Source organism: Corylus avellana, chromosome 1, assembly GCF_965113065.1.
Source record: "Corylus avellana chromosome 1, dhCorAvel1.hap1.2, whole genome shotgun sequence".
Classification (NCBI taxonomy): domain Eukaryota; kingdom Viridiplantae; phylum Streptophyta; class Magnoliopsida; order Fagales; family Betulaceae; genus Corylus; species Corylus avellana.
Genome location: NC_142490.1, coordinates 38601168 through 38672716, shown reverse-complemented (window position 1 = coordinate 38672716; position 71549 = coordinate 38601168). Strand labels below are relative to the sequence as shown.

The following is a 71549-nucleotide window of genomic DNA, read 5'->3' as shown; positions in this document are numbered from 1 at the left end:
TTGCCTTTTGCCTCCTATGAACTATAACGTCTTGGCACTTTTCTCCCATGAACTACAATTTTGTGCCCAAAATCTCATTCGGTCAGTCAAAGCCGTTAACTCAGACGATCAACCTGTCACTTTGGGCACTTTGTTCCCATGAACTACAACGCATTGTTACTTTACCCTTATGAACTGCAACGCATTATCACTTTGACCGTCTGAGTTAACGGCTTTGACTGACAGAAGTGGGTTTTAGGCACAAAATAATAGTTCATAGGAGCAAAGTAGTACAGTTAGCAATTTATGAAAAGAAAGTATCAATACATTGTAGTTCATGAGGCAAAATGTATTTTCTTTTTTAAATTGTGAGCCATATTATTTATAAGATTTTTTTTTTTTTGGTAAAATGAAAAAATGTATGCCCATTTGACTTTCTCAAGAACTTGATCGTCTTGAGTACTTCTTTGGGGTCTACTTCGGAGAAAACCAAAATACACGTCGTTTTCTTTTCTTTTCTTTTATTTGTGTTTGTGTGTGTGTGTGTGTGTGTGTGTGTGTGTGTGGATAACTACAAAATCAACTTTGTTGGTACTAGGTGGTGGGATAAAAATCACAAAATCCAAAGAGGAGGGTGGCTTCGGGCTTGGGCTTTTTGCTGCTGGGCCTAGGAATTCGGCCTTGTTAGCAAAATATGTTTGGAGACTCACCCAAGAATTGGGTTCAAATGCTTTATGACTATGGCCGTCAAACATCGGTGTTTTCTTTTATGCAAAAGGACTTAAGATGGGTGGGTCATAACTCATAAGGTTTTGAACTTGTTTTTCAACTTGTTGATGTTGCAATCAAAATTAACCGATTTTAACTATTACGTTATTTCAATTATATGGTATTCGTATAATAATTTATTAGGAGCTTGTTTAGAATTTTGTTTGAGAAATTGAGCTTTTAAGTCAAAAAAAAGCTTTTGAACAAAAACTTGATAAGTGCCAAAATATTCATATTTTAGACATTAACTTATATTTTAACTAGTTGCTAGAGTGCTCTTTATTGAGCATATAATGCTCAATAACTCTAGCAACTAGTCAAAACTTTATTCAAAATAGCCAGCCCAACGTGAATGGCCTTAGAAACTTATTTTCTTTCCCTTAGATGGAATAAAAGCTCTTGAGGCCCCCTTCCCATAGAAAAATAAAAAATAGAAGCTCTTTTCGAGGTAACTATTCAAGCACTTCACCAAATATTTTCCAATTAGCTATGAATTTAATAAATTTTTTCTCTAAATCATGTTGGACGAATTTTTTTAAAAAAATTTAATTTATTAAACTGACATATATATATATGAGAATAAACATACATTTTTTCACTCATGTCAGTTTAATATAAGGGATGGAAACACTTTTTTCTAATTCATTTAAAAGAAAACTTACTTATTTTTTCAAATTTATTGAACCAGAAACTTAATCCAAAACAGTAGCAATAAATGTAACTTGTTAGACCATCGTACTATCTATTAAACCTCGCTTTGTAGATGTTTTTTTTCTAGTTATAACCAAATCTACATGTATCCAGAAGATCGTAAGAAGACTGTATTTATAACTGAATGAGGTAGGGCAAATACATGTAGATCTTTAACAGCCTTAAATGTGACTTGTCAGACCATCGTACTACCTACGTATTTATAACTGAATGAGGTAGGGCAAATACATGTAGATCTTTAACAGTCTTAAATGTAACTTATCAGACCATCGTACTATCTATTAAACCCCGCTTTATAGATGTTTTTTCTGATTATAACCAAATCTATATGTCTTCAGAAGATGGTAAGAAGATTGTATTTATAAGTGAATGAGATAGTGTAAATACATGTAGATTTGGTTGTTGTAAATGCAGTCTTCTCACAATCAGTTATAAATGCAGTGAGCCAGGCAAATCAACGTCCACCAGGTAGCATCAAAAATCAACCAAAAGGACAACCCTTCTGGCACTCCAGGAAGCAGGAAATTCAATTTTTTTTTTAACATGAATCTATTTATTTTTTATTTTTCTTATTCATGTTTAATCATATTTTTTAGTTGGAAAAGTACACTTTACTCCTTCCAAGTTTAAGGCGATTTTTAATTGGATCTCTAATATTTTAATTTTTGCAATGCACCCCTCAAACTTACAAATTTTTTTTCAATTTGACCAATGTTATTACAAAATTTTCATATTGTCCCTATTTTTTTTTTTTTTTTTATAAAAGAATTTTTTAAAAAAATTCAGAATTTTTCTGACGTGTTAATTACAACACGTCAGAAATTTCTAACGTGCTAACATCTGGCACGTCAGAAATTTTTCGTTTCTGACACTTATAATTTTCACGTGTGAAACACGTCAGAAAGGCCCCGTCAGGAACGTTTTCTGACGTGTCAGACTACCTGACACGTCAGAAAACTTTCGTCAGAAAAAATATAATTTTTTGTAGTGTCATTCTTAGAGGGACACAAGAGAGATTTCTAGAATGACTCATTTTTTTATAATAAAATTTTTCTCTAAACCAGTCTAAAGGAAATATTTCCCTACCCATTTAAAATAGTGTCAAGTGTCTATAAACATTTAAAATGCACTTTAAATTTTTAAGATCATTAATTGCCGTTTACTAACTTAGACTAACGTTTTAAATGTTTATAGACACTTGTCCCCAAGGGCTAGCTTAATCGGCTATGAACCGCGCCTAATGAAGCGGTGGTCACTAGTTCGAATCCCCTTCCCCTTCGCTTGTGTGGACATGTCAAAAAAAAAAAAAAAAAAAAAAAAAAAGTTTATAGACACTTGACACTATTTGAAATGGGTTGGAGGATATTTCCTTCAGACTGATTTGGAGAAAATTTCTGTCTATTTTTTAAATAGTTATGGGACACATGTCACATTATTAGATAAGTTTGTATGAATTAGCTACAACCATTTTTTACGGGGCTCCATGATGTGCTCTTCAGTGGTTTGTACCACAATTTTTTTTTTTTAATTTTTTTTTTTTAAGAATATTTGACTTACAAAATAGTTGAATGAGGTAGGGTAAATACATGTAGATCTTTAACAGTCTTAACTGTAACTTGTCAGACCATCGTACTACCTATTAAACCCCGCTTTATAAATGCTTTTTCTGATTATAATCAAATCTATATGTATTCAGAAGATTGTAAGAAGATTGTATTTATAACTGAATGAGATAGTGTAACCACATGTAGATTTGGTTGTTGTAAATGCAGTCTTCTCACAACCAGTTATAAATGCAGTGAGCCAGCCAAATCAACGTCCACCAGGTAGCATCAAAAATCAACCAAAAGGACAACCCTTCTGGCACTCCAGGAAGCAGGAAATTCAATTTTTTTTTAACATGAATCTATTTATTTTTTATTTTTCTTATTCGTGTTTAATCATATTTTTTAGTTGGAAAAATACACTTTACTCATTCAAAGTTTAAAGCGATTTTTAATTCGATCTCTAATGTTTTAATTTTTGCAATGCACTCCTCAAACTTACAAATTTTTTTCAATTTGACCAATGTTATTACAAAATTTTTATATTGTCCCTATTTTTTTTTTTTTTTTTTTTTTTATAAAAGAATTTTTAAAAAAAATTCAGAATTTTTCTGACGTGTTAATTACAACACGTCAGAAATTTTTGACGTGCTAACATCTGGCACGTCAGAAATTTTCTGTTTCTGACACTTATAATTTTCACGTGTGAAACACGTCAGAAAGGCCCCGTCAGGAACGTTTTCTGACATGTCAGACTACCTGACACGTCAGAAAACGTTCGTCAGAAAAAATATAATTTTTTGTAGTGTCATTCTTAGAGGGACACAAGAGAGATTTCTAGAATGACTCATTTTTTTATAATAAAATTTTTCTCTAAATCAGTCTAAAGGAAATATTCCCCTACCCATTTAAAATAGTGTCAATTGTCTATAAACATTTAAAAATGCACATTAAATTTTTAAGGTCATTAATTGCCGTTTACTAACTTAGACTAACGTTTTAAATGTTTATAGACACTTGTCCCCAAGGGGTAGCTTAATCGGCTATGAACCGTGCCTAATGAAGCGGTGGTCACTAGTTCGAATCCCCTTCCCCTTCGCTTGTGTGGACATGTCAAAAAAAAAAAAAAAAAAAAAAGTTTATAGACACTTGACACTATTTGAAATGGGTTGGAAGATATTTCCTTCAGACTGATTTGGAGAAAATTTCTGTCTATTTTTTAAATAGTTATGGGACACATGTCACATTATTAGATAAGTTTGTATGAATTAGCTACAACCATTTTTTACGGGGCTCCATGATGTGCTCTTCAGTGGTTTGTACCACAATTTTTTTTTTTAATTTTTTTTTTTTTTAAGAATATTTGACTTACAAAATAGTTGAATGAGGAAGGGTAAATACATGTAGATCTTTAACAGTCTTAACTGTAACTTGTCAGACCATCGTACTACCTATTAAACCCCGCTTTATAGATGCTTTTTCTGATTATAATCAAATCTATATGTATTCAGAAGATCGTAAGAAGATTGTATTTATAACTGAATGAGATAGTGTAACTGCATGTAGATTTGGTTGTTGTAAATGCAGTCTTCTCACAACCAGTTATAAATGAAGTGAGCCAGCCAAATCAACGTCCACCAGGTAGCATGAAAAATCAACCAAAAGGACAACCCTTCTGGCACTCCAGGAAGCAGGAAATTCAATTTTTTTTTAACATGAATCTATTTATTTTTTATTTTTCTTATTCGTGTTTAATCATATTTTTTAGTTGGAAAAGTACACTTTACTCCTTCAAAGTTTAAGGCCATTTTTAATTCGATCTCTAATGTTTTAATTTTTGCAATGCACCCCTCAAACTTACAAATTTTTTTCAATTTGACCAATGTTATTACAAAATTTTTATATTGTCCCTATTTTTTTTTTTTTTTTTTGAAAAGAATTTTTAAAAAAAATTCAGAATTTTTCTGACGTGTTAATTACAACACCTCAGAAATTTCTGACGTGCTAACATCTGGCACGTCAGAAATTTTTCGTTTCTGACACTTATAATTTTCACGTGTGAAACACGTCAGAAAGGCCCCGTCAGGAACGTTTTCTGACGTGTCAGACTACTTGACACGTCAGAAAACGTTCGTCAGAAAAAATATAATTTTTTGTAGTGTCATTCTTAGAGGGACACAAGAGAGATTTCTAGAATGACTCATTTTTTTATAATAAAATTTTTCTCTAAACCAGTCTAAAGGAAATATTCCCCTACCCATTTAAAATAGTGTCAAGTGTCTATAAACATTTAAAATGCACATTAAATTTTTAAGGTCATTAATTGCCGTTTACTAACTTAGACTAACGTTTTAAATGTTTGTAGACACTTGTCCCCAAGGGGTAGCTTAATCGGCTATGAACCGCACCTAATGAAGCGGTGGTCACTAGTTCGAATCCCCTTCCCCTTCGCTTGTGTGGACATGTCAAAAAAAAAAAAAAAAAATGTTTATAGACACTTGACACTATTTGAAATGGGTTGGAGGATATTTCCTTCAGACTGATTTGGAGAAAATTTTTGTCTATTTTTTTAATAGTTGTGGGACACATGTCACATTATTAGATAAGTTTGTATGAATTAGCTACAACCATTTTTTACGGGGCTCCATGATGTGCTCTTCAGTGGTTTGTACCACAATTTTTATTTTTTTAATTTTTATTTTTTAAGAATATTTGACTTACAAAATAGTTGAATGAGGTAAGGTCAATACATGTAGATCTTTAACAATCTTAACTGTAACTTGTCATACCATCGTACTACCTATTAAACCCCGCTTTATAGATGCTTTTTCTGATTATAATCAAATCTATATGTATTCAGAAGATCGTAAGAAGATTGTATTTATAACTGAATGAGATAGTGTAACTACATGTAGATTTGGTTGTTGTAAATGCTGTCTTCTCACAACCAGTTATAAATGCAGTGAGCCAGCCAAATCAACGTCCACCTGGTAGCATAAAAAATCAACCAAAAGGACAACCCTTCTGGCACTCCTGGAAGCAGGAAATTCAATTTTTTTTTAACATGAATCTATTTATTTTTTATTTTTCTTATTCGTGTTTAATCATATTTTTTAGTTGGAAAAGTACACTTTACTCCTTCAAAGTTTAAGGCGATTTTTAATTCGATCTCTAATGTTTTAATTTTTGCAATGCACCCCTCAAACTTACAATTTTTTTTCAATTTGACCAATTTTATTACAAAATTTTTATATTGTCCCTATTTTTTTTTTTTTTTTTTTTTTATAAAAGAATTTTTAAAAAAAATTCAGAATTTTTCTGACGTGTTAATTACAACACGTCAGAAATTTCTAACGTGCTAACATCTGGCACGTCAGAAATTTTCACGTGTGAAACACGTCAGAAAGGCCCCGTCAGGAACGTTTTCTGACGTGTCAGACTACCTGACACGTCAGAAAACGTTCGTCAGAAAAAACATAATTTTTTGTAGTGTCATTCTTAGAGGGACACAAGAGAGATTTCTAGAATGACTCATTTTTTTATAATAAAATTTTTCTCTAAACCAGTCTAAAGGAAATATTCCCCTACCCATTTAAAATAGTGTCAAGTGTCTATAAACATTTAAAATGCACTTTAAATTTTTAAGATCATTAATTGCCGTTTACTAACTTAGACTAACGTTTTAAATGTTTATAGATACTTGTCCCCAAGGGGTAGCTTAATCGGCTATGAACCGCGCCTAATAAAGCGGTGGTCACTAGTTCGAATCCCCTTCCCCTTCGCTTGTGTGGACATGTCAAAAAAAAAAAAAAAAAAGTTTATAGACACTTGACACTATTTGAAATGGGTTGGAGGATATTTCCTTCAGACTGATTTGGAGAAAATTTCTGTCTATTTTTTAAATAGTTATGGGACACATGTCACATTATTAAATAAGTTTGTATGAATTAGCTACAACCATTTTTTACGGGGCTCCATGATGTGCTCTTCAGTGGTTTGTACCACAATTTTTTTTTTTAATTTTTTTTTTTTAAGAATATTTGACTTACAAAATAGTTGAATGAGGTAAGGTCAATACATGTAGATCTTTAACAATCTTAACTGTAACTTGTCATACCATCGTACTACCTATTAAACCCCGCTTTATAGATGCTTTTTCTGATTATAATCAAATCTATATGTATTCAGAAGATCGTAAGAAGATTATATTTATAACTGAATGAGATAGTGTAACTACATGTAGATTTGGTTGTTGTAAATGCAGTCTTCTCACAACCAGTTATAAATGCAGTGAGCCAGCCAAATCAACGTCCACCTGGTAGCATAAAAAATCAACCAAAAGGACAACCCTTCTGGCACTCCAGGAAGCAGGAAATTCCATTTTTTTTTAGCATGAATCTATTTATTTTTTATTTTTCTTATTCGTGTTTAATCATATTTTTTAGTTGGAAAAGTACACTTTACTCCTTCAAAGTTTAAGGTGATTTTTAATTGGATCTCTAATATTTTAATTTTTGCAATGCACCCCTCAAACTTACAAATTTTTTTCAATTTGACCAATGTTATTACAAAATTTTTATATTGTCCCTATTTTTTTTTTTTTTATAAAAGAATTTTTTTAAAAAATTCAGAATTTTTCTGACGTGTTAATTACAACACGTCAGAAATTTCTGACGTGCTAACATCTGGCACGTCAGAAATTTTCCGTTTCTGACACTTATAATTTTCACGTGTGAAACACGTCAGAAAGGCCCCGTCAGGAACGTTTTCTGACGTGTCAGACTACTTGACACGTCAGAAAACGACCTGACACGTCAGAAAACGTTCGTCAGAAAAAATATAATTTTTTGTAGTGTCATTCTTAGAGGGACACAAGAGAGATTTCTAGAATGACTCATTTTTTTATAATAAAATTTTTCTCTAAACCAGTCTAAAGGAAATATTCTCCTACCCATTTAAAATAGTGTCAAGTGTCTATAAACATTTAAAATGCACATTAAATTTTTAGGGTCATTAATTGTAGTTTACTAACTTAGACTAACGTTTTAAATGTTTATAGACACTTGTCCCCAAGGGGTAGCTTAATCGGTTATGAACCACGCCTAATGAAGCGGTGGTCACTAGTTCGAATCCCCTTCCCCTTTCCCTTGTGTGGACATGTCAAAAAATAAAATAAAATTTATAGACACTTGACACTATTTGAAATGGGTTGGAGGATATTTCCTTTAGACTGATTTGGATGAAATTTCTGTCTATTTTTTTAATAGTTATGGGACACATGTCACTTTATTAGATAAGTTTGTATGAATTAGCTACAACCATTTTTCATGGGGCTCCATGATGTGCTCTTCAGTGGTTTGTACCACATTTTTTTAAATTTATTTTTTATTTTTAAGAATATTTGACTTACAAAATAGTTAAAAAATAAAAAATTCTTACAAATTGACGTGACACAATATATTGAGAAAGAAATAAATCTAAATTTTAAAAAAGGAAAAAAATGTAAAATTAGTCTTTTTGGTTTATCTGATTTACAATTAGCTCCATATGATATCAAAATGAACTCAAAGGTCATAAGTTATGCGGCAAAAATAATCTAAGCTCTACAGTTAAATTCCGTTAACTAATTTAACAAATTTCATTAGTATGACATTGATTTAAATAGGACAAGTATTACAATTTTATTGGCTTTAAAGTTTCATGCTATTAGAATTGGCTCTAAAGTTTCACGCTATCAGAATCTGTTAAGTCAGTAAACAGAGTTTGACTGTAAGGACTAATTTTTTTTTTGGCATATCTCATAGGCTTTTAAATTTATTTTGATATCACATGAAGTTAATTACAAATCATGTAAACCACAAAATTGAATTTGCATCTTTTCTTTTAAATTATGGGAAACTACCTTTTGCCCCCATGAACTATAACACCTTGACACTTTTCCTTTATGAACTGCCAACTGTGCTACTTTGCCCCCATGAACTACCATTTTGTGTCCAAAACCCCATTCCTTCAGTCAAAACCGTTAACTCAGACGGTCAACCCATTACTTTGCGTCACTTTGCCCCCATGAACTACAATGCATTGTCACTTTACCTCATAAAATACAACGCATTATCACTTTGACCGTCTGAGTTAACGGTTTTGACGGACAGAAGTGGGTTTTGAGCACAAAATGGTAGTTCATGAGGACAAAGTAGTACAGTTGGCAGTTTATGAGAAGAAAGTGCCAAGACGTTGTAGTTTATGGGACAAAATATATTTTCCCCTTTAAATTATGAGCTATATTATTTATAAGATTTTTTTTTTTTTTTTTGGTAAAATGAAAAAATGTATGCACATCTGACTTTCTCAAGAACTTGATCGCCTTGAATACTTCTTTGGGGTCTACTTCGGAGAAAACCAAAATACACGTCGTTTTCTTTTCAACTTTGTTGGTACTTGGTGCTGGTGGTGCATGGGATAAAAATCACAAAATCCAAAGAGGAGGGTGGCTTCGGGCTTGGGCTTTTTGCTGCTGGGCCTAGGAATTCGGCCTTGTTAGCAAAATATGTTTGGAGACTCACCCAAGAATATTTGGGCTCAAATGTTTTATGACTATGGCCGTCAAACATCTGTGTTTTCTTTTTGTGCAAAAGGACTTTAAGATGAGTGGGTCATAACTCATAAGGTTTTGAACTTGTTTTTCAAACTAGTTGATGTGCCGTTCAAAATTAATCGATTTTAACTGTTAAGTCATTCCAATTATATGGTAGTCGTATAACAGTTTATTAAAAGCCTGTTTGGAATTGCGTTTGAGAAATAGGGCTTTTAAGTCAAAAACTTAATTTTTAAACTTTTGCCAAAAGTGTTTTTTGAATTAAGCTTTTTGGACCCTTAAAAACGTTTTTTTTATTATTTTACCAAATGAGTATTTTATTTTATTTTTTCAAACGGACTTTTTAAGTGTTAAAATCACTTTTAGATTATTCAAACACAATCTCAAACATGTCCTAAATAATATTACTGAATATTGTTAACTTCTAATATGACCCTCGGTCCACCTTATTAAGGAGTTCAATCCATGGCCCGTGAAGCAAAGGGGAAGCAGAAATAGTCAACTTAACTGTCTAGGTCAACTCAATCGTGGGGGCTGAGATTTAAAGGGCATATCGTTTTGAGTTTCCTTCACAAATCATGCTAAACATTAAGGCTATTGCCATTGATTGATGATTGTAGGGCTCTGCTGAGAAGTTTTGGTTCAAGCCAGCTTCACCATGCCTGCAGGCTAAAGAATTTGTTCTGGGTCTTTTCTCTTTGTTGTATGATGATATAATACTTAAAAACTCTAACAATTTCTCTTAAATAAGCAGTCAAGATAAAGGCATTACAAGTGGATGAAGGGGCTGATTCCATGTGATTATTTGCTTAAATTCAGGTAGTATGATTGAGTCTATAAATGCTACTAGTATAACACTTATCCCAAAAGTCAAACAAGCATATAGATCCATTACAAAAAAAAAAAGGGATTTATTGACATGTCTACAGTAACCCATTTTTTTGCCACGTCATTATTTCTTGACGTGTTAATTATTGCCATGTTGCTAAATTTAAATTCGTTTAAATTAAAAAAAATATATATATTTTATATACTTTAGTAACGTGGCAAATTGTGAAACGTCAAGAATTATTGACGTGTCATTTTGGCACGTCAATAATTACTAACGTATCACATTTTGACACGTCAATAAATAATAAATAATAATTCAAATAGTATTTTTTTAAAAAAAATAAGTGATCTCTTACTATTTTGATGTATTTTCTTGACGTGTCACATGTGGCACGTCAAGAAAAAAATTTCTTGACGTGTTACATGTGACATGTCAATAATTTCTTGACGTGTTAAATGTTGGCACGTCACTAAAAAATGAGTGGGACATCTCTCTTAATTCAACTTTTTTCCTCTTCTTATTATTTATTTCTTTCCTTCTCCGGATGGGTTGAAAAAAGAAAAAGAAAAAGAAAAAGAAAAACCTTTCTTTTCTTTCTCCTTCTCCCACGCAGCTGTCCCTGATCTCCTTCTTCCTTTTTTTTTTTTTTTTTTTTTTTTTTTTTTTTTCTACAGAATGGGTTTCTTCCCCACAGCAAGAAGAAACGGGCTGCGTTGTCCGGATGAGTTGTTGATTGCAGAAATTGAAACAAATATTCTAATTGGGTTAAGTTGAAGTAGCTGATTGCAGAATTTTTTTTTTTTTGTTTATTTTGTTGGGTCTCTGTTGGTTCGGCGATGCTGGGTTTGGGAGAAAGAAAAGAAGAAAAGAGGGTTTGGGAGAAAGAAAGAAGAAACGACAGGCGATGCTGGCAAGTGGGATGAGTAAAGCTTATGATATATTATAGTCGAAACATTTATCAAACTCTGCACACCACAAGTAGTAATTCGAAGGGAAAGTCGGGGTACGTGATCTTAAAACTTGATATGAGTAAAGCTTATGATATATTATAGTCGAGTTTTCTGGAGGCTGATATGAGAAAGCTTGGTTTTGACGTTAGATGGATACAATTGATTATGAAGTGCATTAATTCAGTGTCTTAATCTGTCCTTATAAACTGCGAGCTTAAAGGAAGGGTCATCCTACTAGAGGTTTGAGGCAAGATGACCTATTATCTCTATATCTTTTTATTGTATGTGCATAGGCACTTCGTTTACAAGGGCCCTATTGTTAGAGAAAGAATCAAGTGAAAACACTTTTTTTTTTTTTTTTTTGCTAATGATAGTATCCTCTTTTTGCATAGAAAATTCTTTGAAGTGCTGCAAGTTGAAGCGATTGTTGGATGTTTATGAGAAAGCTTCAAGGCAAAAGTTTAATAAGGAGAAAACACCTATTTTCTTTAGCAAAAATACCAGTTTGGAAGCTAAGAGACAGATTCTTGCAATCTCTAAAATGCAATCTACTCAGAGTCATGACAAATATTTAGAACTATTGGCGCTAATACGAAAATCTAGGATTCTAACTTTCAAGAGTATCAGAAACAAAATATGGAGTATGATGAGTAATTGGAAGGCGAAGTTTTTGTTACAAACAACAAATGAGATCCTATTGAAAGCTATAATTCAAGTCATTCCTTCTTATAATATGAGTGTATTTAAGTTACTTAAGGCATTATTTCGAGGTATAAATTCCATGATGAGACAACATGAGAAAGAATCAGAAATTCATTAGATGAATTGGTCTAAAATTGGGAGTTCAAAATACAAGGTATGTTGTGATTTGGAATGGGGAAAATTATCCTTTCGCTCCATAAACTATCACGCGATGACCATTTCCCCCCATTAACTACCAACTTTACATTACGACCTCACTAAACTACCATTTCGTTACTAAAATCCCCTTCGGTCAGTCAAGGCCAAGTCTGACGGTCAACCATACTATTCACAGGGTTGACCGTCTAACTTAACGACCTTGACTGACAGAAGGGGAGTTTTGGTAACGAAATGGTAGTTTGATGGGTCGTAATGTAAAGTTGGTAGTTGATGGGGGGGAAATGGTTATCGCGTGGTAGTGAATAGGGGGAAAGGATAATTTCCCCTTTGGAATGTTTTTACAAGGCTTTGTTGTGAAACAATGTTGCAGAATACTTTATAGTCCAAGTTCTTTGGTTGTCATTATTCTTAAGGAAACAAATTATCGGAATGGCATTACCATAGATTCAAAATTGGTTGGTGAGCTTCATATGCATGGAAAATTATTTAGTTGGCACGTGATTTGCTAAAAGAATTATTTGGAGAATAGGGGATGAGGAATCAATTAAAATTTGGAAAGATAAATGGCTCCCTAAACCCACATCTCATGTAGTCTAATCGTCAAGAAGAATCTTAAATGAATTGGAAGATGCAGTAGTAGCAAATCTTATTGATAACGATACGAGGTGATGGAATATCTCTCTAGTCAATGAAGTATTCCAAGAGGATGAAGCAACAATAATATGCCAAACACCAATCATTTAGTATGGATCGGAGGTTCACATGCAATGAGGTGTTTACAATGAGAAGTGCCTACCATTTTGAGAAGGAGAGAGCGTCAATTGGCAAAGCGGAATGCTCACAAACTATCGGGCATGGAAGCTTTTGTGAAAGGTTGTGGTAAATGAATTTTCCTAATGAAGTGAAAGCCTTCATGCGGAAAGACCATAATAATGCATTGCCAATGAAAACCAATCTAGCAAAGACGAAAATTGTTTTTGGTCCTTTATGCCCTATTTGTGGTATCGTGGTTAACATATTTTATGGAGTTGTCCAACAACAAGAACAAGAGACACACATGTATAAAAATTCATGTTTCAAAATGCAAAGTTTCTTTGTGAGCATCTCCTTTCTCTTAGGGAACCCCACTCCTATAGTAGGGTTTCGTTGTATGAAAATTCATATTTGACATTTTGGCACTAAATCTCTTTGAGGTTTCACTTTGATGACTTTTGGGTGGATCACCCCAACTTCATGGCTATAGTAGAAGAACTTGGACAAAATTATCTCAATTTCAAGTAAAATGGTTAATCGCTAACTCTGATATAATCTGATATAAATTTTTATAAATTAATGTTTGAAAGTGAAAAATAATTATCATTTCTCCTTTTTAAAAATTGGTTTGTAGAAAATTCTTTAAAAAGAAAATTTCGGGTAAATGTAGTTATTTTTTTTTATGGTTCCATTTACCCAATTTCGCAGTCCAACCAAGCAGATAAGCAAGCTCCCGGGGATCACTTCCGAAACCCCAAAATCCACCGCCACCGCCAACCCCCACCATGCCGGTCTTCAAAACCCCATTCAACGGCTACTCTGTGAAGTTCAGCCCCTTCTACGAGTCCCGCCTGGCTGTGGCCACCGCCCAGAACTTCGGCATCCTGGGCAACGGCCGCATCCACGTCCTCGACCTTCCCTCCTCCACCTCCCCCCAAATCTCCGAGCTCGCCTCATTCGACACCGCCGACGGCGTCTACGACCTTGCCTGGTCCGAGTCCCACGACTCCCTCCTAGTGGCTGCCATCGCCGACGGCTCGATCAAAATCTACGACCTCTCCCTCCCCCCCACCTCCAACCCCATCCGCTCCTTCCTCGAGCATTCCCGCGAGGCCCACTCCGCCGACTACAATCCCGTCCGCCGCGATTCCTTCCTCTCCGCCTCCTGGGATGACTCCGTCAAGCTCTGGACCCTCGACCGCCCCACCTCCGTTCGCACCTTCAAGGAGCACGCCTACTGCGTCTACTCCGCCGTATGGAACCCCCGCCACGCCGACGTCTTCGCCTCCGCCTCCGGCGATTGCACTCTCCGCGTCTGGGACGTGCGCGAGCCCGGCTCCACTATGATCATCCCCGCCCACGACTTCGAAATCCTCTCCTGCGACTGGAACAAGTACGACGACTGCTGCATCGCGACTGCCTCCGTGGACAAGACCATCAAGGTCTGGGACGTCAGGAGCTACAGGGTCCCCATCTCGGTGCTCAGCGGCCACGGCTACGCGGTCAGGAAGGTCAGGTTCTCGCCGCACCGACAGGGCCTCATGGTGTCCTGCTCCTACGACATGACCGTGTGCCTGTGGGACTATATGCTTGAGGACGCGCTCGTGGGTCGGTACGATCACCACACGGAGTTCGCCGTCGGGGTCGATATGAGCGTGCTTGTGGAGGGGTTGCTCGCGAGCACCGGCTGGGACGAGTTCGTCTATGTTTGGCAGAACGGAACCGACCCCAGAGCGTTCTAATTGAGAGGAAAGTCGAACCTTTTTTTTTTTTTTTTAATTTTTTTTTTTTATATGAAATTTGTTACAGTTCTTGATTTAGGTAGTGAAAAGTAATGTGATGCTTGTTGGGGGATGGGTTCTGGGTATGTTGTTGTTTCAATTGTGAGATTCAATTTGCTGGGGATGTTGATGAATAGCTTCCTGAGTTATCAATCCCGTGTATATTAGATTTTAATAAAACAACAGGTTCAAGTTGTTTGGTGCTTTCATGAATTCCTTGGAATGTGTCCTCGTTTAGTAGGTATATTTCTTGTACATTGCATTTTCGAGAATGTAATGACTCGTTTAGTATATTTTCGTGTACATTGTCTGCAGGGCATTGCTTGATATATATGGGTTTCTGAATTTTTAGGTTTGATTTATAGTTTTTATTTTCTTGGGGTGAAGGGGGTTGAGTAACAATCTTTCTTTACAGTATTGCAGTGCTCAGCACATTGTCAAGTGTTGCAATTATTGTTGGCTTGTTGGGGGTGTAGAGTGCTAAAGGTTTGCATTATCTGAAGATTCTCTGTCCTTGTATTCCTTTTGTTGATTATCTTGTGTGCTATTTGGAAAGGAAGAAATTGATCATTGTGAAGTGATCTGTGTTTGATGTGATTGTATAAGGAACAATTGTCTTCGTAGCATCAATTAAATGTTGAAGTATTCATACTGTGGTAAACTCATCTAAGATCTACTTGTATGATTTTTTATGTTTTTCTTCTGCAAGATGAAAATACAAGTGACTTGCTCAAGATGGTACTCGCTGTGCAGGACACAACCATGGGTGGAAATTTTTTTTTGGATTGAAGTTTTGTGCTTGATAGAATTGAAAATCACCTGATTGCAGAAATTACAAGTCTTTTTGTCAACTATTTAAAAATGAACCTATTTTCTCTATAATGCTCTGGTCTAGATACAGATAAGGACGTACTGTGGCAGCAGTAAGACTACACACTTTCTGTATGTACTTCACTTGAGGTTCTTAAAGTTATTCATTTGTCACTTGAACTATGATACTTTTGGGTTTCCAAGTCTTGTAGTTCGTGGGGCTTCTTGGTGGAAAGAGCCTCCATTGAGTGTGTGTGTGATGGAAGGAGTACTTTAAGATCTGGAGTGCTAAGAAACAGAACTAAAAGCTATGCTTGGTAGGATTTGGTGTCTTTGGCAACACTATATGATCACTGCAAAATGCATGTACAAAGTTTTCATTTGTCACTACTGCAGATCATTTGAGTTGTTATATGCTCCACCTATTCCTTATATGATCACTGCAAAACGCATGTACAAAGTTTTTAATTGTCACTACTGCAGATAATTTGACTCGTTATGTGCTCCACCTATTCCTTTTGATCCATAAAATTTGAAGTCTGAAAAAGAAAGGGGCAGCAGAGAACTAGGAAGCTTAAAACAGTCACTTGATCCCCATGACCCCAACATTTTATTGGATTTTCAGCTTCTTGTTCTCCCAAGTTTTGTTCCGAAGCTCCAGGTACATGTTCTGTTTAACTGTTCAATTTTATTTCCTTCTCTACAGTGTAGGTAATCAATTGTATTTGTTCCTAACATGGGAATGCCTATGGTGCTGTGAAATCTACCCTGTTGACTAAAACATTCCTGTCCTAGCAAACCTGGTAGTTTACAAACTTGCTCTCTTTTGGCCATAGCAGATGCATGAATCATTTTAGGACATCTGATCTCTACGCTATATATTGCAGAAACTCAACTTTTCATTGTATCTTCAATAAGCAATTAGAACCGCTTCCAAAATTGTAGTCTGAAATAGGTGCTTGTGACAAAAAAACAGGAGGAAAGGAAAAATTATCTGTATCAATCCCTGTGCTTAAAGAATTCATAAAGCAATTCGAAGGAAGTGGGTGGTCTGGGGACATCCTGTTATTATCTACCTCACAGGTGTCTAATTGTCCCTGATCTTTCAGGTTTGTCATTAGTTAGTGGGCATCTTTGCTCAATATCTAACACAAAATGGTCCACTAGAGAGAGTCAAATGTCTCTTTTCTACTTCATGTGAATTTCAAACAGATACAACACTGAACAAACCTGATCCTAGGTATCAGGTTGATTTTATGGCTATTTTGGACGCTCTCAAATGGAGGAAATTTGAGGTTAAATCTTTTTACGAGGTTCTTCTTCCCAATTTTGTCTCCTCCTTCCCTTGGAAGAGCAATTTGGATTCTAAGGCTCCTTTGAGGTTCACCTTTTTCAATTGGACAACATCCCTAGGGAAAATTTTCACCTTGGACAATCTCTACAAGCGTCATATCATAGTGATAAATTGGTATCGTATATGTAAAAACAGTGAGAAAACCCCAAATCATCTTCTTCTTTATTCTGATGTCGCGAGAGATTTGTGAAATATGGTATTCTAAATGGTTTGAGTAAAGTGGGTTATGCCTAGACAGGTGGGTATTGTGGTGTGCTGGAAAAGAAGGGTTGGTCGGAATGATATCGATAGCGGTTTGAATGTAATCCCTTCCTTCTTAATGAGTTGCATTTAGAGAGCGCTTGAAGGTTCGAGGATTGTGAGAAAACGAGCTCAAATTTACAGATCCGTTTTCTTAAATCCCTTTCTAATTGGATTTTTGCTAATGCCTTTCTCTTTGTCTATAGCTTTGTAGATTTTAAAACAACAATACAAATGAACATAATATCAATGAGAAACTTCACTTCATTCCTTTTAACTTCTATCACTTTTGCAATGTCCCATCAAAGTTTAAAAACTCTCAATTTAGTATATCGACGCTAAGGTGTTGCTAGCATACAAAGTTAATTGTTTGCTGACATCTTGTGATGCACGAAGTGCTTGCTCACTTTATTTTTGTTTGATAATGTGGAAGATGCTATTTATCTGGACGTGCTACGTCTTTGCTCGTGTGTTTGTTCTTTTCCTTGCCTTGTAGGACATGATAGTCACTTGTTCTTTTTTACTTGTGATGGCAAAGCCATTTGCTAAAGTTTTCACACGAGTGTTTGCTCACGTATTATTCCTGTTCCATTCTTTTCTGTGGCAGATTTCTGATCAGGTAAAATAATTCCCAAAAGTACGTTCTTTTAGGCCCATTTTGATTTGGACATTCTTCCTTTTGTTTCATTTTGCTATGTGTCTAAATTATCACTTCATTTTTGTGTATCTACTTTCTACTTGAAGTATGTTTTTGTATTCGTTCTCAAGATCATCTACTACTTGGACCATGCGTGATAGGATTCTCGGAAGCTTTTGGCTTTGAGTGGTTTCTCCAACTTGACACCACTTGATTGGTATCTTATTTGTTGTTTATTATTATTATTATTATTTCTAATTGAATAAGGGAGGATTTTTGTCACTCTTGATCTGAAAGGAAAAAAGTGTAGTTGATCTTAAATCGAAAAAGGGGTAGGCTCTCCAACAACGGACCCAAAACAAAATAGAACAATGAAGAAATATATGCAAAAGGCAGGAAATTGATCAAACAATTGAACCGGTATTAGTGCATGGACATACTTTATGGGTATCTTATTAGTGCATGCTAGCTCGACTTCATATCAAAAGAATTTCACGACATTATCAATCAACCTCAATCTTCTAGGGACAGCCTTTGAAGATTCTGCCTAGGAAAGAAAAGAGGCCTCTTATTAGACTAGGTAGGAAAAATCTCTCGGCCTCGTTTTGGCGATTCTGTTTTTCAATTTTTTTTGGGGAAGGTAAGAATCAACTAAACACAAAAGCAAAGGTCATTTACCTTTGAGAGAGTAAAGACATGCAATTTTCTCATACACAAATTGCATTACATCAAGCAACTATTCAAATCGAGAAAAACATCATCAGTAATACATCATGGCCTTTGAAGCCACCTATTCTTTTGGGAAGGCTGAGGTTTTTATGGGAGAAATTACATGAAGTTCAAACCCAAAATATGACATTATTAGTAACATTATAAGCATTCCTAGACCTATGGCCACTTCCTCCAACTCAAAACCCTCAAAAGCACTAAACAGACTCCTTTAAAACCAGACAATAGCAAACAAAACAAATCTATAACAGAAAACTATTGTCTAAAGTCTAAACCATCTTCTGCACAAAACCACATTTCCCTCTGTCCTCTTTAAATTGCCTATAATAATATAATCCGCCCATGCATAACATATCTATTATGTGTGATAAGTGGAACTACAAATTACACATTCTATAAAATGTAAAAGTAATGCTATTTTTTACATAGCTTACATACGTTGCGGGTAATTTTAAGTAGCTTTACATGTCACGTTAACCGTTTATTTAAAATGTGAATGATAAATGAGCGTGAAGAGGCTCAAAATGTAACTGAAACCGTATCGTAATGACATGATTATGGTACATCAAACTCGAGAGATGATACTATATATAAAGTTAGACATACCATCTGCTAGCTTGGAATAAAGCAGTGTACTAGTTACCCAAAAAGAGAAAAAGTAGTCTTACCGGTTGAGACGCTGGCAAAACAGCAGGCAAGGGAGAAACACAAGCATTGTGGGAAAGAAAGTCGCAGAAAAGTAAATGGAATAAAAGATGATATAGGACGAGGAGTGGATCACATGTTTCATGTGCCATCAAACCCCCCCCCCGCCCCCACCCCCCCCCCCCCCCCCCCCCCCCCCCCCCCCCCGGTTTCGCAAGTGGCAGCCCAATCTTCTACAATTTTTGTTTGAGGCCACCAGTTCCCACTTTTGTATCTTTTTCTCCATCTCCATAGCTCCTCACAGATTCTCCCTCTCTCTCTCTCTCTCTCTCTCTCTCTCATTGTTTTATACTTGATCATGGTCGGCACATGCTAGCCACCCGATCATCTTTTCTTTTCTGTTGAAGGAAAGAAAGCAACTCAGTTTCTTAAAATTTTTGCTTTCTCTTCTTGAAACAAAAACATAAAAAAAACTACTCAAATACAAAACACATTTGTTCTCATAGATCGATGAAGGATGGTGAAGAAAACGGGGGAGGTAGGATCTTACAATGAGGAAGAGAAGGCCTCATGGGATAGGAGAGAGAAAGTTTGAGATGAAAAAAAGGGAGAAAATTTTGCAAATTTTGTAGTCACCAAAAAGAAAAAAAAAGATAAAAAAAAAAAAAAGGCGACAAGACGTCTATCTATTGAATCCTACACAAAATGAATAGAGGCAAGAGGAAGTTTACCAATAAATGTGATTGCGAGAGTACATAATACTCATTCCAGTCCCATATTAAAAAGATGAGAAGTAGCTCACATAGAGTAGGTGGTTTAAGCTCTCTTCTCTTAGGAGAGAGAAGGTCATTTGATCTTCTGCAACCTTCCACCTCCTCTGTGAGTTTTTTCCACCGCTTTTGTGCTGCTCTTTCCGGGGGAGGAGGGAGAGACTTTGCTTTCTCCCTTCTCCCTTCTTTCCCTCTGCCTAGTGCGGTCATCTTCCCTCCTCCGTAACCAGTCCTCGTCTTTTTCTTTCTTTTTTACCTTTGAGCAGTGACGCCACCATTCATCCTTTCATAAACCACCTTGACCCACCTGGTCGCCTCCCTCTGGCCATGTTTCACCCCCTACAAAGGCATCGTTCAAGGTTTTTCAGTGGTTCTCAAATTCGGTTTTCTAAAATCTAGATATGTTGCCCTCTGATCTTCCACAACCCCGACATGCCACTCCAATGTCTTCACCAACCTCCTAGCTTGCCATTGTCTTGTTTCAGCCATCACGCGCCTATGCGTGGATCTCACGCGCCGCTGGTTGTTCTCCGAGCTCCTACTAGGAGCTCTTATGCTAATCAGCTGTTGCTCAGAATGCTTTATTACTGCATTTTTTTTTTAATTTAATTTTAATTTTCCCTATATTTTAATTTCCCTTGTATTTTGCAGCCCCTTTTGTTATTTGCTACTTGTTGGTTTTATGGGTTACTGTCTTCCAAATCTTTACTATTTTGAACTTATGGTGGAGACTTTCGTAGTCAAATTTGTGCTGGTCGTTCTCTATCCTTCTGTCCTTATATCGGATGATGACAGTGCATATTTGGCTTCAACTTCTTTCCAAAGGTTGTTGCTTGTTCCTAGTGGAGGTTTAGATAGGCTTGTCTTAATTTGTACTCCTTTTACTTTTGAAATCACATTACGCGGCCTCTTGAGAGGACTGAGTTAATTTTCGTTTTTAGGATCGTCTACTCCTCCTTTTCAGATCAAGTGTGGAATAGATCATCCTCTGTAACCATTTTCCTTATTCAATTAGAAAAAAAAAAGAAAAAAAAAAAGAGTATGTGGTTTATAAAAATAGTCATAAATACTAATCAAATCCCACATTGTTTAGTTACTAGGTAAAACTAGACTTTGTAAAAAATTTTAGGAAAATTTCAAATTGACTAATTTTTTGAGTAATAACGCAGATGTGACTAACATTTTTTTTGGTTATTGATTACATGTCTTTCAAGAGATAAAAGAGAGTGGGAGAGAGAAAAACATAAAATATCTATGCACATTGAAAATGCATTTGATTTAGATAATAGGATGGACATTTATTTTATTTTTTATTTTTATAAAAATACATGCAAGTCTAAAGTAAATAAACTTTTGAGTGCTCTATCAGAATATTTTCTTTCCCACAGCATTGGGGTCATCGATCTCTTTTGGCCTACGCCCCTTTCTCTTTTCTTCTCGGCTATGTGGCTCACTTTTTTTTTCGCTTTATAGAGCCTTCCCTCTATATCTTTATCTTCTACCTTGCTGTATCTTTTTCTCCCTTCTCTCTCCCTCCCCTCATCTGAGGCCACCATTTCTCATTGACTGTATCTTTTTCTCCGCCTCCACAAGTCCTCCCGTACAGATTCTTTGTCTCAACAAGGAATCCCTTGCAATATCGATGTCCCTTTTTTCTCCTGCCCTATGAGAATGCAGGTCTTAATTCTCTTTCCTTTTCTTCATTCCCACACCACAAAAACAAATATTCATCATCATCATCCCCATGCCCACCACAATCTAGACGTGCACTTTTTCTCCCACTATATATATATATATATATATATATATATATATATATCACATTGTTTTACGTTTGTTTATAAAACATCAAAACATGCCTGCTCTTAACAATATTGTTCATTTCCACGAGTTGCCAGAAATAATCATCTTCAACATATTCTCCATGGTTTCTGATATTCGCACCCGCAACACCATGTCTCTTGTATGCCTCAAATGGTGCTTGCTAGAGCGCTCAACCCGCATTTCCCTCGCTCTTCGTGGGAACATCCGCAATCTTTTCTGCCTCCCTACATGTTTCCGAGCCGTCACAAATCTTGACATTTCTTTCCTCTCCCCTTGGGGCCATGAACTCTTAGACGAATCCCACCTTGATTCGGTGTTTCTTGCTCAACTTTTCCGCCACGCCTTCCCTTCCGTTGTTTCTCTCACAATATACTCTCGAAACCCTTCAACTCTTGCTCTTCTTGCTCCTCAATGGCCTAATCTACGCCATGTCAAGCTCATCCGCTGGCATCAGCGGATGTCTGCCGCTACTCTTGGCGCGGATTTCTTCCCATTGCTTGAGCATTGCCCTTCACTTTCTTCCCTTGATCTCTCCCATTTCTGTTGCTATCCGGAAGATCTCCCTCCGGCACTCCAAGCTTACCCTATGGTTGCAGCCTCTCTCTCCCATCTCAACATCCTTAACAACTCTTCTGGTGAGGGATACAAGTCACATGAGCTGCTTGCCATTACATCTGCCTGCAAAAACCTCCGACAGTTGCTAGCAACCTGTATATTCGACAACAGATTCACTGGTTTTACCGGCGACGAAACTTTGTTGTCTCTCGCTTCAAATTGTCCTCTCCTTTCTCTTCTTCACCTTATAGACGCCACTTCCTTCTCCTATGAAGATGCTAAAGTGCTCAGCCATGCTACAATTACAGAGCTTTGTGCAGGATTGCCATTTCTTGAGGAGTTGGTGCTTGATGTTTTCCACAATGGAGCCTCAATGGAGCTGCTTAATGCCCAGTGCCCGCGGCTAAAATCTTTGACATTGGGAAAATTTCATGGGGTTTGCAGCTCAGTATTGGAATCCCTTTGTATCAAAAACTCTCCTGATTTAACCGATTCTGGCTTGATAGCTATCTCGCTTGGATGCCCGAGACTTACCAAATTTGAGGTTGAGGGTTGCAAAAGGATCACAGAAATGGGGATGAGAAAGTTGGCTTCTAATCTTCGGAAAACTTTGATTGATGTAAAGATCTCTTGCTGTAAACATCTCAATGCTGTGTGCTCCTTGCGTGCATTAGGTCCAATACAAGACCTAATACACCGCTTGCACATAGATTGTGTGTGGGAAAGTGTTCAAGAATTACAAGGGGAAGATACAAGCTTGAACAAGAAATGCAATAATGGTAACGGCAATAGGGTCTCTTCTTCGATGTCTTGGGAAAAGTTGCATTATCTTTCCCTTTGGATTCCTGTTAGCCAGCTGCTGATACCATTAACTTTGGTGGGGTTAGAGGATTGCCCTGCACTCAAAGAGATACAAATAAGAATTGAAGGTGATGTTAAATGATTACTTATCCTAAAAGTTTAAGTTGATAAGAAATTATTAATTTAGGTTCCGTTTGTTTCTACCTAATAAGGTTTTTTTTTTTTTTTTTTTTTTTTTTTTTTTTTAAGAAAACGTTGTCCTCATTTTCTAATGTTTAGTATGACCGATAATTATGGTTAAACCAAAGACAATTTTCAGTCGTTCAAGAAAAATTTCTTTAATTTTCGTAAAATATTTTTTTTTAAAAACCATAAACCATTTTTTGAGTTTGATCTTCTTCATCTTGCATGCACTCTCTTGCAGTTTATTCTTTACTGTCACCGAAGTTCACTGGAATCCATCGACGGCCTTTGTAGGTCGGATTTAATTAATATTTTAACATTTCTCCTCATGTATGGACTCAAACTTCTCTTTATAAGTGAGATCCAACACGTGGAATATTTAATTTAAATGGAAGATGAATAATCACAGAAACAAGGTTTAAACTCATGACTTTTGCCAGCATGTTAAATAACAACTTATCCCAAAAGTCTAAAGTGATAAGAAATTGTTGATTTAATTATTTAATTAATATTTTAACAGGTGACTGCCGGCAGCATCGAAGGCCTCCCATGAACGCATTTGGATTGAGCTCCCTTGTGTGTTATCCTCAGCTTTCAAAGATGAATTTGGATTGTGGAAGTGTTATTGGGTATGCTCTTACTGCCCCTATTGGATATGCAGATTTGAGCATGTGGGAGAGGTTTTATCTTAATGGGGTTGGGAATTTGAAGCTCACAGAGCTTAACTATTGGCCTCCACATGACACTGATATTAATCAGAGAACCCTCTCTCTCCCAGCAGCAGCATTGCTTGCACAATGTGCCAAAATGAGAAAACTTTTTATCCATGGGACTGCAAATGAACACTTGATAATGTTTCTCTTAAAAATATCAACTCTCAGGGATGTGCAGTTGAGAGAAGATTACTATCCTGCTCCAGAAAATGAAACAAGCACTGAGATGCGAGTGGGCTCGTGCTATAGATTTGAGGATGCCCTCAACAGCCGTCATATCCCAGATTGAATATTTGGAGAATCTCATGTTACGAAATTGTGGCCATTTATTTTAAATTCAATGGTCTATAAAATGTCAGTTGCTTTTGTATAACCGAGGCATTAAATTTTAATTTTAAGCTAGCTTTTGTTTTACCAAGGTTTAAATGATTTTATATACCATTAGATTTATAATGAAGGGCCACGATTTCGTAACATGAAAATCTTTAATTTTAAGTAATTGGAGGGATTTCAATCGCTTTTTTTTTTTACAAGAATTAAGCAAATAAGTCAACGACGGTGATATCTTTTTATCAATGATGACAACTAATTAAAGTTGTGGTTAATATGTTCTTATCAACGACAACGAGAATAAGTTCGTAGTACTTCATTTATTTATTTTATATATCATTGCCAATTGCAAATGGTTAGAAAAAGTAAGGAGAAACCAAAAGGCACATAAGGAGGCAACTACAATTCACCAATGTTCCTAATTTGTACAAATATTTTTAAAACCAAATACATTCAAGATAATGGAAATTGTTGATGCAGTTGACCGCACCACCGCAATCCATTCAAAGATACTTGCAAAGACAAATACAAAGAACATGGGTGACTCTCCAGAAGATACAAACACCGGACAATCCAATGCCTAAGCCAATGGGATGTTTTTTGTGAAGGGTAAGAAACTAAGAGAGGAAATGATGAATTGTGCAAAAACCTTAAACTTAGGTCTTGGTTGTCCTTTATAAGGGTACACCCAAGTAAGGCAATTAGGCTAAATACGGAAGATATTAGAGATCAAAGGTCAGATATGAAAGGTGTGGATCTGTATGGGGATCTTTCCTTTTGAGCTCTCATCATTGACCCCCATCCTTGTAGGTTCAATCTTTCCTTCTAGGTTGCTGGGCCCAAAGTAGACTAGATTCTTAAAGGGATGGACACTTTCCATTTATTAGTGACACTATCCGAGGGCGAATGTCCACTGACTTATATTTCTCACCACCAAAATTCAAGATAAGTGCTTAACAATTTACAAGTAAATTAACAATATCAAGTAATAGAGTATTCACAATGGAGTAACTAAATTTTTATGCAAAATGATTCCTCAAAAGTTGCTTTATCTAGTTTAGCTAATAAATTTATAAAGACTTCCTACATCTAGTTAGCTATATTTTTATCTATATCATTTAAATATTATTTATTTTTTTAACTCTTTATTGATTCTATCATAAATTCACCTCTTTGTGTTCTCTTGTTCCTCCCATGATAAACAGCACAAGACCCAACAAGAACTGCTATAACCGATATTGGGATACAAGCAATCACCACAACCATCCAAATCTTCAATTTAGGTGCTTTTCCATAAGAAGATTTCGGTTCACCAAGACCACTATTTTAAAGGAAATCAATCAGCAAAATTCTTATGTCCTTACCTTCGGAACTTGGGTAGGTTAAGAACACATTTGAGGCGTTGTAGAATTGGTAGAGCTGAAACCTCACATTACAATTCGGACTAACAATAATTCCACCTTGGCGTGAATCGCAGCATGCATGAAGATCTCCCAAGGCCGGCACCAGACAACTATAACAGGAGCTTTCAGAGATGTCCCTAGTACATTGTACAAGACCATAAATTGTTTTCTTCCTGGAAAATTTAATTTCCCCAGTTGCAAACAAGCCCTTCAAAGGATCAGACGCAGCCTCCTTTGAGATGTTAATCATTAAGTACTTTAATACTTCATCAAAACGAAATGGATTTGATAGATTTTTCTCCAGATAAATCTGCTCTGGATCTTTCCAGTATAAATCATCATGGAAAAGAAATTCTGCAAGGAGTAGCGAACTTGGCAGAGTTCAAACCAAATCATTGCATCTTCAGTTTTGCACTGCTTCAAGATTTCCTGGCTTGCATTCTTTATGCAATCCAGGCAAACTGTGGAGTTGACATCCCCTCTACAAAGTGCTTGAGCATAGACTTTTGGGTCCTCCCCGGTAGAGTTGTTGTAGAAACCTGTTACCGAAGTATTGGATGGCAATGACTGAAGAAGCAGCTTGAGATTGTTTTCAAATGGGCTGCTGAGTGTGTAATTTCTGGACTCTGGGTCACAAAAGGTATAGACAGGATCTCCGCTGGCAAGGACACGGCGCATTAAAAGTGGTATAATTAAGAAAAGCATAGCTGAAACAACATCATCTTTTTCCATCTTCCAAATATGCTAGAAAATTGGATGACTGCTTCAGCTGAACTGCTGAATATTTCAACCTTCGACAACCAGATTTATCTTCAAGCTTGTGTCATGTTAAACCGCTGAAATTACACAGAAACTTCCGCGCTGCATCTGGATACCGACACAAAATCTTTTTCTCAACAAATTTACCTGTAGTTTCTTGAGTTGACAAACCGAAGCCATAGTATATATTATCATTAATTTTTTGTTTTTGTTTATTGAATAGCCAATGGAGTTCACCAAGGTAAGAGTCAAATAATCGACTAACATTATTAAATTTACTTGTAAATTACTGATGCTGTTTGGAGGTACATCTCCAATATTATTTTCGATTTCTTTTATTTTTTTAGAAGTCTTATAATTGATGGTACCTACAACATTACTCGTTTTGGCAGTCCATTAGAGTAATTTTAACCAACACGCAAAGTCCATGTGACAAGGTCCTTGAACCAAAAAGCAATGATATATATATATATATATATATATATATATATATATATATATATATTATGCACAAATGTGGGTCTCCTGTAACATTTGTGCATAGAGATTAGTTTTTTTTGGGTGGGGGGAGGGGGGCATTATCGTTGGCTCAGATTCAAGAACTCCAGCAGTACTTATAACTTAGCTTTTTAGTTAAATTTAGTCATTATACCTTTTTTTTTTTTTTTTCGGTCTTTGTAAAATAGCATTTTTCCTACAATTGCTTTTACTGTATCAACTGTAAGTAATATAATGTCATTTCCAACTGTTTCAATTTTTTATTTTACTCTTCTTTCTCTCTCCCTCATTTTCTCTCTTTAGTTCATCTCGAAGACTCAAGACTCCACCGAAACACCTCTCAGCATCCAAAATATTTTTTCCTCTTCTTCTCTTTCTCTCCCACTTTCTCTTCTTCTCTCTTCTCTTACATTCTTAGCACCCAATTTTCTTTTCCTCGAAACTTTTGTCTCTGAAACTCTAGGAAGCTAAAAAGAAAACTCTTGAAGGTTAGTCAAAAGTTTTTAAGAAATTTCGGTTTAATGGGTCAACGAAGATGATGGGATTTAGGAAATTTTGGTTCAAAGGGTTGATCAAGATGATAGGTTTTACAAAATTTTGGTTCGAAAGGTTGAAATCAGATTTCATGGGTTTTACTAGATTTGGGTTTTGAAGCTTTGTTGAATTTTTGGCTCAATTTATTTCAACGTAAAATGGTTTCCAGAAAATGATTTTCGCATTTTACGGTATTTACTTCAACGTAAAATAGTGATTATTTTCCTTTTAACCGAACATTCTTCTTTAATTTTCACAAAACCGTAAACCATTTTTCGACTTTGAGCATCTCATTCTCAAATCGACGGACCCTGCCAAAACTCGCCTAGGACCTCACCGGGATTTGCCCGAGACCCGCCCAAGACCCGTTCGGGACCCTGCTAGGACCTACCCGGGACCTGACTGAACTTGAACGGGACCCACCTGGACCTACCTAGGACCCGCTCGAGACCTGACCAGAACCTACAAGGGACTTGACCAGGACCCGACTGGGACTTGACCGGGACTTGCTTGGGACCCCACTGGGACCCGCCCGAGACTTGATCGGGACTCACCCGGGACTTGACCGAGACCCGCCTGGGACCCGCTCAGGACCTAACTGGGACCCAACGGGACTTGCCTAGGACCTACCGGGACCCTGCTATGACTTGATCGGGACTCTCCCGGGACCCCGCTGGGACTTGCCCGGGACTTGACCGGGACTCGCCCGGGACCTGATCGGGACCCGACCTGACCTACCAGAGACCCTCCCACCCAGGACTCGTCCGGGACCTGCCTAGGACCCAACCGGGACTCGCCTGGGACCCTATTGAGACTCGACCAGGACTCGTCCGGGGCTTGATTGGGACCCGTCCTGGACCTGCCCGGGACTCATCGAAAAATATTTTTGGCGAAAAACATTTCCTTAAAAGTGATTTCTTAAAAAAAAATTTTGGCATTTGGCATATAAGGAAAATCAGACGAGTCCCAGTTGTCGAAAAACATTTTTAGCAGAAAACATTTTCTGATATGTGGTGTGTACGCAAAATCATATTAAACACAAAATTAAGAAAATGTTTTTATCAGGTCTTGGGCGGATCCTGCCAGGGTCTTGGGCTTATCCTGACGAAGTTCGGGCGGGTCTCAGGTGAGTCACAGTGGGGTCCTTGCAGGACTTGGTTCGGACACCTCTATGGCTTGGTCAGGACAATTTCATAATTTAGAGTTTAATATGATCTAATAAAAAAGTATATATAAAAAATATTAAAACAAAATGATTTTCCGTGCGCGTGGTAAATGTCGTAAAATGTTTTCGGCAAAAAACATTTTCAGGGAAAATGACTTCCCTGAAAATATTTTTTGATGGAAACCATTTTACGTCGAAGTAAACCGATTTAATTTCTTGTAAAAAATTGGGACTTTTTTTTAAAAAAAAAATTAAATTGGCTGTGAACGTTTGTATATATATAGACATTGGGGTGAATTGAGGTTTAATGTTGCTGTTCGTCACAATTGGGGTTTAATGTTAATGTTGATTACTTTTTCAATATACATGGCTATATATACACAACGTTTGTGTGTGAATTTACAAGAGAATAGCAGAGAATAATAATTTTCCAGTATTTCACAACAATATATGAAATGAATGATTTCATATATAAGTTTTAAAAAATATATAATAAAAAAAATGAAAAATAATATTTAAAAGGAAGTAAACTGTAAAATAGAAGATATGTCGAAGTGTGTAGCGAAAAAAAATAGTAGCTAAAATGGTGAGCTGTACTTTTTTAGTAACTAAACTAACAACCATTGTTGGAGATGCTCCAAGTACACATTCCTCAACGTGGTAATTAAAATCGGGGAGAAGGCTTGAGTGTGTCCACTTATGAGTAGCAACAACTATATATGTTTAAAGAACACTTGTTTGCAATAACTCTAGCAGTAGTTAGCCAGCAAAGATCAAGGGACTTTGAATGCCCATATTTATAGTACTTATTCAGAATGCTTTAGTGAAAGCCTATACCAGGAAGAAGGCTTGAGAATATGCACCAATTATTCATCACCACTCACTAGAAACCAGTCTTCAGTATGAGAGAACAGCACTCAGCCAACAGCTTTTATATCTTAATTATTGTAAATTAGCAAAAATACTAAATTATTTAGGGATTTGGGTTCTCTTATATTTTTTAAAATATGAATTCTAAAATTTGAGCCATCTATTTCATCTAACGATTTAAATAAATGTAAAAGTTTGTGTTACTGAGGCAAACAGATTTTACATATTGAAAAACTAAAATTAATTACCTCGGTAATATATGTTAGTTCTTGTGTTGGCTTAATTCAGTTCCAAAATGCAGAGACTACTGTTTACAGGCTCAAACATTGATATAGAATGCTCAGAATCCAATCTCCACCGTTCATAGTGTAGATTCATGTGTTATGAATGTCCTTACAAAATTTCAGCTCAATCGGACCACAAACGTCCATCGATCGGAGCTGTTGATCAAGGTTGGACAGCATTTCCAGAATGCTGTTTCACCTATTGCATGCCCTGTCTGGACAGGCCTTCCCTTTGTCCGGACCGCATTTTTAGAAACTCTATTTTTGCTCCGCAAGGCCCTGTCGGGACAGCCCATTAACCTGTCCGGACACTCCATAAGTTTTAGGCCCAAAAACGTGATTTTAAGTGGGTTAGGTCTAGGGTTTTGTCGTGGGTATATATATATCATTATAGAAGTAAGAGACACGAATTTTCACCCCCAGAGAGTTTGTCGGAGGCTGTGCTAAGAGAGATCATATGTGGTGAGGGTTAAATTGAATCTCTTAAAGTTTTAGTTATTCCTTTGATAAATCTACAGTTGAGAAGTTTATTGGAAGGGTCCAATAAAAGAAAATCACGTTGAAGAAGATTGTGAGCAAGGAGACGAATTGTAGGCTTGTCGATCTTACAGAGCTAAGGTTTTGCAAAGGGTTGTAAGTGTTCCTAGTGTCTGTAATCTCTGGATAATCTTTTGATAGTGATTTCCTGGGTTTGGCTGTTCCGTAGACATTTTACTTTTAGATCGGTTTCTAAAAGGTTTCCTCTTCGTAACCAAAATATCTATATCTGCCTCTTTATTGCTTTATATATTTTGAGTGATTGAATTGTTTATTGCTTCAGAATATTAATTCCGCATAAATTGTGACAAACAAGTTTTGGAGTCGGCATAGCGTTTTTCAATATACAAACTTATAAATTTGTTTAAACTATTAGATAAAATAGATAGCTCAAATTTTATAGTATGAAAATATTATATTTTAAAAAATATGAGAGGATCTCACTCCATTATTTAGTTGTCACGCTGAGGCTGATGACTAGCTTCCTAGGAATTTTCTCATTGGATACTATTCTGGGTCAAGTAGGATGAATGCAATTAAGTCAATAGTATTGTAAGTATTAAAGATGTTTACACTTTATTAAAACTAATGAGTAGCTGTCATGACTATAAAGACACATGACCGGCCATGTGCTATTTAATGAAGTTGGATAAGTTGAATTCTTTGTTTCTTGTTTATTTTACCTTTAAACCTTTGTTATATTATTTACATATTTTATTCGTTTGCTTATATATTTAGTCCTTATGGGTGACTTTTAAAAATCAGGTGTGCTTTTTTTTTTTTCTAAAGAAAAATCAGGTGTGATTAAAGCTATAATCGAGCTCAATATTGAATATTTAAGTCGAGAATAACTTCTATAAGGAGGTGGTGTAAACCACTTCCGTTGTGCCCACCAATTGTTTAATTTTGTTTTGAATATAAATTGAGCTTGAATTTATCATGGAGCAAAATAATATATTCCAATCCGGTTCATTTAATTTTCGAACAAACAAGAGCTATATCTATTACAATAAAAAAATTTGTCTTTTTAAATAATTTTCCAATATTAATGTTTAACGTGTTCACAATACAAAGTTAGATAATACTATAAAAATAATAAAAATAAAATTATATAATTTTCTATGAGTTTAGCTCGTTTAATAAACAAATCCAAAATTTTATTCAAACTTGGTTTATTTAATAATTAACCAAACCGAATTCAAGTCCAACTGTTTACGAACTACTCTATTCATTAAAAGAACCAAGTGTGATCTTGGTATTTTCAGTTAACCCACTTTAATCAGATTTTAAACCATAAAGAAAGTAAACCATCGGATTCCCTACAACTAATTGTCCCAATTACACATAATTTGGCACATCTGCATATAGGACAAATGCAAGCCTGCATAATTAATCCTGCATCTCAGGTTGTCTGAAGTAGGTGAGCCCACGCCTGTCCTTTGTGGGAATCCTTATTGGAATTTAAAGTCTATTGCGTATTCTCACAAGTTAATGATGTACTAAACTTGACAATTGAATTGGAATATATATATATAAGTCTTTTTGTTTTTGTGGAATTCAAGGCGAACACAAACTTTGAAATCATATTCATTGACCAAATTAAATATTGCATGTGTAACTCACATATATGATAGAGGTCAATTACAATCAAAGACAAACTTCTATAATCTATAATCTATTGATGTACTGCACACAAGAACGAAGTTTCAATCCTTTTATGGGTTCCATCACCGAGGCCCAATATTGGAAATTGATAAGCCATTGATAGAGTCATAACATGTTTCATTGTGATCCGTGAATCTCCCTACAGAAAACGCAGGTCGTTGAGGTTGGGAAAGAGTTATACTTTCATTTTTCAACATTACTACCACAGAAGACATGGTTGGTCTATCATTTGCATCTTGTTGAGCACACAACAATCCAATATGAATGTATCTTAGAAATTCATCCGGGTAGCATGAGTCATTCAATAACGGATCCATCATCTCGAGCTCTTTCCCTTCATTCCATAATTGCCATGCCTGCACCATTATTTAATGTGTTTAGACAGTTTTTTTTTGCCTAATATTAGGTTTGAAAATTTTTGATAAGATTCACGAACTCAATATGTATCAAACACGAAATTAACTGGTAAGGGTTGAGGAGTCAAACTTGTTTAATTAAATGAGTTGAGTTAAGATTAACCATGTATTCTTATACCAATGTCTCGACACGAATTGAACTTAACACTTGACATTTAGAGTTAGCAACTTTTAACACGACTTATGAACTTCACTATGCATTTTCATACTCATATTTTAATATGACCTAAACCCGACACATAAATATAAATTCCCACTGCCCTTGCCCAATATCAACTCTAGAAGTATGGACTAGACTTTAAGCCAAAAATATCTTACATATGCTAGGAGGCTAGGAGCACCTTTTGACCAACGGAAGCTAGAATTTCCTCTCCCAGTTATGATCTCAAGCAAGAGTACTCCAAAGCCAAAAACATCAGACTTAATAGAATATAATCCTTCCATAGCATACTCTGGGGCCATGTATCCACTGTTCAAAGCATATTAAAACAACAATAAAAGAAGTTAACATATACACAATTAAAAAACCAAAGGCACACTAATCTTACATGTACTTACTATGTTCCAACTATTTTAGCAGTATTAGCTTCACCTTCGCTTCCTATGAAGATCCTTGCCGTTCCAAAGTCTGAGATCTTAGGATTCATGTCATAGTCCAATAATACATTGCTAGCCTTTAAGTCTCTGTGAATGATTCTAAGTTGAGAATCCTCGTGAAGATAAAGAATTCTCCGTGCAATTCCACTTATTATATTACGTCGTTTGCTTCAATTGAGTTGTGCACGTCTCATTGGATCTAACCATTAAAATTTGAAATTAATTCAATTCATTGTTCTATGGTTGAATGTTTACAAAGTTGATTCGAGTGCCCATTAAAACAACAAAAAGAGTGAGGAAGAAATTAACGAACCAAAGAGAAAGACATCCAGGCTGCTGTTTGGCATGAATTCATAAATAAGCAGCTTTTCTTCTCGCTCTGTGCAAAACCCAAGTAGCCTGACAAGATTTTTGTGTTGAAGCTTCATTATTAGTAGAACTTCATTTGTGAATTCCTCTGAACCCTGCTCTGAACAGTAAGAGAGCCTCTTAACTGCTACTTCCTTTCCATCACTGAGTATACCCTGCAAGAGTTCATTTAATTTGCTTTAATTTTCCTGATTAACATTAAAAAATAAAAAATAAATAAAAAAGGCAAATTGAAACTTTTTTGTGTTTTAGACGTAATTAGATAACACGAATCACCTTGTAAACTGGGCCAAAACCACCTTGCCCAAGCTTATTTGAATCAGAGAAGTTGTTGGTAGCTGCTAGTATAGATGCCAAATCAATATGGGGGGATTCCTGAGCGTTCGGATCATATCTTCCTTGAAAATTGGGGCGATGAAAGTTTGAGATATAATGATCACCAATATTTGCTTGTTGACTAATAATTTCTCTCTCCCCTGAACAAAAAAGAATGGTAGTCTCAATGGTGAAAGCAAAAGTTCAAAATTGTAAAGCAAACTCACTGACAGGCGTCTTTACATTTTTTAGCCTTCTTCCTCATCTTAAGGCAAAAAATACAGGAACCCAGAAGTACTATCGCCAAGCATGCTGACGCAACTGCAAGGATTACCATCATCCATGTTTTCCATCCACTGCCTGCATTTGAAAGCAATCACTGAATACTATAACAAAAGTAAGTTGTGTTAGAGAGTAGTGTTGTTGACAAATACTTACTTCCCCCTTGCCCATTAGTTGAAGTGGGAGCTCCATAAAAGTTATATAGCTCATACCTCAAGAAGCAACTACGACTAGGAAGTCTCGCACCAATAGAGAAATAGCAGCATGTTAAAACATCTGTTATGGCCCTATGAAGGCATGAATTACACCCATCAGCGGATAAGTCTCTGGTGCACTGCACTAGAGCATATATTGTGTTATCTTGAAAGGGTACTTCCCCAGTAGCATACATGTTAGCTGAAAGATTGAAAGCTGCCCTCTTAGTAAGAGTATTCAACGTCTCCTTCACAACAGATTTGAACTTTTCTGGTTCCGAAATGCTCTTCTTGTTATCCAGGTCAAGAACGTTTCCTGTGACATTCAATTGGCCAAAGAAATTTTTGTTGGAGAAACGCAACTGGCATACCTCCTCCCATACAACTGCTTCTGTTGTGTTTGGACAAAGTCTCAAAATGTCTTGTGTAGCGGTTGTTATGCATGTCTGGCAGGTTTCATTTGAAACATAGCCGAGGCACATGTAAAGACTATAAACTCCATCTGGGTCATTTCCTTTGGAGGTATTATAGAATTTGGAAACAGAAGCATTCGTGGATAAAGAAAAGAGGGCATCTTGGAGATTGTTCTGAAATAATGTAATATTACCTGCATAATTACTGTTGTTTGAACAATTGGAATAGGGAGGGTTGGCATAGGCTAGATTATTGCAGAGGAGGGCGAGGAAAACATAAAGCAGAAAGGGTCCAATAACTTTTGGAACAATATGTGAATGAATCATATTTTACTTTGTAGGGCTTGTATACTCTGATAATGGCCAAATCTCTCAATATGGTAGCTGAAGGAGTTTCTGTTTCTGCTATACCTTAGGCTATGAGCGGAAAAATCCTTTCTTGGAGTCTTTTAATAATCCTATCAAAAAGGGTAATTTCTTCGAACAGTTCTTTGGCCAAAATCAAGCCAAACGCGTTGTTCCCAGATTCCACTTTTGTAAAAAAAATAATTGTTGACTTTATTGAAGGAGAAGGAGTTTACAAACAACCAGAGACGGAAAGAGGGGGACCGAAGTAGGCCATGGTTCTCCCAAAATTAAGAAAAATAAAAAATTATAAGTAAAAATAAAAAAATAAAAAAAATAAAGTAAAATTTTAAGTTTAATCATTTTCGTCCTTTTTAAAAAAAATTTGACCATATTTTTAAATTATTTTAATAAAAAATTTAAAAAACTAAAAAAAAAAAAAAAAAAATTTGACTAATCCCCTCCCATCAAATTTCTTGACTCCGGCCTGCATACAACCATCGGCAGACGGCATCAATGTCAATTCTATCCAAAACTGGGGCTTTATATATTGGCTTATTCTACTGTATTTGTATTAGTCAATTAACAAAAGATTCGTGGGAGCTGTAGTGTAGAGTTTCGAGGAAGGTGTTTGGGATTGGGAGTCTGGGACACTAGTTCCGCTTGAAACACCAATTTATAGGCCCCTAGGTTGTCAGACTTGGTCCATTGATGTCGAGTCTCTGAAATAACGGTCAATTAATTCCACCAAGGAATTGCAGGGACCTCAATGAAAGAATTTAGAAGAATAAGGGCCCGTTTGCCAACAGCGAGGAACAGTACTGTAGCTGAAACTGTTTCAGTTATAGTACCATTTTCATATGTGCAGCACAAAGTGTACACAGTTTTCAATATTAAATTTTTTTTAGGCATTAATTTTTTTTTTTTTAAAGGAAAATATTAAAAAATAAAAAAATAAAAAGAAAAAATGAGGAGAAAGATCGGGGTTCCAGCCACCCCTTGGCCAAAATGGGGTCCACCCCATTTTTGGCCAAGGGGGTGGCTGGAGCCACCCCCTGGCCGATCTAGAGGTGGTCCGACCACCCCCAAAAGGCCAAAAAAAAAAAAAAAAACGTGTGGCGGGAGGGATCGAGTGCATTTGGGGGTGGCCGGACCACCCCCAGCCCCTTGGGGGTGGTCCGGCCACCCCCAAATGCACCCGATCCCCTTTTTTTTTTTTTTTTTTTTTTGGCTAAGGGGGTGGCCGGACCACCCCCTTGCCCATGGGGGTGGTTCGACCACCCCCAGATCGGCCAGGGGGTGGCTGGAACCACCCCGATCTTTCTCCTCCTCCTTCTTCTTCTTTTCTTTTTTTTTTTTGTTTTTTTTGTTTTTTTGTTTTTTTTAATATTTTGCTTTTAAAAAAAAATTAATATTGAAAACTGTGTACACTTTTTCTGCACATATGAGAATGGTACTGTAGCTGGAATAGTGCCGTTCCGCGTTGTTGGCAAACGAGGCCAAGTATTCTCTTATTTCACACAATATTTTTGCTTACAAAAGTCTATTATATAGACTATATAGACTTGAGAAGAGAAAGCACGTCCCATAAATCAAGAGCTAAAAACATGCATAGTCAATATTTTTGATTGACTTCTGAAATTTACTACAAAATAAATCCAAATTTTCTAGATTTGCCTCTATAACACGCTCAATACAACCTCACCAGGAGGTTGATATAATTTAGGGATAAATGTAAAATTGATTTATGTAGTTGGCCTAATTTACAAATCACTCTCTGTGGTTTAAAAAATAATTTATAGGTCCTTAGGGTAAGCCAAAATAATATTTTACTCCCTAAACTCATTTTCCGTTAAATAACTTAACGGAAACCATTACATTACCACATTACACCAAATAAAAATAAGACACGTGTTCTTTTTTATTTATGCTTTTAAAAAATGACAAATAAGCTTTTTCACGTCATTTTGAGGCTCCAACACATACTCCACGTCAAATTAAATAAACCTAATCCCTTTATATCCCCTATGCCGCCGTCGTCTTCATTTTTCCCAACGATTCTTGCCGTCATCTTCATTTGCGTCTGAGATTTGGGCATCTACGTTTTTTGGCAGTGCTTTCTATGGAAACAATCTCTCCCTCTTTGTGTGTCTGGTTTTTTTTGTTTTTGTTCTATTGCAAGTGTTTTCTGGTTTGTGTTAAATAGATGTTGGAAGATAGTGCCTTTAAAAAGCAAACTGTAGGTTCATCTTTTAAAAGTGATCTCTTTTTTGAGATGTGCAATTGTTTTTTTTTTTCATTTGTGGAGCTTGTTTTGTCCCTTAGTGTACATGTGTAAGATGGTGCTTGTGCTTGTAGGAATATTCATGTGTGGATGTAAGTCTTAACGGAGAACGTAGATGAAGACGACTACAAGAATCGTTAGGGAAGATGAAGATGACGGCGGCACAAGGGATATAAAGGGATTATGTTTATTTAATTTGACGTGGAGTGAGTGTTGGAGCCTCAGAACGACGTGGAAAAACTTATTTATCATTTTTTAAAAGCATAAATAAAATGGAACATGTGTCTTATTTTTATTGGGTGTGAGTGACAATGTAACGGTTTCCATTAAGTCATTGAACAGAAAATGAGTTTAGGGAGTAAAATGTTATTTTGGCCTAACCTAGGGACCTATAAATTAATTTTTAAACTACAGGGAATGATTTATAAATTAGGCCAACCACAAGGACCAATTTTACATTTATCCCTATAATTTATCCTAAGAAAAACAAATATAATCCTATGGTAATTTCCGATTAGAGAAGGTACAGATCTCGGGCTTCTGATTCGAGCCCATAAATACATCACACAGGCAGACCATTGACCAAGGTTCACGGCCCAGGCTCGGCACAAGCCCATCTAATTGATTATTATCCGCGTGACCGTAATATCCTTATCTCGTAGTCGGAATAACAGAAGTGCCCCTTTGTCCTAAGAATCAGTCTGAGGCACTTTCCCTGCCATTTCCCAAGCCGAAACTGTTTTTCAAATCCTTTGAAAGCTAACATCTTAGCCATTGTTCTCTCTCTCTCGGCCATGGAAATCACTGTTAGAAAATTGGCTAGCTTGGGCTCCACTTCACTTTCTTACCTCATGTCCATGAAGCACAATGCGTATATACAAGGCCGTCGTGCTTTATCTCCGTTGGTTGATCGTATCCGTCGTGATTTCTCGGTGGGGGCTGGCCAAACTGGGTCTAGTGCTTCCTCTGATACGTCTGGTGCGTCGTTTGGACTAACGGAGTTTCAAGTTGTTTTGTAGTAGTACTGTTTGTGAAAATGTTTGTGAAAGTAAACCCATTTACAGAACAGTTCATGACATTCAATACCATGTTATACAAGCATGATAAGCGCTTGCATTGATAGAACTTAGAATAAAGAGGTAATTTTGTAGAACTTTTATGTACTGGGAGAAAATAAAGGTGAAAGGCTTGGTGAAAAATGAGCTTCGAATTATACGAAAACATTGAGCATGTAGTCTAATATTGCTGTGTGCATTGTACCAATAGGCATGCTATAAAATTTGTATTAGATGCTAGGTACTTCCCACATATATATTGTTGTGTTAGAAACCTCCCCGGTAAATGTAAATGTATGTAATGAAAGAATTAGCTTGAGGTGTATTTATGAATGATGATAGTTTTTACGGAATTTCAATAGACATGTGAAGACTTTGATGCATTTCCGACATGGGTCGTGAAGCTGATCTGCATTTGTTTTGTTTCAGTTTGTTGTTAACTGTCCATTTGGAATCTTAATGTCTTTTTTAACTTAGCATTTTTTTAAAGCATGAGCTATTGAAGTTCATATTGTTTCACTTCAATCATGCATTAACTGGCATTTGCCACCTGCTTTGAATTTCAAGATTAGAGGATGGTGCTGGACTAAGCCCCAAAGAATTTCAGAGATGGAATATTAATGGAGGTGGGATTTTCCACAAGTCAGCTTCCATTGATCCAACAGCGCTCATAGAGACTGGTGCTGTAGTTCATCCGAAATCTGTTGTCAGTGCATATGTTCATATTGGATCGGGAACTGTTGTTGGACTTTTGTGGTAATCGGCCAATTGACAAAAATAGGGTGAAATTTCTTCCCTTCACAGTAATAGCAATATTTACAACTACGTAAAGTATTACTATTTCAAGTACTTCAATAATATACTACGTAGGAATGCACTTGGGACTAGTAGAGAAAAAGGTTCTGACCAGTAATTCTGCAGCCTCTTTCTTGTGCTTAATTAAATTGATTATATTTGTTCATTAAGGCTAAGTTCCTTAGCAGCCCTGCCTTTTGAAATATTATGAAAAGTTCCTCTAGGTGGGGCGCCATTTTCAAGAAATATTTCTAGCAAAACATTTTAACATGTTTAATTCTTTATATTGTGCTCTGGAAATATTAAGCAATATACTACTTTTCCATTTCTCCTTTTTTCTTCTTGAAGTTCTTTTTTGTCATTTGCTCTTTTTTTTGGCATAAAATATTGGAAAATAAATCTAGAATTGGTCTTACACATGTACAAAGTGAAGATGTTGCAAGTTAACCAGTTGATGTGCTTATGCTGTAACTAGGATTTTTTTCTTTTTTTTCTTTTTTTTTTTTCTCTGTCTCTCTCCTTTTTCCTTTTCCCTTGCTTACAAGATAGAACTTTTTCTAATAAGTGACATTTTGTCGAGTCATAGATTGCCCAGGTGTAGTCTATCTAGGATTCCCCAATTGAAAGCTCATGGAAGTTTGACAGAATAATTTGTTTTGTATTGGGAATGAGTGGTGACTGTTAATTGATGGTTAAGTTTTGTATTAGGCTTGTTGAGTAAGTTTTCTTAGGGAGAATGAAAATACCTATCCAATAAACTTCCAGGCTATACAAAATAGGAGACAGCAACTGAAGCCTGCCTGCATAAAAGAGATTCCTGGATAACCAAGAATCAATTCTACCAGTAATTTTTTATCCAAAAGCACACCACAATCAGCAAAAGAGAGCCTTGAAGAAATTAGGGGAACCCTAAGGTATCTCACGGGGAGAACACCCTCCTTCATATTACTGTAAAAGTTTAATATATACAAATCTAAATTATTCAATTAATACATCTAGTGAAATATCCTTTTATTTTCTATAATATCCTAGAAATATGATACAATTTCACTAATTTATTAGCATGCTATATAACATGAAGGGGGGCAATCTTGTGAGTAGTCATCATCGAGGTGAAAGACTGGAAACAGTAAGGTGATTTACAGAAAGATTAGTTGTGGGAATGTGATTAGTCTGAATGATTCGAGCCACAACAAATAGAGGTTGTTTTGGGTGAGGAAGAGATGCTGATTCGTTTCCCAACAGAACAAGCACAAATGAGATCGTGGGTCTATCCGCTGGATCCTCTTGCACACACAACAACCCAATATGCATGCACTTTAAAACTTTTGTTGTTGGGCACGACTCCATCAACAAAGGGTCTACAAATTCCAATTCTTTTCCTTCATTCCATAGTCTCCATGCCTATCAATATACATTTAAAGTAAATATATTTCTTATGCATACAATACATCATGTTACGAATTAGCACCTCCTCCCTCATGAGCAAAGGGTGGGTGAGTTCACGAGTTTAAGATATATATGATAAATAACCGCTCTTTTTAAAAGACAGATAAGAATGAGTGAATATTTTTGAGTATACAATTATGAGTATTGTGGACAAGTTTAAGACCTATAGTGAAAATATGTAATAAGTGTGAGTGATTGATATAACAAAGTTGGACTCAAATTCATAAGGTTATTAAGCTTTTGGATTAGGAGGCATCCCCACTCTTGTGTCGACATGTCAAAAAAAAAAAAAAAAAAAAAAAAAGCCAACAAAAGAAACATACATATGCAAGCAGTGTTTGGGCATGCTCCGTGAGGTAGAAGCCGCTATTTTTCTTCCCACTAATAATCTCAAGTAATATCATGCCAAAGCTGAAGACATCAGATTTTATAGAAAAGAGTCCCTCCATTGCATATTCGGGAGCCATGTATCCACTATTTTGAGCATATATAGCATTACCATTCATGTTATTGTTGTTGTTGTTGTTGTTTTTTTTTTTTTTTTGTCTGAATTTCATTTAAAAATTAAAATTGGGGGAAAAAAAAAAGAAATAACACAAAAAAGAAGAAGAAGAAGAAGAAGCGAACTCACTATGTTCCGACAATTCTTCGAGTGTTGGCCGAGTATTGGTTTTCACCAAAGATCTTAGCCATTCCAAAATCTGATATTTTGGCTTCCATTTCATCGTCCAACAATACATTGCTAGGCTTTAGATCCTGGGGAATGATTTTAAGACGGGAGTCCTCGTGAAGGTAAATAAGTCCTCTAGCAATACCAGCAATAATGTTATAGCATGTCTTCCAATCAAGCTCAATGCGTTTTTCTAAATCTAAAAATAACAAAGATAATTAGATTCGAATTAGCAACCTTTCATCTGATAAAAAAATTTAAGCTAATAAAGAAAGTTAGTAAAGAAAAAGGGTCAAAGATCAAACCAAAGATAAAGAAGTCAAGGCTTCTATTGGGCATAAATTCGTAGACAAGCAGCTTTTCCTCTCCCTCTATGCCACATCCCAAGAGCTTTACAAGGTTTCGGTGTTGAAGTTTTGCAATAAATATGACCTCATTTTTAAGTTCCTCTAAGCCTTGCCATGACTTTCTTGACAGTCTTTTGATTGCTACTTCCTTACCATCTGGCAGCACACCCTGCCGGGAGAATCATCCATAAATTCAGGCCCCATATATATGATGCAATAATTAGGCCATGACAAAGAAATAGAGAAGTTGGTGTTACCTTGTAGACAGTGCCAAAGCCACCTTGTCCGAGCTTATTTGAATCTGAAAAGTTGTTTGTAGCTGCCACTATTGTCGATAGATCCATGAAGGAGAGTTCTTCAGCACTCACTAATTCACCGTCTTGTGTAATGGCAACTCCAGTGTGGCTTGTCAGCTCATGTAATAGTGCTTTCTGGCTTTTCTCATCATCTGCAAATAAACATGAAATTACCTACTTGTTGGAAAACATCTATGATGGTAATTAGTAGTTAGCCAGTTAGATAAATTCACCTCTTTGTGCTCTCTTGTTCCTCCCATGATAAACAGCACAAGACCCAACAACAACTGCTATAACCGATATTGGGATACAAGCAATCACCACAACCATCCAAATCTTCAATTTAGGCCCTGCTTTTCCAAGACCTCTATTTTAAAGGAAATCAATCAGCAAAATTCTTATGTCCTTATCTTTGGAACTTGGGTAGGTTAAGATCACACTTGAGGCGTTGTAGAAGTGGTAGAGCTGAAACCTCACATTACAATTCGGACTAACAATAATATCACCTTGGCGTGAATCGCAGCATGCATGAAGATCTCCCAAGGCAGGCACCAGACAACTATAAGAGGAACTTTTAGAGATGTCCCTAGTACATTGTACAAGACCATAAATTGTTTTCTTCCTGGAAAATTTAATTTCCCCAGTTGCAAACATGCCCTTCAAAGGATCAGACGCAGCCTCCTTTGAGATGTTAATCATTAAGTACTTTAATACTTCATCAAAACGAAATGGATTTGATAGATTTTTCTCCAGATAAATCTGCTCTGGATACTTTCCAGTATAAATCATAAAGGAAAAGAAATTCTGCAAGGAGTAGCAAACTTGGCAGAGTTCAAACCAAATCATTGGATCTTCAGTTTTGCACTGCTTCAAGATTTCCTGGCTTGCATTCTTTATGCAATCCCGGCAAACTGTGGAGTTGACATCCCCTCTACAAAGTGCTTGAGCATAGACTTTTGTGTCCTCCCCAGTAGAGTTGTTGTAAAAACCTGTTACCGAAGTATTGGATGGCAATGACTGAAGAAGGAGCTTGAGATTGTTTTCAAATGGGCTGCTGAGTGTGTAATTTCTGGACTCTGGGTCACAAAAGGTATAAACAGGATCTCCACTGGCAACACTACAAGAAATTAGGTCTTTAGGGGCGACTTTGAGTTGCCCTTAAAGGTCCTAAAGTGGACGCTGTTGCCAACAGCGTCGACTTTTCGACCCTAAAGGTGTCGACGCTAATAGTCCGACCCTAATGATCAAATGTTTGATTATCAGGGTCCACTTAATGATCACTTTTAGCGTCAACTTTTTCGACCCTAAAAGTCACAATGTTTTGACCCTAAAGATGATGTACACGGAAGCAAAAGTCGACCCTAATAGGCAAGCATTAGTGTTCACTTTTAGTTAACCATTAGGGTCCACTTTGTCGACCCTAATGGTCCTTAAAAAATAATAATAATAATAACTATCAGCGTCCAAACCAAAGTGGACGCTAATAGTTAACCATTAGTGTCCACAAAGTGGACCCTAATGGTCCTCAAAAATTAAAAAAATTAAAAATAAAAAATTAACTATTAGCGTCCAAACCAAAGTGGATGCTAATAGTTAACCATTAGCGTCCAAACCAAAGTGGACGCTAATAGTTAACCATTAGCGTCCACAAAGTGGACCCTAATGGTCCTAAAATTTTTTTAAAAAAATAATCTGCGATCGATCGCAGTACTAGTAGGTTTTCGACATTTTGCGATCGATCGCAGTTGGAGTGCGATCGATCGCACTCCAAGTGCGATCGATCGCAGAACCAGGGAACACTGGTATGAGTAACATATATCGGCTAACTCCTAACCACAATACTTCTAACATATATCAATAACAGTCCCACTAATACATGTTAATTATGAGCAAAAGGAGAGGAGCAACATAGCTAGTTGTGTATGTCAAAAGCAAGCTGCCTCCTATAACTGGATCCTGTTATTTATTGAATGTGTCCTGAACAATTTATCTATTAATCATGACAAGAGTAAAAATATTGTACTCTGTTTTGAGTGAAACTAAAGATAAATGTGGCTAAAAAAATTCAAAACATCAATGTACATATAGTTCGTTTAAAGCTTTCTTTCTTTCTTTTTTTTCTTTCTAACATGCTTGTTCACATGAAAGCCTCCTCTTTTATTGAACTCTTTGAATTGATTGACAAATTGTTAAGGTTGGTTGTCTGAAATAGTAAGATTTATCTTCCACAGATTAAGCAACCAAAGAATAACTAACTAGAACAATCGGTTGATGAAATATCTGCAAGGGCATCATGAAAACAAAACTCCAACCAACAATATTATCAAATGTTTGAATGAGCATATTAAATGGATTGCAGGATGGCTTAGATATGTGATCTTGAAGGGTCATGGCACATAGCTCTTGTGTTAGATAGAAGTACTATATATCCTCATAAGGTAAAGAAAGGTAATGTTCTCAGCTTCTCGCCTCCACCTAGTTTTATTACTTTCACTTCTCCCTTATGAGCCATGGTCAACTCCACAAATCTCTTAGTGATGCTATCTATATGTGTCAGCCTCCCATTCTCAGCCAACAAAGCTACAAGAAATTACAGAGGATTGCATACATCATAGTATGTCTAAGTCAGATTCTTGCAAGAATATGCATTTAAATTATGAATCAGCATAATGCATAGAATCAGTAAAATCGTGAGTTCAACCACAAAGTACAACTCTTCTTACCCAAGAAATTCTTTGTCAGATCAGAAAATTTAGCTTCAGCAGAGATTTCCTGGAGGGCCTTCACTCTTGTATCTGCTGGGACTGAGAGATCCTTTGCGAACTGAGCAAAGGTCGGACTTTTCTTAGAAGCCTCTACAAGGTTAAGAAGCTCAGACTCAACCTTTTCCAGAGCATTTCCTTTTACTGCCGCTATGTATAATGCAGATGCATAGTTACCAGATCCCCCAAACATAGCTAGAGGCACCTGTAATTTCACGGAGAAGCAACAAAGCAAGATAAAGCAAAATCCATGTGATGGGATCTGACACGAAATACGAAAACAATAAACAGATCATAACAGAGAGTAAACTGAATTTCATTGTGTGCTACATGTGTGAAGTTACACATCTATGTAAGATCTGTTGAGTATTGACAGTTTTTTTTAAAACCAAACAATAATGGCAGGCTACCTAATGGGGTAGCCTTCACCCTCCCCAATCGCTACAAGGGCTAGTGGTTAGACCTTACATTTGCTTCTGAACATGCATAAGTTTAATAGCTAAATTAATACTAAAAAAAAAAAAAATTTAACATAGGCTAAGAGAAAGAAAAAAAAAAAAAAAAGGTGAAATTTTGGTTAGTATTACGTGCCAACTATCATTCCCCAAATCAGAATATATGTTTGAGCTTCAACATTAATAAATATGTGAATAATCTCACTTTCAATTGCAATTCTTTAATCATATCACTATGTTCCACTTAAATCAACGTAAATGTTTGATGCAGGGCAAATTTGTAAGACTGATACATGTATCTCCCAAACAACTAGAACAAAGCACACAATGAGGAAATATAGAGCAAAAAATTATCATATATTTTTTAACGTATATTTGGTCCTTCAAAACAATTCTTTTCTTCGAAGTCTACCATATGGTATGAAACTCAAAATAACACAAACACATGCATATATGTATAATGTATGAAAATAAAATATTTGCTTAGAATATTGGAAAGTACCCCAGAACGTGTTGAAGGCTAACAAGTTCAATTACCTTAACCTTCTCTTCCTTTTGCCCAGTGGTAGTGGCATAATTCCTTGAGAACTGCATGCAAGAATGGCCACTAATTAGACAGCACACAAACAACACAATGAACAATTAAGCAAACAAATGCATAGACTTGATTAACTGGAACTTGTAATTTAATTTTATCAAGCAAAGCACTCTTTGAAAACCTCAGAACAGAAAATGCTTTAACATATTAACACCTGCAGACTGATTTATCCACAGATACTTCCTCAGAACATCAAAGAGAAATAACAGCTTTAGCACATAACTGTGATTAAGGTCTACAAAATGGGCCGTCAATGAATGATTAACATTTCATATAAATTTAGGAGAAGAAATAGCATTAATAAAAGATTATAGCTTATTGACTTTGCTGATTTTGAAAAAGCAACAAAGATTAAATATATCGCTAATTCTCACCCTGCAGTGGTAATGCAAATTGACATGTTTTCAAATACATTAATTGACACATTTTGCACAGAAAAGCCGAGAAGCCAACTTAATAACTGAGAATATGTCAGAGGATAGAAGGATTCAACTTCTTCAATCACAAATTTCTTTGCTAAGGAACTAAGGATTTCTCTTTTTGGTTGAAACAAGAAATCAACTTGGCACCCTTTTTCCTTTTGATGAATAACTTGGCACCCATTTCTAATACAATTATTTGGTTGGTCAATAAACATCTCCTCGTTTGGAACAAGGAACATCAACCACTTTCCCAGAAACCAAACAGAGAGTAACCCACACTGCATTGCAAACTCTTGACAAAATAAAGTCACTAATCTAACCCTAAACCACATCAGAAACAAACACATCAAATAAAAACCAAAATAATAATAATAATAATAATAATAAATAAAACAACCAGGTTGTCTGTTAATGAACCATTAATCCTTTAATCAATAACAAATTTTCCATCTTTCAGAACCAGAAACATCAAACACCAAAATACCCAAATAGCATTTATCTTTCCCTCTACTTTCTCGGCAATCAAACTGAGGGTAAACTGAAACCGCACTACCAAAAAATCGAAAGAATATAGTCACTAATCCAACCCCAAATTCGCAATGGATACAAACACATCAAACAAAACCCAAAAATTAACACAAAAATTGCAAAAATTTAAAGTTTAAAGAGGTTACCTCGAGGATTTTTCTCCCCTTCTTTTTCTTTTTCTTCTCTGGCTTCCCCAAACGATCCACCCTCTCTCTTTCTTTCTCTCTCCCTTTCTCTCTCTCTCCCTCTTTCAGCTTCTCAGCAAAGCCTTGTATGAAAGCTTTCGTCGGTCAAAGTTTGGGAGAGCAGCGGTAGAGAGATTGAGAGTGAGAGTGATGAGGGAGTTGTGAGAGGGGTGTTAGGGAGGATTCTGGTGTTTTGAAGGTTTGGGGAAAAAAAAGACGCGGTTTATGAAATTTTTGATCCGAAAATTTCAGATACTCCGCCACTGGATGGCGCTTATTTTTCGCACTCAATAGGGGCGACTTAGTCGCCCGAGCCTCAAATTTATTTATTTATTTTTTTAAAAATTATACTTATAATTTTTAAATTTTTATTTATTTTTGTTTTTCTTTATTTTCTCCTGTAATATGTTTTTATTATTATAATATTAACTAATAATTTTCGTTTAATAAATTTTTATAATAAAGATCATTAAGTTGATATTTCTTTTATAATTAATTATAAGATCAATACAAAATCCAAAGATAATATAACTAATGCACTAAGATAATATAAAAAGCTTATAGTTCAATTGAATGTTCGATTGAACTTTCAATTGTATTCAGTTTGATCGATCAATTGATCTTATCATGATCAATCTAACTAATTCATTAGGTTCAATCGGATGTTTGATCGATCAATTGATTCTATTACGATCAATCGAACTAATTCACTAGGATTGATTGGATTTTCGATCAGATGTTTGATCTTATCACGATCAATCAAACTAATTCACTATGATCGATTGGATGTTTGATCGATCGGATTTTCGATCGAACATTTGATTGATCATTTGATTCTATCACGATCAATCGAACTAATTCACTTGGATCGATCGGATTTTCGATCAGATGTTTGATCCTATCACAATCAATAGAACTAATTCACTATAAATCGATCAGATGTTTGATCGATCATTTGATCTTATCACGATCAATCGAACTAATTCACTAGGATCGATCGGATGTTCGATCAAACATTTGATCTTATCACGATCAATCGAACTAATTCATTAGGATCGATCGGATGTTTGATCGATCATTTGATCCTATCACGATCAATCGAATTAATTCAATTTCAATTTCAATTGTTTCAACCATTTGATCTTATCACGATTAATCGAACTAATTCATTATGATTGATCGGATATTCGATCAATCTTTCAATTTCAATTGTTTCAAGTTTGATCGATCACTGATTCTATCATGATCGATCGAACAAATGCACTAGGACCAAACGGATGTTTGAACGAACCTTTAATTTGTTTGAAGTTTGATCAATCATTTGATCCTATCACGATCGATCGAATATCTGATAATTTATATAAAATAAATAATGACATATTATCGAAGGTAAATTTTTGGGAAATAACATTTTATAACTAATACACTAATATAATATAAAATGCTTAGAGTTGAACTGAATGTTCGATCGAACTAATTTTTCATTTTTTATTACAGTTTAATTTTATAAAAGTTTTAATTTCAAATTAAGAGAAAATTTATAATTTTATAAAAGTTTATTTTTATTTTTTAGAAAATTTATAATTTATAATTTTATAATTTTATAAATTTTATAAAATTTATAATTTATAATTTCATTTTTTTTAGACCATTAATTTTATTTTATTTTTACTTTTCTACATACTCTTTAGCGTTCACAAAGTCAACCCTAATACTTAACTATTAGGGGTGACTTTCAAAGTCGACCCTAATACTTAAGTATTAGCGTCCACTTTTAGTGGACGCTATTGCCCATCAATTTTATTTTTTTATTTTAATTTTTATTTTTCTACCTACTCTTTAGGGTCGACAAAATACTTAACTATTAGGGTCGACTTTGAAAGTCAACCCTAATGATGAGTCTTTAGCGTCCACTTTTAGTGGACGCTATTGCCCATCAATTTTAATTTTTAATTTTTTTTTTAATTTTTTTTACCTACTCTTTAGGGGCGATAAAGTCCCCCCTAATAGTTAAGCATTAGGGTCGACTTTGAAAGTCGACCCTAATGATGCGTCTTCAGCGTCCACTTTTAGTGGACGCTATTGCTCATCAATTTTAATTTTTAATTTTTAATTTTAATTTTTTTTTTACCTACTCTTTAGGGGCGATAAAGTCGCCCCTAATAGTTAAGCATTAGGGTCGACCTTGAAAGTCGACCCTAATGATGCGTCTTCAGCGTCCACATTTAGTGGACGCTATTGCTCATCAATTTTAATTTTTAATTTTTAATTTTAATTTTTTTTTACCTACTCTTTAGGGGCGATAAAGTCGCCCCTAATAGTTAAGCATTAGGGTTGACTTTGAAAGTCGACTCTAATGATGCGTCTTCAACGTCCACTTTTAGTGGACGCTATTGCTTATCAATTTTAATTTTTAATTTTTTTTAAATTTTTTTTTACCTACTCTTTAGGGGCGACTTTATCGCCCCTAATAGTTAAGCATTAGGGTCGACTTTCAAAGTCGACCCTAATGATGCGTCTTCAGCGTCCACTTTTAGTGGACGCTATTGCCCATCAATTTTAATTTTTAATTTTTTTTAATTTTTTTTTACCTACTCTTTTTATCGCCCCTAATAGTTAAGCATTAGGGTCGACTTTGAAAGTCGACCCTAATGATGCGTCTTTAGCATCCACTTTTAGTGGACGCTATTGCTCATCAATTTTAATTTTCAATTTTTTTTTTACCTACTCTTTAGGGGTGACTTTATCGCCCCTAATAGTTAAGCATTAGGGTTGACTTTGAAAGTCAACCCTAATGATGCGTCTTCAGCGTCCACTTTTAGTGGACGCTGTTGCCCATCAATTTTAATTTTTAATTTTTTTTACCTACTCTTTAGGGGCAATAAAGTCGCCCCTAATAGTTAAGCATTAGGGTCGACTTTCAAAGTCGACCCTAATGATGCGTCTTCAGCGTCCACTTTTAGTGGACGCTATTGCTCATCAATTTTAATTTTTTATTTTAATTTTATTTTTTTTACCTACTCTTTAGGGGCGACTTTATCGCCCCTAATAGTTAAGCATTAGGGTCGACTTTCAAAGTCGACCCTAATGATGCATCTTCAGCGTCCACTTTTAGTGGACGCTATTGCCCATCAATTTTAATTTTTAATTTTTTTTTAATTTTTTTTACCTACTCTTTAGGGGCGATAAAGTCCCCCCTAATAGTTAAGCATTAGGGTCGACTTTCTAATGATGCGTCTTCAGCGTCCACTTTTAGTGGACGCTATTGCTCATCAATTTTAATTTTTAATTTTTAATTTTAATTTTTTTTACCTACTCTTTAGCGGCGATAAAGTCGCCCCTAATAGTTAAGCATTAGGGTCGACTTTCAAAGTCGACCCTAATGATGCGTCTTCAGCGTCCACTTTTAGTGGACGCTATTGCTCATCAATTTTAATTTTTAATTTTTTATTTTAATTTTTTTTATCTACTCTTTAGGGGCGATAAAGTCGCCCATAATAGTTAAGCATTAGGGTTGACTTTGAAAGTCGACCCTAATGATGCGTCTTCAACGTCCACTTTTAGTGGACGCTATTGCTCATCAATTTTAATTTTTAATTTTTTTTTAATTTTTTTTTACCTACTCTTTAGGGGCGACTTTATCGCCCCTAATAGTTAAGCATTAGGGTCGACTTTGAAAGTCGACCCTAATGATGCGTCTTCAGCGTCCACTTTTAGTGGACGCTATTGCCCATCAATTTTAATTTTTAATTTTTTTTACCTACTCTTTTTATCGCCCCTAATAGTTAAGCATTAGGGTCGACTTTGAAAGTCGACCCTAATGATGCGTCTTTAGCATCCACTTTTAGTGGACGCTATTGCTCATCAATTTTAATTTTTAATTTTTTTTTTTACCTACTCTTTAGGGGCGACTTTATCGCCCCTAATAGTTAAGCATTAGGGTCGACTTTGAAAGTCAACCCTAATGATGCGTCTTCAGCGTCCACTTTTAGTGGACGCTGTTGCCCATCAATTTTAATTTTTAATTTTTTTTTAATTTTTTTTACCTACTCTTTAGGGGCAATAAAGTCGCCCCTAATAGTTAAGCATTAGGGTCGACTTTCAAAGTCGACCCTAATGATGCGTCTTCAGCGTCCACTTTTAGTGGACGCTATTGCTCATCAATTTTAATTTTTTATTTATTTTTTATTTTTTTTACCTACTCTTTAGGGGCGATAAAGTTAAGCATTAGGGTCGACTTTGAAAGTCGACCCTAATGATGCATCTTCAGCGTCCACTTTTAGTGGACGCTATTGCCCATCAATTTTAATTTTTAATTTTTTTTACCTACTCTTTAGGGGCGATAAAGTCGCCCCTAATAGTTAAGCATTAGGGTCAACTTTTAAAGTCGACCCTAATGATGCATCTTCAGCGTCCACTTTTAGTGGACGCTATTGCTCCAAAAGTCGACCCTAATGATGCATCTTCAGCATCCACTTTTAGTGGACGCTATTGCTCATCAATTTTAAATTTTAATTTTTTTTTTTAATTTTTTCTACGTACCCTTTAGGGTCGACTTTCAAAGTCGACCCTATTGATCTTTTATTTGTTTTATTTTTTTTTTATTTTGGTTTTTTTTTTAGCTTTTAGCGTCCACTTAAGTGGATGCTATTGGTGTACTATTAGGGTCGACTAATGTGGACGCTAAAAGTTTTTTTTTGGCCCCTTAATTTTTTCGTGCCCCTTTAATAATTCCCGCGTGTATATTAGGGTCGACTTTCTAGCGTCCACTATAAAGTGGACGCTAATAGTCAACCTTTCGACCCATTATTAGATGTGGACGCTAATAATTAACTATTATAGGCGACTTTTAAAAGTCGCCCCTAATAGTTGAGTATTAGGGGCGATTATAAAGTCGCCCCTAATGAGTCAGTTTCTTGTAGTGCAAGGACAGGGCGCATTAAAAGTGGTATAATTAAGAAAAGCATAGCTGAAACTGTTGGAAATAATTTTGGATGGTGCACAAATTCTCATTAATATAAAATCATTGCAATATAAAAATTAACAATAAAATAAATGAAATACAAGAGATGAAAAGTAGAGTATGGAAAGATCTCACAATGTACTATAGAATCACGCAAAAGCGTTGTCCTTAAAGGTTGATTCGTGCCTCCCGGAGTGTATAACTCGGTGCGATCGGATCCTTTGACACGCAACCTCCCAGGATTAGACTATAGTGTCTACCTTTGTTAAGGACCCACTTCCAAATAACGAAGAGTAATAGAACAACCCAATTATCAAAGTTGGTGATGGACTTCAGAATATTATTTGTAGAAAAAAAAAAACCAATAATATAGCATATGGCTTTATGCCATAAAAAAAGTGTTTTGCAACACACTATATGACCTTAGCCTTAGATAGAAAAGAAGTGTTTTTTTTTCTTCTATCTCTCATATATGTTCTTACCTTCAATGTATTAGTATATCTATATATACAAGTGCTGGAAAGTATGTCATAAAGGAAATCTAATGAACAAACGGTCAAAATGTTAAAAAAACCTCTCAAGCATAAAACTTGTTATAAAATGCAATAAAACATATTAACTCCAAACGGTTATAAAACGGTAAGGAAATCAATGGGTTAATGACATAACACCAAAAAAGGATAAAACATTTGTTAATAATCAAATGGTCAAACTATAATAAAAGTTGTTAAAGACTAACATTCAAAACTATAAAAATCAATTAAAACTAATTTTTATTTAACTTATAACCAAGTAATAAATACAAACGGTCACAAAAGTTATATCTCATAACCAAGTAATAAATACAAACGGTTATAAACCAAAATGGTTAAAGATGATTTTTATTTCTCATAAAAACTTATGAAGATAATATCAAATGATAAAATATTTTCAAGTGATTAAAAAATGAATGTTTGTAACAAATATTACAACAATCCCCCACATGTTACAAACATTAGAATAAAAGGAGATTGAAAGCATGCATCGATGTGGTACCCGAAAGTTTTAACCGCACCTAGGATAAATAAGTAGGAACTTAATGAATCATGGTAGAGTTAAACTCTTTTAACCAAATCCACAAGTTAAACAAACTTATCATCCACATAACTTTCTCCAAAAACAAAAAATTAAATCAAATCAAATAAACCAAAATTCAAATCAAATCAAATAAAGAAAATTGGGTTGTTCTATAGCGGGTTGGCGCCTTATACAGGCCATGCGCCTCTGGGCTTCATGAGTGCTCTAGAGACTTGCCAAAGTCTCATAGGAAGCGGCACCACCTCCACACTCACATAGGTGGCGTCCATCAAGAATGCGTGCAGAGAACATCCCATCTCAACAAGTATGGACTATGAACCCATTAAGAGTTTTAAACTCATCCTTACTCACTCTGCATCTTTTGTTATTACACCATAAAATGACTTTCATGAGCGCTCTAGAGACCTACCCAAGTCTCATAGGAGATAGGACTCCACACTCATATAGGTGGTATCTATCAAGAGTGTGTGCAGGGAACACCCCATCCCAACAGGTAGGGACTATGGATCCATTAAGAGCTTTAAGCTCATCCTTAATCACTCTGCATCTTGTACTGTCTTACACCATAGGGATGGACTCATAACTAATCTTTTCAACAAGATAGTTAATAAACATAAATTGATAGTACCATACCTCATTTCACTTGTGACTTCGTTTCCCATTAAACCTCATTCATGGGATCTCCAATCACATAGGTTGGGTATCAATCACAGTGTCATGATTTGGGTATCAGTCCTATCCCCCTCGATGCTTCTCTCACTAGCCTTCTTACTAGTGGCTTGGTCAAAGAATCTGTAGAATTCTCTTATGACCTCACAAAGTCCATGGACATATACCGGTCTCAATAAGCTGCCTCACAATATTGTGCCCTTTCTTATTATAAATTATTTGCTCGAGCTTTGGCAGCCTGAAAATCACAATAAACACATAGGTGGAACTGTGTTAGCTTATAAAGACAAATAAATTAACCAATAGGTTCTTAGCCATTCATCTTCAGTTCCTGCCTTCTCCAAGGCAATTAACTCTGACTCCATAGTAAACCTTGCTAAGCAATTCTTTTTTAAGGACTTCCAAGAGATAACTCATTTAGTCACAGTAAACACATAGCCACTAGTAGGCTTTGCTTATCTGAATCAAAAATCCAGTTAGCATCACAATATCCTTTGAATATAACAGGATAATCACAATATGACAAACCAAAATTAATTGTGCCTTTAAAGTTTCTCAACAATTTAGAGATAGCATCTCAATGCTCAATACCATGATTATGAGTATATCTACTCAATCTACTAACAATATATGTAATATATATCAAGGCATATACAGTTTGTCAAAACATCAAGCTATTAATGATTTGTGCATATTTTTCTTGCAAAACACAATCATCGTGATTCTTAACCAAATATATTTTTGAATCATATGGTGTAAACATAGGCGGATAATCAAAGTGCTCATATCTTTTAAGCATCTTTCGAGCATAATATATTTGAGATAAAATAATGTAATAATTATCTCTAATAACCTTAATGTCCAACATGACATTCGCTTTACCTATGTCTTACATATCAAAATTAGATGCAAGAAATCTTTTAAGTTCATGCACAACATCAATGTTAGTTCACAAAATAAGCAAGTCATGAATATAAACAAATAATGACACATTCATTATTGTAAAACTTGCTATGCGTTTACTTGCATCATTAATCAAATATAAATTAAACAATATCACCTTGTCAAACGCCATTGTTTAGGAGCTTGCTTTAATCCATACAAAGATTTCACCAGTTTGCACACTTTATATTCTTGACCGAGGATTACTAGCTCCTCGGGTTGCTCCATATAAATCTCTTCATCATTTAGAAAAATAACTTTGACATCCATTTGATGTACAACAAGTTTATAAATATAAACAATGGCAAATAACATTTCAATAGATGCAATTTTAGTAACTGAAAAATAAGTATCAATTAATCAACATTTTGCATTTACTTGTAGCTTTTAGCTACCAAGTCTACCATGTACTTATCTATTGTATCATCCGGTTTAAGCTTCTTCTTATACACCTATATATAACGAATTGATTTGCTCTTAGAAGGTAACTCAACGAGTTCCAAAGCATGGTTAGACATAATTTATTCAAATTCGTTATTTATACCTTCTAACAAAAAAAAAAAAATGCATCAAAAAGAGATTTAATTGCTTCATCATAACATATTGAATAATTATCAACAATATAAGCAATAAAATCATTACCAAGATTCCTTCCGTTCTAGTCCGCTTGCTTTTTTCTCAATTCTTATACATCACCAATAATTTATTAGAAGCAACAGAAAATTCATGAAAGAATTTTTCCTTATTTTTCAAAGGAAACACGTGCTCAAAGAAAATAGCATTTTTAGATTCAATAATAGCATTGCAATCTAAAACATCACTCTTGATAGTAAGGAATCTATAGCATGAACTATTACATGTAAAACCAATAAAATCACAATCATAGGTTTTAAAACCAAGTTTCCTCATTTTAGGTTTGGGTAACATTGATAAGCGCCGAATGTTGCACATTCAAGCCCCTTAATTTGCATATGTTAATTCCTTAGCGTTGTTATTTGTTTGATTTTGTTTTGTTTTTGTGTTTTCAGGTTATAAATAAAGATGCAATTAATTCCATTCATTTTGGGCTTAAAAGCACACTTTGAGAAGACCTAGAAGATATGATTAAGCTTAACCAATCATGGTTAAGTTTAATCAAATAAAGGAAGAGATTAATTCGGAATTTCTAAAATTGGAGTCAAAATCGGATTGGATTCAATTTTGGATTTTGCATATGTCTCGATATTTTGGCCATAACTTTCAGCTCAAATATCAGATTGAGGTGATTCAAGCGGCACTGGAAAGCTAACTCAAATTTCTACAAATCATTGTGAAATAGCATTTTCCTAATTCGGAGCGCCGCATTGCCAAAATCGCCCCGCAAGATAGGAACGCAATTCTGGGCGAATCCTATTCCGATTTGGACTTAGGTTTTCTTTATCCTAATTGGACTTGGACTTAAATCTCCGAAATTTCTAGGTTTCCTAGGGCTTCTAGGACTGGCTTGCTCCCTATAAATAGACCCTTAACCTTCAAGAGAAGGTGTGCTTAGTTTTAGATACAAAAATCTTCTTGGAGGCTTGACAAGTTGAAGAGGAGATAATCCATGGCAGGAGGCCATCCTAGCACCCCGATGAGCGGCTAATTCTGTAATGGGGTGTTGATGTAGCCCTATCCAAGCACAATGGTTTGATTGTATTTACTTTCTAGATTTTCAATTTATGCATGTTGATTGTATAACTCTGAGGATTGCTACAATTGATTTATGTTCTTAATTATTAAATGCAATTGTTCTTAAATTCCAAAATCAATATTTGTGAAATTCTTCTCTTGTCTTAGAAAGTATTTTACTTTTATTGATCTCAAATCATTCTTGTTTTCTGTGATTATGAGGATGATGGTTATACAATGGGTTTAATTGACATATGATCAATAGGATTTGATAGGCCATGCCTAGGGAAGACGGATTGTACTACACCTTAGTTTAGTGTAATTTAGGTAGACAGTCCGTGCCAACCGAAGATGGGTTACACTTATTCATTGATTGTATGTATCCTGTTATAGAATTTGATAATTTATACCTAGGGAAAACGGGTCGTACCACGTCTTAGTAGTTAGGTGGACGATCCGTGCCAACCGAAGATAGATTATGCTTATTCTTTAATAAGGTAGTTTCTTGTTTATTTATAACATGCATATAATGAATTTATGGGATTAATTATGATTAACCATTGTTGTGCGGATAGAGGTGAAGTCAATACCCTACTCTCTCTCTCTTATTTTAAATCTCTTTTATTTTCATGCACTTTAGTTTTTAAGCAAATCAAATCAAAACCCATTTTAATTAAGTTAACTTTGATCTTTTAATTTTGATAATTAAACCCTTGCAGTCCTTGAGGTTCGACACCCTCTCTATAGCCGTATCCTACAAAGATTCGTCCTATTGCGAGTGGTTATTTTTATAATTGATATTTTTGGTCACAAAAATACCACATCAATTTTTGGCGCCGTTGCCGGGGACTGCTTAACGGTTTTATTGTCAAATTTTAGAGATTAACTTTAGCTTAATAAATTATTTTCCTGTTTTAAGTTGCTAAATTTTAATTCTGTTTTGCGTTGATTTTATTCTTTTTCAGAAACTGCAAACAGGTCCATAAGCTGCCTTCTCTGTGACTGCGATCGAACGCACCCTACCGTGCGATTGAGCGCACTTGCGGCATCCTGCATCCAGACCCTAAGTGCACACTAAGGCCGTTTGTGAGCTTGTTTGTTTTCTGTTTTAGCTTAATTTTTTTTTTTTTTTGTTTTCTTTTAAATTTCTGTTTAGTTTATGCTAGGTCGTCGTTCTTTATCTTTTCCATTAATTTCTTGCGACCTTGAAATTGAACGCACTCTTAGACGAATTAGATCCCAAAAGAACTCTAATTTGCTAGAAGAGCGTTCCACTGAGACCATGGGGGACGGTAACCACGTAGCATTGCAAGATCACTATCTTCCTACCACTTACACTACTCCCACATGTCTTCGGTTGCCGGAAATTACGGCAACCCATTATGAAATTAAGCCTAGCACTATACGAAGTTTACCTTCCTTCTTAGGGCTTAGCACTGAAAATCCTTATGAATTCCTCAGTGATTTCGAATCAATCTGTGAGACCACTAAAATGAATGGATTCACTGAGGATGCCCTAAGGATGCGTCTTTTTCCTTTCTCCCTCAAGGAAAAAGCCAAACATTGGTTCCAGTCCTTAACACCCAATTCTATCACTTCTTGGGCTCAATTGCAACAAGAATTTCTTAAGAAGTACTTTCCCATAGGCATGACCAATGATACTAGGAGAGCCATTACTACATTCTCCCAGTACGAGGGAGAGGATTTCCATGAGACTTGGGATAGGTTGCAGACCTTGCTTAGATCATGTCCACACCACGCTGTCCCAAAATGGCAGCTAGTGCAGTGTTTTTATGATGGCCTGACCGAGTCCAATAGAAAAATGGTAGATGCATCATGTGGGGGGACATTCATGTTGAAAAGTGAAAATGAAGCATGGTCTATGTTTGAAAACTTAAGTAACAATTCTCTTCAGCAGGTTTCCGCCAGACGAAGGGCACCAGCACCTAAAGCACCCAAGACGGAGAGTTTGTATGAAGCAGGCCATTCCCCAAACATAGCCAACCATGTAGTTGAGGCTATCACCAAGAAGCTAGATCAAGTTTTGATGACTGCTGGTTTTACTCCTAATATTGCTCACAGGCACACACCACATAAATCTTGCTCATTTTGTTCAAGTCCTATGCATCATGAAAATAATTGCCCTCTTGCTGGAAATTATATTGATGTTGCTAATGAGCAGGTTAATGCAGCTTTCTCCAAACCAGGTAATGATCCGTACTCCAATTCCTACAACCCCGGGTGGAGAAATCATCCCAATTTCTCATGGAAGAACTCAAATTCGGGCAACTCAGCCCCAGGGCCATACAATCAAGCTCAATCCAACAGGCAGCCCTACCAACCTCAGTCCACTTACCGGCCTCCACAGCAGCACTACCAGTCTCCATCAGAGTCTAATTTTGAGGATCAGATTCTAAAAGCAGTGAATGAGCTAACCAGCGAGATAAAGCAGTCAATCAAATCTCAAGAGGAAAGAGTAAACTCACATACCCACTCCATTGCCAAACTAGAAGCTCAAGTTGGACAACTTGCCAATACCCTCAACAGGAGGGAAGAAGGAAAGCTTCCAAGTCAGCCAGTGACCAACCCTAGGGGACTATACGTGGTAGAAGGAAGCACATCTCAGCTGGAGCAAGTTCAAGCCGTCACCACATTGCGAAGCGGAAGACTGGTTGACAATCATGTGGAAGAAAAGAAGGATGAGCAAATCGAGGCCCCACAGAATTTGCATCAGGACAAGGGTAAACAAGTAAGCATCGAGGCATCTTCATCATCTACCCCCACTCCTGAGGTACCATATGAGCCTAAGGCCCCTTTCCCAGAACGTCTCAAGGCACCTTCCCACTTCGGGAAACAAGGAGAGAAGATACAAGACATGATGGAAACCTTCAAGCAGGTTCAAATCAACATCCCACTCCTTGAGGCCATCAAGCAAATTCCAGCCTATGCAAAGTTTCTCAAAGACCTATGCACTCAAAAGAGGAAGAATCAGAAGCACATTCCCAAGAAGGTCATTCTCACCGAGCAAGTAAGCTCTCTGATTCAGCATAACACTCCTCCAAAGTTCAAAGACCCTGGAGCGCCTACAATTTCATGCGTCATCGGAAACACCGAGATTGAGAGAGCTCTCCTCGACTTAGGAGCTGGTGTTAATTTGCTTCCATACTCGGTATATCAGAAACTGGGCCTAGGGGAATTGAAACCGACAAGTACTGTCTTGCAATTGGCTGACCGCTCGATCAAGAAACCCCGCGGGATTGTGGAGGATGTCATTATCAAGGTGGACAAGTTCTACTATCCAGTTGACTTTATAGTTCTGGACACAGAACCGGTCCCAAATCCAGAGAAGCAAATTCCTGTCATCCTTGGGCGACCTTTCCTTGCCACAGCCAATGCATGCATAAATTGCCGAACCGGAGTAATGAAGATCTCCTTTGGAAATATGAAGATCAGATTGAACATCTTCAATGCCTTCCAGAATGCTCCAGATCAGAATGCATGTTACCTCTTGGATGACATTGGAGAAACTGTTGAAGACCCACTTCCTGATCCTCCATCTAGAGCCCCATCATGGAGCAACCCACTGGAGCCAATGCCTCTCACTTCAAGTACTCCACCACCTGATGACAACCCCACAAGGGACATATTTCATTCAAAAGCTGCTGAAGTTGATTTCATCGGGGTGGAAAATTTTTTTGCAAATTCCCTGGCTACCCCAGTTTTTGAGAACTCCCATAGAGACAAGAGGTTGATCATGAAATCAGTTCGGGACAAACACCCTGAACATTGTCATGGGGAGCATCAAGACCTATTCGCAGGGAGAGGCAGTTTCGGGATGTTAAGAAGAATCCTCTTCCTTGTGGAGTGCTACATGATCATAAAGAAGAAGGGATGGAAGAGCTTGATTGGACTTCTGAAGGATCGAGGTAAGATCCTTCAGGACTCGGACTTACATTGAGAAATACCTCCTAGGATCAAGTGCAGGCCCTGTGCGCTTGACCCTCCACTCCACTAGGGCATATGATCTCCATCCAGGTTTATTTTCTCCATTGTTGTTTCATTCTTTGTTTATCTTTTTACAACAATGTGTGCACTTGATTGGTATTTGGTTGGAGTATCACTTTGTTTTTCAGGACATGTGTTTTTGCATACAAGTTTGGGGGTATGATATGCCCACATCTGCTCATTCAGGTATTTCTGTACTCTTGATCTTATTCTTTAGTTCTATATATACATTGGGGACAATGTATGATTCAAGTTTGGGGGTATGGAAAAACAAAACACGGTCCATTTTTGTTGTTATGTCATTCTTAAGCATATGGTTGAGCTTTGATTTTGGTTTAAATTTCATTGATAGGCTTAAAGTTATGAACACATGATCATATGACTTAGGGATTTTAAGTCTTGTTACTTACTTTTGGCAACATGAGATGCTTCTTGTTTCAATTTAAATCTATCTTGAGCACACTAGCACATGTCTGTGAGGTATGAATTTTGAGACCAATTATGTTTGTTTTCAATGTCTTGAATTCTGTTGGGTGACATATTGGATGAATAACTTTGGCATGCTATATATGTATAAAAAAAATAAAAAAAAAATCAAGTTTGAATTTTTCGCTGAGTAACCGGACCTCTTGCCTCATTAAGCAGTGAGTGTTCGCGTCAAAAAGTGAAATTTTTGGGTCGATTAATAAAATGGCTAGCTTAGCTTCGTAGCCTTTTTGACTCGAGTTAGTAAGTCCTTAGGGGTGTCTTTACACCTAGTGCCCTAAAGCCATTTGGTTTGGGAGACATTGGCCTAACACTCGATACATGGGTCAACTAGAAAGCTTAAGGGAGCTACGCATTGCGAAGCCTACAACAAGAAAAAAGAAAAAAAAAAAATGTATGCCTTGGTTGTTTCATTTGATATGAAGTCCAATAAATTCTGAGATGTTGATTCATTCATACTGGAATTATTTTGAAGCCCCATGATTATGTGTTAGTTCACTTTGCACTAATTGAAATTTATGTATCTCAATCTGCCATTTGTAAGTGATTTGACTTGTAAATTCTTGGGAATTTTGAAAATGAAGTTTATAATTTTAATCCTGCTAATGAATGAGAACCATTATTTTTGTGATGCTTTATCCTTTTGAATAACATAATGATGACAATGTTTGTGGGTATCATTCCTGGAAAACCCTCACGAGACTTCACTCGTCCTCTAGGGAACGCCTAGGGGTTTAAAAGGCTTGTTGCATATGCTAAATGCAATCGTACATCCCACGAAAGATGGACTTATCTTTTTATTTTTCAGTTTATTTTCTGTCTTGTATTGCTAAGGGACTAGCAATATGTAAGTTTGGGGGTGTGATAAGCGCCGAATGTTGCACATTCAAGCCCCTTAATTTGCATATGTTAATTCCTTAGCGTTGTTATTTGTTTGATTTTGTTTTGTTTTTGTGTTTTCAGGTTATAAATAAAGATACAATTAATTCCATTCATTTTGGGCTTAAAAGCACACTTTGAGAAGACCTAGAAGATATGATTAAGCTTAACCAATCATGGTTAAGTTTAATCAAATAAAGGAAGAGATTAATTCGGAATTTCTAAAATTGGAGTCAAAATCGGATTGGATTCAATTTTGGATTTTGCATATGTCTCGGTATTTTGGCCATAACTTTCAGCTCAAATATCAGATTGAGGTGATTCAAGCGGCACTGGAAAGCTAACTCAAATTTCTACAAATCATTGTGAAATAGCATTTTCCTAATTCGGAGCGTCACATTGCCAAAATCGCCCCGCAAGATAGGAACGCAATTCTGGGCGAATCCTATTCCGATTTGGACTTAGGTTTTCTTTATCCTAATTGGACTTGGACTTAAATCTCCGAAATTTCTAGGTTTCCTAGGGCTTCTAGGACTGGCTTGCTCCCTATAAATAGACCCTTAACCTTCAAGAGAAGGTGTGCTTAGTTTTAGATACAAAAATCTTCTTGGAGGCTTGACAAGTTGAAGAGGAGATAATCCATGGCAGGAGGCCATCCTAGCACCCCGATGAGCGGCTAATTCTGTAATGGGGTGTTGATGTAGCCATATCCAAGCACAATGGTTTGATTGTATTTACTTTCTAGATTTTCAATTTATGCATGTTGATTGTATAACTCTGAGGATTGCTACAATTGATTTATGTTCTTAATTATTAAATGCAATTGTTCTTAAATTCCAAAATCAATATTTGTGAAATTCTTCTCTTGTCTTAGAAAGTATTTTACTTTTATTGATCTCAAATCATTCTTGTTTTCTGTGATTATGAGGATGATGGTTATACAATGGGTTTAATTGACATATGATCAATAGGATTTGATAGGCCATGCCTAGGGAAGACGGATTGTACTACACCTTAGTTTAGTGTAATTTAGGTAGACAGTCCGTGCCAACCGAAGATGGGTTACACTTATTCATTGATTGTATGTATCCTGTTATAGAATTTGATAATTTATACCTAGGGAAAACGGGTCGTACCACGTCTTAGTGGTTAGGTGGACGATCCGTGCCAACCGAAGATAGATTATGCTTATTCTTTAATAAGGTAGTTTCTTGTTTATTTATAACATGCATATAATGAATTTATGGGATTAATTATGATTAACCATTGTTGTGCGGATAGAGGTGAAGTCAATACCCTACTCTCTCTCTCTTATTTTAAATCTCTTTTATTTTCATGCACTTTAGTTTTTAAGCAAATCAAATCAAAACCCATTTTAATTAAGTTAACTTTGATCTTTTAATTTTGATAATTAAACCCTTGCAGTCCTTGAGGTTCGACACCCTCTCTATAGCCGTATCCTACAAAGATTCGTCCTATTGCGAGTGGTTATTTTTATAATTGATATTTTTGGTCACAAAAATACCACATCAAACATAACATTTGTTAAATACCCCCACACTTCGAGGTATTCCAAACAATGTTTATGAATGTGACAAACAAAATAATGGCTTCCCCCCACACTTTGGTGAATAACCCAAAACTGACAATTATAGAATTCATCATTTATTCCAATATTCTAATTTCTTTTCATCCCCTTGATGTAGCCAAGATTTACATGTATAAATTTATCATGCTAAATATTAATGGAATAAACCAAATATTCACAAGAAAATAAATTTTCATTAATAGCTCATAAGTGCTTGAAGAAATGACTTCTATGAGCTCATCTTTCTCTAAGTATGATATGTCACTTCCTCTTCTTTATTTTCTGTCAATTGACAGTTCTAAAGCAGTTTTTTTTTTTTTTTTAAAAAAAATATTAATCATCACTTGTGATTTTTTAACATGATCCTTATATATTATATATATAGGGATTGCATATTTCAAGTTCTATCTAGATTTTAAAAATAAAATCTTTTTAACTAAAGCCCCAATAAATATGCAAAGTATCAAGCTCAACCATATAATAATCAACTATTATTGGCTCATTGTCATAAATACGAGATTGGTATCAATCTAATGATATGATAAATTTTTCATATATCAAATGAGCATCAATATAAAGGAACACCAATAATCACATATATTTTATTCTGAACCATCATGTCAGGAAAATTAAAAAACTGAATGATATAGATGAGGAATTACCAAATAACTTAATGTATTTATGCTAATCTAGCATGCCATTGCTAATAAAAATGCTAGATGCTATTTCAATTTTGAAATAGAGTAATAACCAGAGGTTCATCACTTATCAGATTACAATAATCATATAATATAAATTTTAATTCAATCAAGTAGTACCTTCATCACTTGATTTTTTTCTTTTAATAAATGAAATTATATATCGTGTCTTGAAAAATATAAATCAAGATCTATGAATCATAATTTAAGAACTCACAATGGAGCCAACGATTTTACTCAATATCCTCCAAAATAGATTGTTATCAATGAAATTGGAATGTATTTCTTTAAAAAAAAAAAAAAAAAAAATTATGATGTATTCGTCGTTTTATGTTTTTGTGGGGTTTGAACTTTGAAATCAGCGTGTAGTGACTAAGCCTTTTCATAAAAGTCTCGGGGCCATTGTAGATAGCTGCCATGCTGGGACCATTTTCACATTCAAACCTGAAGATATTTAAAGCCGTGGAGCATTTTTCCTTTGAAAATTCGCGGTTATAGACCAAGATTCACGTCGCACTCTAAATTTAAGTGAAAAAAAAAAAAAGAAAAAAAAAAAAAACATTTTTTTATTTAAGTGTGACCCACCCTTAAAGAAAAAAAATTTGTGAAAGAGGGATGGCTGGATCCACTCCTGATGTGACCCACCCTTCACTCTATTGGATTTCAAAGAAATTCTTAAACCAATGAACGACCTACACGTAGCCATTGGAGATAAGGAGTGCAATGGTTGTCCGTCTTCCACATCGAAAACCTTTTCTCACGTGTCTCATACAGTGAATATGTAACACCCCCAAATTATTTACCTGCATAACAATTTGGAGTGTTACTACAAGACCTAACGACCATAACTGCAACAAAAATTGGCTATATGTATTTGTAATCTAACATCATCAAGTCTGAATCATATCCTAATGCAAGTACTTGACACGTAAGAAATAAGTACCGCTTCAGCCTTCTTTCAATGGTTGATGTTATTGTCAAATGAGCGTTCAGATAGATTCGTCTTAATCTGTGTCTTTTTTATTTTTATTACCATTATATGCAGCGTTATTGAGAGGACCGAGACACTTATTTGCCTTATCTTTTACTATTTGTTTGTAATTTCGTACTGTTATTTTCGTTTTGAGTTTATTGTTGGAGAGTTCATTATTTTTTCAATTTTTTGTTGTTTAGGATTTTTTACTCTCTTCCTTTCTGATCAAGAGTGGTAAAGATCCTTCCTTATAACTCTTTCCGAAATTTAATTAAAAAAAAAGGGTACACAGTGCCAATCACTATCTTTAAAAGCATACTAAGTAATATCTATCCATAACAACTTATATTAATTAGGTAGTTGTGCCCTGTTACTCGTTTTGTCTTGGTGGGCTTGGATGAAAAGAATACACTAGACAGATGGGAAGGAGGGAGAAAAAAAAAAAGAAAAAAAAAAAGTGTTTTAACTTCACAAATTGGCTATGTTAATTTTGACAACGAACCCAGTTGAAATTTGGTGTTATCGCTTGGTACATGACAATGTTCATAGTTCCATATATAAAAGGACGAATTATTCATAATTTACAATTTACAAGCCCACTAAGTCACAGGGCCATCCAAAATTAAACTACACTTTACTGTAAAACTCTAATATATTTATAATGCTATATTCAAGATTACAATCTCTCTTTTTTATCTCTTTAAAAGTGATGAGGCCTTTAAATTTATCATTAGATTTGAGATTTTTTATTTTGGCATTTTGCTGTAATTTCTGCTAATTTATTTTTTATTTTTTATTTTTTATTGGAGAGTATGAACTTTTTCTTACAACTACCATTTTTTTTTTTTTTTTTTTTGTCTATTCAAATATATAATCGGATGTTAAATTCTACTGCATATTCCTTGCCTACATGTATCACATATACATGACCCATTTCCTATGATACAATTTCAGTTTATCACCATGCTATATAACACGAAGGGGGCCAATCTTGTGAGTAGTCATCATCGAGGTGAAAGACTGGAAATAGTGCAGTGATTTGTAGAAGGATTAGTTGTGGGATTGTGATCCGTCTGAATGACTCGAGCCACAACAAATAGAGGTTGTTTTGGGTGAGGAAGAGATACTGATTCGTTTCCCAACAGAACAAGCACAGATGAGATCGTGGGTCTATCCGCTGGATCCTCTTGCACACACAAAAGCCCAATATGCATGCACTTTAAAACTTCCGTTGTCGGGCATGACTCCATCAACAAAGGGTCTACAAATTCCAATTCTTTTCCTTCATTCCATAGTCTCCATGCCTGTCAATACACATTTAAAGTAAATATATTTGTTACGCATACTATACATCATGTTACAAAGCACCTCCTCCCTCATGAGCAAAGGGTGAGTGAGTTCACGACTTTAAGATATGATAAATAACCGCTTTTTTCAAAAGCTTAAACTTATAAAAATGAGTGAATTTTGTTGAGTATACAATTATGAGTATTGTGGATAGGTTTGAGACCCATAATGAAAATATGTAATAAGCGTGAGTGATTAATATAGCATAGTTGAACTCAGGGACCAAGGGCCAAAATTTTTTTGGGGAGGGACCAATTGGCAAAAAATACGTTTGTTTTTTCTTTTTGGACTCAAACTCATAGGGTTATAAAGCTTTTGGATTAGGTGGCCTCCCCACTCTTGTGCGAACATGTCACCCCCTCCCCCTCCCAAAAAAAAGCCAACAAAAGAAACATACATATGCAAGCAGTGTCTGCGCATGCTCCGTGAGGTAGAAGCCGCTATTTTTCTTCCCGCTAATAATCTCAAGTACTATCACGCCAAAGCTGAAGACATCGGATTTTATAGAAAATAGTCCCTCCATTGCATATTCGGGAGCCATGTATCCACTGTTTTGAGCATATATAGCATTACCATGATTTTTTTTTTTTTATTAAAAAAAAAAAAAAAAAAAAACAAACAAACAAACAAATTGGGCGAAAAGCTTACACAAGAAAGAAAAGTAGTGGACTCACTATGTTCCGACAACTCTTCGAGTGTTAGCCGAGTATTGGTTTTCACCAAAGATCCTTGCCATGCCAAAATCTGATATTTTAGCGACCATTTCATGGTCCAACAATACATTGTTGGGCTTTAGATCTCGATGAATGATTTTAAGACGAGAGTCCTCGTAAAGGTAAAGAAGTCCTCTAGCAATACCAACAATAATGTTGTAGCATGTCTTCCAGTCAAGCTCAGTGCGTTTTTTTGAATCTGTAAATAACAAAGATAAGATTTAAACTAATGAAGTGGAGGTCACTAGTTCGAATCCCCCTCCCCCCTCTTATGTGGACATTTCAAAAAAAAAAAACTCACGACATTTGATTTGATATATAGAAAAGTTTAAATTGATAAAAAAGAGTTGGTAAAAAATAATGTCAAAGAAGAAACCAAAGATAAAGACGTCAAGGCTTCTATTGGGCATGAATTCGTAGATAAGTAGCTTTTCCTCTCCCTCTATGCCACATCCCAAGAGCTTCACAAGGTTTCGGTGTTGAAGTTTTGCAATAAGTATGACCTCGTTTTTAAGTTCCTCTAAGCCTTGCCATGACTTTCTTGACAGCCTTTTAACTGCTACTTCCTTACCATCTGGTAGCACTCCCTGCAGGGAGAATCATGCATAAATAAATTCAGGCTCCATATATATGAAACAATAATTGGGCCATGACAAAGAAATAGAAAAGTTGGTGTTACCTTGTAGACAGAGCCAAAGCCACCTTGTCCGAGCTTATTTGAGTCTGAAAAGTTGTCTGTAGCTGCCACTATTGTCGATAGATCCATGAAGGACAATTCTTCATCACTCACCAATTCAGTGTTTTTTGTACTGACAACTCCAGTGGGGCTTGCCAGCTCATGTAATAGTGCACTTTGGCTTCTCTCATCATCTGCAAATAAACATGAAATTATCTGGTTGTTGGTAAATAATTATGGTGGTAGTTAGCCAATAAGATAAATTCACCTCTTTTTGTTCTCTTGTTCCTCCCATGATAAACAGCACAAGACCCAACAACAACTGCTGTAACCGATATTGGGATACAAGCAACCACCACAACCATCCAAATCTTCAATTTAGGCCCTGCTTTTCCATAAGAAGATTTCGATTCACCAAGACTACTATTTTAAAGGAAATCAATCAGCAAAATTCTTATGTCCTTACCTTTGGAACTTGGGTAGGTTAAGAACACACTTGAGGCGTTGTAGAATTGGTAGAGCTGAAACCTCACATTACAATTCGCACTAACAATAATTCCTCCTTGGCGTGAATCGCAGCATGCATGAAGATCTCCCAAGGCCTGCAACAGACAACTATAACAGGAACTTTCAGAGATGTCCCAAGTACATTGTACAAGACCATAAATTGTTTTCTTCCTCGAAAATTTAATTTCCCCTGTTGCAAACATGCGTTTCGAAGGATCAAACGCAGCCTTGCTTGAGATGTTATCTATTAAGTAGGTTAATACTTTATCAAAATGAACTGGATTAATTGATAGATTTTTCTCCAGATTATTCTGGTCTGGATACTTTCCAAAATAAACCATAAAGGAAGAGAAATTCTGCCCGGAGTAGCGAACTTGACAAAGCTTAAACCAAATGGTTGCATCTTCAGTTTTGCACTGCTTCAAGATTTCCTGGCTTGCATTCTTTATGCATTCTCGGCAAACTGTGGAGTTGACATCCCCTCTGCAAAGTGCTTGAGCATAGACTTTTGGGTCCTCCACAGTAGGCTCGTCGTAGAAACCTGTTACCGCAGTATTGGATGGCAATGACTCAAGAAGGAGCTTGAGATTGTTTTCAAATGGGCTGTTGAGTGTGTAATTTCCGGAATCTGTCTTACAAAATGTAAAGACAGGATCTCCGCTGGCAAGTATAGGGCGCATTATAAGTGGTATAATTAAGAAAACCATAGCTGAAACTATATTTTTTTCCATTGAATGGTTGATTTAGATGGAAATTAAAGTAGCCCGACGTCTGATCAAGCATAAAAGCTCTTTAGATGCTGCCTGCATGAAATTTCATCCTTGGATTACTATTCGACAACCAGAATTTTCCAAGAAAAGGAAAGCCACCCAATCAAAAGACAGATTTTATCTTCAAACTTGTGGCATGTAAACTGTTGAACATTACACAGAAACTTCGGCGCTGTAGCTGGATACCTACTGAAAAAGATTTTACTTGATTTGACTAACCAAAGCCCCCAGTCCTATTATTATTATTATTTTTCTTTATTGAATAGTCAAATAATCGATTAAGATTATTTAAAGAGAGATGCTATTTAAATGAAAATTAATATATACTAAACAAGTATCAACCTACACCAAAATTGACGTGACGTGATATTTTCAAAAAATAAAATATATTTTGGTCACCAAATTATATTAATTTTGATAAATAAAACATTGATACTTGTCTAATATATAGTATTATTCTCTAAACCCAAAAGAGTATTACAAATAAAATCACTCAAACTTAAAAGCTCCAATACACTCAAGCTCACATTATATACAAAAGAAAATTAAATACAAAAGAAAAATATTCTCTAACTTTTTTAAGAGCTTGCTTTCTTTTCTCTCTTATTTTTTTTATTTTTTTTTCTCTCAAAAAACAAGCTACTGTGCTCTCTCTTCTCTCTTTTACGAAGCTGCTGCTGTCCCTCAATAATATGACCGAATGGCATCAGCCATATACAGTGGCAGAGCCAGATGTTTAAGAATGTAGGGGTCGTAAAAAAAAATTTCGCGTCCTAAAAATTTTGTTCACACTGAAAATTTGGTAATTCACACAGTATATGCATCACAAAAAATATCTATAAAAATTCATAAATATATGCTTAAATTGATATATTAGAAATGTAACATGTCGGCACTATATCAAAAAGATAGAAATACAAAAAAGTGTCTAGAACTGCACTTTATGGTTTTTTAGAAGTACAAAATCATCAAGTATCGAATCTAAATCGAAGCTCTCAGCAATTTCCCTTTCAATATAAATAACTAAACTATTTGCAAGAAAATCATCCTCCATTTTGTTGTGTAGTCGTGTTTAAACAATTTTCATTGCTGAAAATGCTCGTTCAGTAGTTGCTGTAGACACTGGAAGAGTCAAAATACGACGAATCAATCTATCAATAAGATAGTATGTCTTTGATTTTTCTGTCTTTGCCAATCCTTGGCATAATTCTGCAATAGAAGACAAATTTTGTAATGTTGGATCGGCTCTGATTAAATCTTCTCTCTCTCCTTCCTTCTTCTTTGTTTTCCATTCCCATTTCTGATTTTTTTTTTCTTAAAAAAAAAAAAAAAAAAAAAAATTGTAATAAAAACTGTAGTTCCTGAAAAATAATTATGAGTGCCTATAAAAGTCTTTTTCTTGTTTCTTATTCTTTGATTCACTTGTAACTTGTAACTCATTTTGTTTGTAATTATTTCTCTCTTTCCGTTTATTTTGGAAGACTACTTCCTTGATGACTGCGTCTGTCTGACTCTGAGAGAGAGAGAGAGTGTTTGAGAGCCAAAGGGACTGAAGGAGAGCGACGGAGAAGAGAAAGTGAGAGAACTCAGAGGTGAGTGCGTGAGAAAAAGGGAAAAGAAAACTTTTTTTTTTTTTTTAATAACTTTTGGTTCTACGGAAGTTGGAGCAGACTGCAGACCAGCAATAATTTTTTTTTTTTTTAATACTTGGAGGGGCCCCTATGTAGCTGATCGTGTGCTCTAGACAAGTGTTCAAATTTTTTTAAAAAACAAAATTTTTTTGGTGGCCCTATGTTGTAGGATTAGTGGTCAGCAGCTAAACTTGTGCTCAAATTTATTTATTTATTTATTTATTTATTTTTTTTTTTTCTTGGGGGGGCCATGGCCACCACTGGCCATATATATAGGGACGGAGGCAGGAAGTTTTATGGGAGGGGACCAAAGCAATTTTTTTTTTTTTTTTTTTTTTTTTTTTTTTTTTTTTTTTTTGTAGCGTGTAATGAACTAATACTTTTTTCTATTTTTCTTTTTCCTTTTCTAATCACTGGTACTTAAATACAATGAGGAATTGAGCTTAGAATTGTGTCATACTCACCAATTAAATGTTTAAATTCTAACAAACAATATTCTCAATATTTAATAACCATAATATCCAAATTACAAGACCACTTAGATTAGGAATTGAGCTTAGAGTACTAACCTCAAAAAGTGCAACCTACGTTGAGTTATTTTGCACCACGTTGATTAACATGATATTCTCATCAGTGATGCACAATCCAGGATCAAAATCCAATAAATTTTGTGTATTTTTTCTTTTGAAATAGTCAAGTATTGTATTTGACTTTCTCTTCATTTATAAATAAATTTACATGATCATTTTGAGTCTTTAAAAAATAAAGAAAAAATATGTGTAGATTAACAATGAACAAACTCACATGAATAACATAATCATCACATAGACTCAAAGTTAAACATTACACTTTAATTTAACCCTATAATTATTATTCTCTTCCTATTCCATTGATCTAGCAACTAACCCCAAATTTATAATACCCATATTCACATACAATAATCAATATAATTATAATATGACATATTAGAACCTAAACCCCATGGGCATCAATTTCCATTGAACTCATAAAAGTCTAGGGTTAATTAACGCTTTAAATGTAATTAACACATCCAATTAGCAAACCTAATGTTCACATACTAAAAGCTCTAATTTAATTCATACTATACAAATTAGGAT

The 71549-nt window shown here is 35.7% G+C and overlaps 7 protein-coding genes and 1 pseudogene across 8 annotated transcripts; 2 read left to right on the top strand and 6 right to left on the bottom strand.

The window, feature by feature from the left end:
* Positions 1-13689: 13689 nt before the first annotated feature.
* Positions 13690-14981, top strand: PEX7 (peroxin 7). The gene has a single exon (XM_059582487.2). It carries the CDS (start codon positions 13779-13781, stop codon positions 14733-14735), a length of 957 nt encoding a protein of 318 aa, XP_059438470.1. The 5' UTR covers positions 13690-13778; the 3' UTR covers positions 14736-14981.
* A 6833-nt stretch (positions 14982-21814) lies between these two features.
* Positions 21815-24324, top strand: LOC132169740 (F-box protein MAX2 homolog A-like). The gene is made up of 2 exons (XM_088512292.1): positions 21815-23267; positions 23843-24324. Exons 1-2 carry the CDS (start codon positions 21815-21817, stop codon positions 24322-24324), a joined length of 1935 nt encoding a protein of 644 aa, XP_088368418.1.
* Positions 24325-26026: 1702 nt separating this feature from the next.
* LOC132169737 (cysteine-rich repeat secretory protein 1-like) lies at positions 26027-26500 on the bottom strand. Its single transcript, XM_088515168.1, has one exon. The coding sequence runs from the start codon at positions 26498-26500 to the stop codon at positions 26027-26029; it is 474 nt and encodes a 157-aa protein (XP_088371294.1).
* Positions 26501-32142: 5642 nt separating this feature from the next.
* On the bottom strand, positions 32143-32955 carry LOC148589811 (cysteine-rich receptor-like protein kinase 10). The gene is made up of 2 exons (XM_088512150.1): positions 32815-32955; positions 32143-32436 (listed from the first exon to the last, which is right to left on the bottom strand). The coding sequence occupies exons 1-2, from the start codon at positions 32938-32940 to the stop codon at positions 32143-32145; spliced, it is 420 nt and encodes a 139-aa protein (XP_088368276.1). The 5' UTR covers positions 32941-32955.
* Positions 32956-33368: 413 nt separating this feature from the next.
* Positions 33369-34993, bottom strand: LOC148589810 (cysteine-rich receptor-like protein kinase 25; annotated as a pseudogene).
* A 5212-nt stretch (positions 34994-40205) lies between these two features.
* Positions 40206-51824, bottom strand: LOC148589809 (cysteine-rich receptor-like protein kinase 15). Its single transcript, XM_088517871.1, has 8 exons — positions 51794-51824; positions 42327-43040; positions 42141-42272; positions 41869-42059; positions 41570-41780; positions 41226-41463; positions 40918-41068; positions 40206-40549 (listed from the first exon to the last, which is right to left on the bottom strand). The coding sequence occupies exons 1-8, from the start codon at positions 51822-51824 to the stop codon at positions 40250-40252; spliced, it is 1968 nt and encodes a 655-aa protein (XP_088373997.1). The 3' UTR covers positions 40206-40249.
* Positions 44202-46962, bottom strand: LOC132162350 (ATP synthase subunit O, mitochondrial; the record flags this gene model as incomplete). Its single annotated transcript, XM_088517872.1, has 4 exons — positions 44202-44487; positions 44631-44874; positions 45662-45712; positions 46819-46962. Coding segments are annotated over 4 exons (588 nt in total), but the record flags the coding sequence as incomplete, so codon positions are not given.
* A 13967-nt stretch (positions 51825-65791) lies between the features above and the next one.
* Positions 65792-68761, bottom strand: LOC132170062 (cysteine-rich receptor-like protein kinase 15). 2 transcript variants are annotated; one of them, XM_088511412.1, is made up of 7 exons: positions 67990-68761; positions 67792-67911; positions 67527-67717; positions 67224-67434; positions 66809-67046; positions 66532-66682; positions 65792-66091 (listed from the first exon to the last, which is right to left on the bottom strand). In XM_088511412.1, exons 1-7 carry the CDS (start codon positions 68759-68761, stop codon positions 65792-65794), a joined length of 1983 nt encoding a protein of 660 aa, XP_088367538.1. The 2 variants fall into 2 exon arrangements, with proteins under 2 accessions (XP_088367538.1, XP_088367540.1); XM_088511414.1 differs by having other exon boundaries at positions 67792-67908.
* Between the last annotated feature and the right edge of the window lie 2788 nt (positions 68762-71549).

Bases quoted from the DNA above. Each gene is read 5' to 3' on its own strand.
- PEX7 (XM_059582487.2), top strand. From the start codon at position 13,779: ATGCCGGTCTTCAAAACCCCATTCAACGGCTACTCTGTGAAGTTCAGC.
- LOC132169740 (XM_088512292.1), top strand. From the start codon at position 21,815: ATGCCTGCTCTTAACAATATTGTTCATTTCCACGAGTTGCCAGAAATA. The intron at 23,268-23,842 runs GTGATGTTAAAT...ATATTTTAACAG, and splicing joins GATACAAATAAGAATTGAAG to GTGACTGCCGGCAGCATCGA.
- LOC132169737 (XM_088515168.1), bottom strand. From the start codon at position 26,500: ATGGAAAAAGATGATGTTGTTTCAGCTATGCTTTTCTTAATTATACCA.
- LOC148589811 (XM_088512150.1), bottom strand. From the start codon at position 32,940: ATGGAAGGATTATATTCTATTAAGTCTGATGTTTTTGGCTTTGGAGTA. The intron at 32,437-32,814 runs GTAAGATATTTT...ATAATGGTGCAG, and splicing joins CTCCTAGCCTCCTAGCATAT to GCATGGCAATTATGGAATGA.
- LOC148589809 (XM_088517871.1), bottom strand. From the start codon at position 51,824: ATGCTTTTCTTAATTATACCACTTTTAATGC. The intron at 42,273-42,326 runs GTTCCAAAGATA...TTTAAAATAGAG, and splicing joins TGTGATCTTAACCTACCCAA to GTCTTGGAAAAGCAGGGCCT. The intron at 41,781-41,868 runs GTAACACCAACT...TTCTCCCGGCAG, and splicing joins GCTTTGGCACTGTCTACAAG to GGTGTGCTGCCAGATGGTAA.
- LOC132170062 (XM_088511412.1), bottom strand. From the start codon at position 68,761: ATGGAAAAAAATATAGTTTCAGCTATGGTTTTCTTAATTATACCACTT. The intron at 67,718-67,791 runs GTGAATTTATCT...GTTTATTTGCAG, and splicing joins GAACAAGAGAACAAAAAGAG to ATGATGAGAGAAGCCAAAGT. The intron at 66,683-66,808 runs GTGAGTCCACTA...TGCTCAAAACAG, and splicing joins CGAAGAGTTGTCGGAACATA to TGGATACATGGCTCCCGAAT.